This window comes from Siniperca chuatsi, linkage group LG1 (genome assembly GCF_020085105.1).
Source record: "Siniperca chuatsi isolate FFG_IHB_CAS linkage group LG1, ASM2008510v1, whole genome shotgun sequence".
Lineage (NCBI taxonomy): Eukaryota > Metazoa > Chordata > Actinopteri > Centrarchiformes > Sinipercidae > Siniperca > Siniperca chuatsi.
The window spans coordinates 11,997,549-12,069,637 of record NC_058042.1 but is presented as its reverse complement, the minus strand read 5'-3'; the positions used below and the strand labels follow the sequence as shown (position 1 = coordinate 12,069,637).

General features: G+C 38.9%; 1 long non-coding RNA gene across 1 annotated transcript; it reads right to left on the bottom strand.

Moving 5' to 3' along the window:
• Window positions 1–23,948: 23,948 nt before the first annotated feature.
• On the bottom strand, window positions 23,949–38,932 carry LOC122875949. Its single transcript, XR_006377971.1, has 3 exons — window positions 38,900–38,932; window positions 36,534–36,624; window positions 23,949–24,992 (listed from the first exon to the last, which is right to left on the bottom strand). It is a non-coding gene; the product is annotated as an uncharacterized LOC122875949 (long non-coding RNA).
• Between the last annotated feature and the right edge of the window lie 33,157 nt (window positions 38,933–72,089).

The window sequence follows — 72,089 nt, the reverse complement described above, 5'->3', positions numbered from 1 at the left end:
ATTATTCTCAACTGAATAAGATAGCTTTGTGGTAGGAGACAAACCACTGTGCAGAAGAGCAGTAGCAGTTATTTTCTAATACAGGTATGTCCAATATAATCACAATTCCTTTGTTTCCCATGTCAACTCTGCCCATGCAATTACAGTCAGCCCTTCTTAATGTGAGATCACTTGTAAACAAAACATTTTTTATGCAACGATTTTATCCTCTCAAATAATTTAGATCTCTTCATGATCACACAATGTCGGCTGACATCAATTGATCATTTTCCCTACGCGAAGTCTGCCCACCTGGTTATTATTTTTTAAACCAGCCCAGACTAACAGGCTGGGATGGTGGGGTTGCCCTTTTATTTAAAGAAAGCTTCAAATGCACCAACATTGATCTGGGGCTATCTAGTTCCTTTGAAGCCCTTCCTGATTAAAGGAAAATCTCCTTGTCTGTGCTTGATAACATATAGACCTAGATATAATCCCACTTTTATCAGTGAATTCACTGAACTGCTGTCCGAAACTCTACATGATTATTAAATACTTGAAGACTTTAATATCCATGTCTGCTGCCCTGATGACCCCCTGAGCCTGGAGTTTTTAAACCTTATAGAATCTTTTCTCTGTCTGGACCTACTCACTCTAAAGGTCATACTCTCGATCTAGTCTTATCCCATGGTATAAAGATTCCCAATGTCAAATGTATAGATGTCTGTATTTCTGACCACCAATACCTTATGTTTAACATGATGTTGCTCTCCCCAGAACTAGATCTAGCATGTTTAACTCATCCTCTGCTGCTAAATTCAATACTGCCTTCAACATTCCCTCGAGTTTCTCTGGATCACCGCTCTCTGCAAGTGAGCTGCTGAATAATTTTAATAATACATGTTCCTCCATCTTAGATGAAATCGCTCCCTTCAAAACCAAAAAGTCTAGTCACCTCCTGATGCCCTGGATAAATGAAAATATTTGGGTGCTGAAGCGAAAATGCCGCAAGGTGGAGCGGTTGTGGAAATCATCTTATCTCACAGTTCACTCCTCAGATTCTCCAGTTGAGAAGCCCTGTAAAGTCTCCCTCTGCTCATTTAATCAAATCTCTACATCTACACTAGCTGATATTTATTTTTATTCAAGATATTAATATCTTTGAAAAATTCCAATCTGGTTTTAGAAAAAAACATAGTACTGTAACTGCGCTTCTCAAGGTTTTAAATGACTTATTGCTCGCAGCTGATGCTGGCCATAAATCCATTCTTGTTCTCCTGGATCTAAGCGCAGCATTCAACATCATTGACCATGAGATAATCTTGGACTGTCTTGAAACCTGGGCGGGTATCAGTGACACTGCTCTGCAATGGTTTAGGTCCTACCTAAAAGACGTTTCTATGTTGGCATCGCTGATGCCAGGTCAGCTGCAACAGGTGTTCACTGTCGGGTGCCAGGTCCAATCCTCTTTTCTATTTACATGTTCCCTTTTAGCCACCTTATACGTAGACATAATGGAATCAGATCCCAGTTTGGGTTCGGGAGGCAGACACCATCTCTACATTCAAGAGTAGGCTTAAGACTTTCCTCTTTGATAAAGCCTATAGTTAGGGCTGGCTTGGGTGAGTCCTGAACCATCCCTTAGTTATGCTGCTATAGGCCTAGACAGCTGGGAGACTTCCCATGATGCACCACTTTCCTCTCTCCTTCTCTCCCTCTCCATCTGTATGCATTTTTGTCCCCTTACTGCATGTTACTAACTCAACATCTTCTCTTTCCCGTAGTTTTGTGCTTTCTTGTTTCTCTCCTCTCCTTCTTTCGCTTTCAGCAGGTATTTCTGCCTCCAGAGCTGCAGAGACTGGATCTATGGTTGTAGGCCACTTGCTGCCACCATGTTCCTGCTCGACAACTGCTACTACAGTTGTTGTAATTGGCTCTGTTACTAATACTGACATTATTTTTCCTATAGCTGTCATTCCTATTATTATTAATTTATTAATATTAACACTACAATTACTATTCTACTATTTAAAAAAATGTTTCTCCCTCTTCTCCCCCCCAAACCTCTCTCTCTCTCTCTCTCTCTCTCTCTCTCTTTCTCACTCAAAACCTAACACGGCAGCTGCAGTTCTGTCCAAGGTTTCTGCCTCTTAAAGGAAGTTTTTTCTTGCCACTGTTGCCAAATTCTTGCTCATGGTGGGATTTGTTGGGTCTCTGTAAATAATATTATAAAGAGTATGGTCTAGACCTGCTCTATAGGAAAAGTGCAATTAGATAACTGGCACTATATAAATAAAATTGAATTGAAAAACATAATATCAGTTTCCATTCTTACATACACGATACTCAGAGCCACAAGTGGATGTCACTAAATTTCCTACAGCTGAATGCTGATAAGACAGAGATATTGATCATAGGTCAAGATTGTGTGTCTTAGTTCTCTGTCCCATTCAATAACTCAAACATGGTAAATCAATGGTTCAATACCGCTTTCATCATCTCAGAAACATTTCAAGGATAAGACCATTTCTTTCTGCCAAAAATCTGGAAACTGTTATTCATGTCTTCATAACTAGTCAGTTAGATTACTGTAATTCTCTCTGGCATCAGTAAAAAATCCCTCTCTCATCTCCAGCTCATCCAAAACTCTGCTGCCAGGATTTTGACTCGGACTAAGAAGAAGACATGATCACATCACACCGATTCTGGCTTCCTTACACTGGTTACCTGTTGCTTTTAGAATTGATTTCAAGATATTATTGATTACTTACAAAGCCCTGAGAGGCCTAGCCCCAAGTTATTTAGCAGATCTTTTAGTGCCCTATATCCCTTCCCGCTCCCTAAGATCCTCGGATGCGTCATTCCTGGTTGTTCCTAGGTCCAGATTTATACTCAACGGTGATAGAGCCTTAGCAGTAGGGGCTCCAAGACTGTGGAATGACCTGCCTGAGGAGATCAGGGCTGTCTCGTCTTTTAAATCACTTTTAAAAACATAGTTTATTAAAATGGCTTTTCGTTGATTTCATTTTATAACATCATGTTTTATGACATTTTACTCTCTTTGTGTTTTATAATGTGTTTAGTTTTTATGGCTTTTAGTTTGTTTTATTCTCTTTGTTTTAAATGTATTCTGTTTTTATTGTAAAGCACTTGGTAACTGTGTTTTGAAAGGTGCTACATAAATAAAGTTTATTATTATTATTAAAGTGTTTTGTTAGCAAAGCCTGTGTGTAGCTGTTCATTTTTGTGTGACACGCCACCAAGAGCTCCGGCCACAGGACTCGATGTCTGAGCCAAAGTCACTGCATCAGAATCATGACTGGTGAGTAATTCACACAGCCTTCTGTCAACAATCTGAACCATACCTGTAAAAAATATCTTCACGTCCCAAAATTCTTATGAGTGTTGTCAATTTGAGCATGGTATGCTTTTGTAGGGCTGGGCGATATGACCTAAAATTTATATCCCGAAAAATTGTCACATATTCCTCTATGACAAGAAATGTACCAATAACTCTTACTCTACATCAGTGTATTATAATTCCTTTATGGTGGGCTGTGGGCTTATTGGTTGTTTGGCCTTCTGCTTAGATGAAATTGAGTGTTGGATGGTTTCAAGCTGCTTTTAGCAGTTAGCAGTCAATTTGCCACAACAGGAGGTTTGTGCACAATTTATAAGTATGGTAAAACACACAAAGCCACACAACACACACAAATATACTACAACTCCTGCAGTGCACAGGTGAACAACATATTTCAGGACCTTAAGTCTTTCATTGCACTCATCTGTGAAACACCTTTTCAGATGTGCTTTTAGATCACATTGCTGTAATGCAACTGCCTGTAACTAATGACCACCATCCTTTGATGGAGCGCCTGCTGAGCTATCCACCACTAGATGGCAGTGAAGCACTGTATCAAACACGTGCCTTGCCATTATGTATTTGCTATTGTCACTGTTGGTTGGTCCTATCTTATCTTTTCTCAGATCCTTCTTTCCTATTGTAGCAAGGGAAGATAAAACCTGCCAGTGCAGACCGGTATCATTTAGGGATCTGTTGCTGCTGACAGCACATGGATAGTTAGAGCAGAGATAGAGAAAGTGAGAGAGAGGGAGAGAAGAGGAAAGTGAGGGGAGAGGACACAGAGAGAAGGAAAGCAGGGGAGAGACAGAAGAGAGGGGTAGCAGCAGAGTAATTGGCCTGAGACGTGCTGCTAATGCAGGCTCATCTTCATTGTATTCTTTCTTCAAGCACTACTTCTCCTCCCCCCTTCTGTCCTGCCATTTAACACCATATACCTTGATTCTTGCAACACTTTCCTCCCTTCTCAGTCTGCCTTTTCCTCTCCTTGACTCTCTCCTTTACCACACTCATTCAAAGCACTTTCTGTCCTCTTTCACCTTCTCAAGTTCCTTGTCCCTCCCTTCCCACACCTCCCTTTCTTGCCTTTGCATACAACACCTCTTGGTTTGTCTTCATCTGACACCTCTAGGGAATGAGCATCAGGGATGAGCGCCTAAAGGTTGAAGGGCAAGAGAGCTCCCACAGGGACTTCTGCTCAGCTTTGACCTCTCTGTGCTACTTGGCTGTCTGGTGGCTGGAGGAAGGTGCTGTGAAAGGGCTAAACATGGTCACAGCAAATGTTCTTTATCATTTATTTAATTGTTCTATCAGACAATTATGAGTTATGACTATTTTGTTAACAATTTTGACTAATTACTCTTATGTCTTTATTCATTTCGGGATCAAATTCCATAAGTTTTTAAAAAAAAAATTTTAATTCTCGTTTGTTTTTAATCATCTATGCATTCTAAAACACAGAGCTACGATTCTAAAAGCCCTGCTACTGGCATGATTCTGTGGTCATGAAGTGCTGTCCACCCAAACAGACTACAGTGGTTTGAACCAGCTGAGCGACTGATATTGCTGTCCTTAGAACTACGAGCTTTCACTATAGAGGATCAAATGGTTTACATCAAAAACCCTGCAAACTTGCAGCTAGCACTAGCAAGGCAACATAAATGCAGTGGTGTCCTCTGTGATGCAAGAACGACACTAAAAGCTTTGCAGATAAAGGAGGTGACATATTCAATGATTGTGCTTTATGGCATTAATTTATAGCACCGACCATCTCATTCTCTCTTCTTCATCGACCTCACTATAAAGCTTGTGTTTACATGTAATATAATAATAATAATACATTTCCAACACTTTTCAAAACAAAGTTACAAAGTGCTTTCCATGGTTGAACCAGGATTAAAACATTTCAGGACTGCAATGAGGCATATAAAATCAGACAGATTAAAAATAATAATACCAAAATAAAATGGAATAAAAGACCCCCAAACATCAAACTACAAGATCAGTTTACAATATAAAATAATCGCAATGTGGTATTGTAAGACTACTGTACATTAGGCTATTTTATGGCAACAATAACCCATAGCCTTGACCTACACTAATACACAACACTACTTGACCTACACTCAAGATTGTCTGCTCTGTGTTGTTACAGTACAGCCTTCTATGTGTGGGTGTGTGATAAGTGATTTGTGATCTGTCTAGTATAAACATTTGAAGTAAATAGATATACATACATACATACATACAACATTGGTTTGTGATTTAAAAAGTGTTTTGTTCTTAAAGTATTTTGTGTCCAAAGGCAAAAACTTTTCAACCGACTTTTGCATCAATAGTTTTTTTTTACATTAATACCGAAAATGAGGCCAAAGCAATCAGAAAAAAAGCTGTTAAGATAAACTGCTAAGATTCACATTGTTCTAACCCCATCCCACACACACACACACACACACACACACACACACGCTTGCACGCTCACACAAACATACACATAATTGGATCCTACACACTGCTCACAAGGGGGGACCCATCTGGAGGTGACGGTTATGTGTGTATGTTTGTGTGTGTTATAAGGTACATTTCTCTTGCAGTCCACCCTTAGGCCCTGGGCTACATTTGCTCCCATCCATCAGCCAGATGAGCTGTGTCCTTTTAACATTGCTGACAGCATGGAAAAAATAAACTCAGACAATATATTTATTTGTAGATTAGGACCCAAATCAATAACCCCTTTGGAGATGAAGGGTAATGTTGCTGATGGAAACAAACGGCTCTGAAATTAGTATTTAATAATAACAACTTCAGATTTCCTCAACAAGGAAAAAAGTCCCCTTTACTCAAACTCCTCTGTCATCACCTTTGTCATTATGTACCTGTAAAAGTGTGTGCTTCAGTGATAGACAGAGATATATACTATACTACACATGATAATGGGAAAAACAGAGAATGTATGTTTGTATTAATGCATGTGTCACTTGCTGCTGTGGATGTATACACCTCTCTGATGGATATCTGGCCATGTGTGTATTTAGAGTGCTTTTTCAGCTGTCACCTTCCATACTCTACCTTCTATTACCAAATACATTTGTTGCTATTTGTGCTCCAACTTCCTTGTGAAGGAATATTTCTTATTCACGTGATGTTTTTGTGTATGCAAACGTCTTTTATATTGTTTGTGTGGGGACCAAGCAGTGTTAATCAGATGTTTACAAGCACTGCATTGTAAATGTCTTTGCCAGTAAAGGATGAGAACTGCTGTACAAGCTTGAGAGAACACATTACCTAATTTCTGAATTAAATATAATATAAATGAATATGTGATGGAGTGGTTTGACAAAAAACTTGCGTGTATGACTTTTAGGCAAATTTTCCTGCACTACTTTAACATATCTGGTGGGCTATTTGTCACTACGATACATTTGGGTATCACAGTATATTCTTTAAATGGAAAGTCACGTTTTGAATTTATATTTATATTGCAGATATAACTGGCAGATAGCACATCCAGTTCCAAAGAGTACCAAAAGATAATCAGTTATGTTCTGAACAGAATCCTACTATACTACCCTCCGCTTTAGATAAACATACAGTGTTGTGGGCCGAATACAGTCCCACTTCAAATATGGCTCAAATAAGCTAATTGCTGCATATTATTTAATTTCCTGATCACTATAGCTTCTAATGAAAGGAAACAATTACAGTGCTGTCAAGGAATTTCAGCAAATCTCCACAGCCATAAAAAGCTTCTCATTTTTTCCTTTAAAAAAAGCTATTGCCCACCCACCATGCCAGGCCATCCACACATTTCCACCTCAGTGGTGCACACCAAACAACTTCTCTCTACCCTGCAGGCAACAGTTGCTGATGTGCCTCTATTTCCATCCCGATTCCCATTTGCTTTCAAGTGCCACTACTTCCCATGTCTACGGGTCTGTCCATCTCCCCAGGCGGTATGCACATCTACTGAGCCTCCCAATATTCCTCTCCCTGTTTCATTTCACCAGACACTTTCTTAAAGGTCAGTTACCTACAGGGCCGTAAAGATGGGAGGTGGAAAAGGGGGGGTGAAGTCTAACCACCAACTCGTAAACAGCCCAATCACAACCTGAAGGACAAATGATACAATCGTCAAGTCAGTTGGTCAAGTGGATTCAGCCATGACTGTCATCAAGTAAAATAGCTGCATGGTGGCATGGATGAATGGTTGGCTGAGCTGGTCATGCATATGTGTGATATGATTGCATACTGACTGCATTTGTGCTTACAGGTTTGTGTGTGTGTGGCTGCAATTTTCTTCTGAGGGCCATTATTGATGAAGCCAGTGAAGAAAGTAATGATTGGCCAGAAATATAGAGACACCTATACAATGGAAATCAAGGCAATGCAACCGCCCTGCAGTAAATACCACCTTATGTAAAATGTCCAGTCTTTGCTCACACAACTCCTTTAGTTCATGTGTACTGACTCAATTCTATGCTATGATTTGAAGTGTGATTGCGTTTGACGGAATTTCATTGTAAGGTGTGTCTAAAATATTGTCCATTTCATTCACATATATGAGGGTGCAAAAATGTAAATGCAATTAACACCCTTCAAATTAATGCAAACTAAGACAATAACACCAGAAACAACAGCTTCAAAGATCATCATATAGTTCAATCATCTGTTGCAGTGTCAACAATAATTTAAAATTATATTAAGAAAAATTAAGTTTGTCAAAGCTAGTGCTTATTATAATAGCATTTAGTTATAATAATAATATATATAAGGTCAAGGGGCAGGGACCTTTATATATACCCCATAGACCTTGTATTTATTATACATGGATTACATTAGAATGTACAGGGGGTAATATTTTTCTTGTTCTTGTCAAGGAGTCAAATGAAATACATTTCAGCTATTAAAGTGAAAAAATATTCTGTCGATATAACACATGTCATACAGCTTCTACCATTTAGATCTGTGCTTCTTTGGTTTGACCATTTACAGGTGTATTGTTTGGTTCTTCACTAACGGGTAAAATTATGCTTTGCCCTTGAGAGCATGTGATAATTTTCCAGCATCTCTCTATTGTTATCTATTCCTTTTACATCTCCTCTGTGACCTTGTATTTTTTGTTTTATTCCTTCAGCTCTCCCTCTTTATAACATTAGTTATCCTCTTTATCATTCCATCCACCCTTTTCCTCCCATTGCATTTCCACATCTACAGCTCTGTTCTAGTTACCATCGCTGCCCAGTTTCTGTCTTCTCTCTCTCATCCTTTCACACCCTCCAGCCAATTTCCCCACAGTCCCCTTTCTAACATCTAGTTTTCTCTCTATATCACCGCTGATCTACCTTTCATGCTGGGCTCCTACACGGTCTGATGCCCTCCCTCTGTGTTTATGCTGTATGTGTGTTATTTGTATCCCCTACCTGCCATAGGGAAACTCATTGCTTTATATAAGGCCTCACTGGCTCCACCCAAACCACTCACTATGCTGGCTGTCACAGGGGCCAGGCCACTGAAGATTACACTTCACTGAGCAAGTAGCCTCTCTGCAGGCCTATTTCCCAGCAGATGTGGCTAATATAGCCTATTATCACTGTGCCCCCATGTTTTCTCTTTATGTCTATTTTTCCACTCCGTTTTATTCTTTTATTTAAAAATACAATCTGTTATGTGAAGATCAGGTCATGTTTTGTAAAGGCAAATTGTTTTTTTGTCATCCTTTTGTAGTGTTTCAGTATAGTGTACATTATTATCATCCACGGCTACATGTTGTATGTCCATCCTTTTATATAATTTTATCATTTTCTCTTGGTTTGCTACATGTTATGTTATGGTAATGGTGTGGGTATTCTTTTGTACACTACAACCTAAACACTTTTAAAAAAACGTTTAAAAAAATATTTTCAGGGACAATGCACATTGTTTAACATCACTGTAAATGTGCCAGTGTTAGCCAAAAGGCTAATTTTCAACTATTGTCCTTTGGCCTGTTGTTAAATTTGCCATTAAAACAACAATGAATCACACAACATTTATAATTTGAATAGGAGAAAATGAACTCTATTTTTGTATTTCTTTCATCAGCAAGGATTTAATTACATGGTCAGTCACACAATTGGGTCATCTGCATAAAGTGATAATTCATGCTGTTCTAACTTCTTACTTCTAATTTATTAGTATAGTGAGTATTTTGAAATACGTTTTGACCATATGTACAACTTAATGTTAATTTTCATTAATTTCATGATAAAAGGAACACCTTAGTTATGAAGGCAAATAATACTTTTGCTGCCTTATCCGTGTTCATTGAAATTACCTTGGGGTAGCAGCATGTCTTAAATATATATATGGTTTAAATTTGCATTAATTTGCATCAGCTATTGTCTGTAATAGGTCAGCAATAATATAGCATAATGTGTCGCAGTATTCACAACCCCTGCAAATTATTGAATGAGTTAAAAAAACAAGGTGAAAATTTTGGGAACCAGAATGCAGTTTCCAAATACTCTGTTTCAATCTGTAAAAACATTGTGTAGTGGGAAGTTGACCTCCATCTGCATTCCCACCCCCCCTTTTCTATATACACAACATGGTTTTCTTTGCTGTTAGTGTTTTATCATTTATATTGTATTTGTAATTTTATGTTTCAGACCTTTCTTGAAAGAGAGTTCATTTCAGAGGCCACCTGGTTAAAGGTCACATGGAGAAGGTGGCTGTAGCCTCCACAAGACAGCGCTCAAGCTGTGTTGGCCAGTTGGGCAGGGCACCAAGGTTCTGCTCCCTCACATCACCCTGTTACCCCTCCCTTTTTCTTACAGCTGAAGCTTAGAACACTTTAGAGGACACCATGCACCTCTGTATCCTCACAGATGGCCAGTACTTATCTTCATATTGAACCTCCTCTAACTGAACCCATGAATCAGGTGAACCTGATGTTGCAAATGTCATGCTTTATTAACAGATGACAGCAATACAGCTGAATCAACATGCATTTGTGGGGTCTTTATGCTTTGCCAATACTTTTGAACTTGAATCAAACTGAATTAACTTAATTTTATCTGAGTTTATGATTTTTAAAATTCCCCCCCCCGTATCATTCAATTAACTAAATCTGCCATAATTTGAAGAAATTGTTTCCTTTGTTTCAATAAAGCCAGCATGAAATAAATGTCAGCAATAAGGCATTTATTTCAGTAGTTGTTTAAAAATATAGGCCTACCTTGAATTAGTGGCTGACATGGAGTTAATTGTGGTAACACCCCCCAAGCCAAAAGGTTGAGGACCCCTGACACTTCTCTTTATTCAGCAGTGGAAGCAATATGAGTTCAACACTGCTATCCTCACCCTTGCTATGGCTTTGTCTACCTATGATAAAATGCTTGTGTTACACAAGGAGATTCAGATGCTGTACCACATCGCTGGACAGCTAAACTCCCTCATCCGCTCCTTTGCCCTATCGTCACTACTTGTTCCTAGCAACTGTTGCTACAAGACTGTGGCGAAACATAAACACTGAGGCTGACCTAAAGTAGTTTAGCATTTTCAGTGAATGGATGAGAAAGGGGCCCAATTTTGTTGCCAGACCACATCTTCTGCTTTTTTGGATCTCCTGGTGGCACAAGGTCTCTAGACCCAAATGAAGCGAGTCCAAGCCATCACCAGACTTTTGGCATCCCTTCCCTCTAATTTTTTTCTGGCATACTCCCCTGTTAAGATTGGAGGCATGATTGGTGGTACTTCCGCCCCTACAAGGACATGCCAGTGACCTCTCTCCTCCATTTCTTACTCAAACATGGGAGTTAAGTGAAATGACCTTCTGGACAAATGGTTTGCCACCATCGATTGGAAAGATGCTTACTTTGACATTACTGGGGCTCCCAGATACAAGATAGCATAGTACAAATACAACAGGCTGCAACTTCCACTAGTCTCTTGCCAGCACCAATATGCTGACTTGGACATGGAACAGCACAGTAATGGCTTATATCAACAGACAGGAGACTTATGGGTGTAGGAATCAGTGAAATTGTGCCCCCTTTGGGCCATCCATGAGCCAAGACTCTACCTGCCAACAGAGGGGGCTTGAACCAAGATGATCTGATTAACAGACTGTCTCTCTGTCCACATGGCTACTGGCCACTGCAATTCAAGTAAGATAAATAGCAAGACACCTGATACCACAAGTAACATAACCGCTGTGCATAAGTATTGTATCTCTTGTGATTTATGAGGTTTAGAAAGAATTTATGACGGATGTTAATGTTCTGTTGAAATCTGTGTATAATGAAGGTGTTTAAGGGGCAATTGCATGTAGTAATTCATTTTAATTAGATAATAGCTCTCTTACATTTATACTACAGTATGGCAGTCTTAAAACATGATGCACATCTTTCCATTTTGTGCTGCAGATTTTTTTAAAATTGTTTTTGTAAGGCATTTTTATGTCAGGAATGGACTTTCCATCTAGTGCAATTTGAATCAGTGCATACTCCAAAGTTAATGAAACTAATCCTTTTAAATTGTTACATACTAATTCAATTTGTGTGTGTGTGTTTGCATGTGTGTGTTTGTGTGTGTGCTGGGTAATGGTTAGGGACACTGCCTGGTGAATGCTAAAATGTAACACTCCTCCGTAAGCCACCTATGGTACTGGTTGGCTGGTTAGAAATGACAAGCCGACAGACAGCAGATGGATTTAAAGTGTTCTCCCTCCTCCTTCTCTTTTTCAGTTTCCGATCTCTCTCTTTATATTTCTGTGTATCTGTCTCTCAGCCTGTCTGCTGCCTTCATCAAGTCCACTGTTACCACACCTTCAAGCTCAGTATTCAAATCATTCCTCCAATACATGTCCTCTCATTTCGTTCCGTTCATTCCAGCCACCCGGCCTGTCAAACATTCACTAATTTCATAAATAAATCTTTACTGTGGCGCAGTCAGTTATGTATCCATTAGTCATTTAGAATAACAAATCTTTATCACACAAAAAATTCTGTATTATATATCACTATGCCTTTCTACATTTAATGTGTCCAATTAAACACTTAAACAGAGTGTTCACTTTCTCCATGATTATGTTCTGCTCATATATATATATATATATATATATATATATATATATTTTTTTTTTATATATATATATATTAGGATTATAAGTATGCTACATGAGTTTAAAATTCAATGGAATCAATGGAACAGGTCTGGTACATACAATAAGACTACTGATTACTGATTACTCAGGGAGATTGTAAAATGTACCCAATACACTTGAAAATGTACAAGTTCCAAATCAGAATGAAGTGCAGTTTAAGAAGTCCTTCTTGTCACTGCTCATCAACTAGTTGCAGGTGTAACTATTGAACACTGAAGCAGATCACACCTCTAGCCTCATCTAGCATACAGACCTAACAAGCATGATAATTCTCATATACAATGACCTTTAATTCATCATTTATGAAATGTATATGGTATACTCTGAGCTGCAAAATTTATAGTCTTGATTTATCAGACCGTCATTTGGTATTTTGAAATGTGTACATGTTAAGCGGTCAGCAGATTATTTCTGTGTTTAATCAGAATATCAGACAAACTGGAGGCAAAGAACTGCCCAACCCATTCTTGGTTTAGCTCATATGTGCATGATTGACAGCATGGCACCACACAACATTCTCTGCTCATCCACACACATCAGTCACATCATTATGTGCTGAAACAGTGCAGAGTGGGTGGTGAATGTTGTCAGTCATTTCCAGCTGGAAAAAAATGTAGAAAGACATGTTCAGACAGGCAACAATTGTTGCCACCCAGGCACTACTGCTACCACATTGCAGTCAAGTGGAGTTTTGAGAATTCAGGAGCAGGGACGGAGAGTAGCTTTTTTCTCTGCTCTTTTCATCTTTGTCTTGTGTGATTGGCTGTCTGACAACAAACACTGCCGCATATACAGGTAGAAAAGAATCTATAGGTTGTGCCAAATGCCAGCTAGATGCAGAATTGCCAGGGCAGGAAAAATCTGCTAGCCCAAGAATGACTGAAAATGCTAGGAAGTTACAATTTATTTATTATCACATACCTCTTGCTCACATTATGCTGACATCTAAGCAAGTTAAAGTTGAGTGGCAAAACCAAAAGGCAGGCATTGTACGGGACTATTCATATACTGTTATATATGCAACAGCAATCTTTAAAATGCTGCCGTTAATTTTTTACAATTTGATCTTGGCTTGTGAGGGCAACATTTTTTTAAGTGGGTGACCACCTGAGGTTATGATGTTGACTTATTTCACAGCTCATACCACCAATGTTCTTCCTCATGCAGATGATGTTCTGGTAGCTGGGATCACTGTGTGCAGGATGACACTATTGTGCTGCTTGCTAGCTTTGTGTGTGGGGGTCTGCTATTTCACTAGTGACAGAGAAATCTCTGCGTGCATGAGTGGCCACCAAGCAACATGAGTGATTTCAGCAGTTTCCCATTTGTGCAATTTCATATTTACTCCTCTTGTTTATGCAATATTTTGTGTGGACAAATGTATTATTTGGAATTTGTCTTACTTGAATTGAGTGTAATTAATTGAACTGTAAGGAAGATATGTCATTCATAATTCCTATCTTGGCATGGAACCATATGGCTGCAATCTTACCTGAATTCATCTCTGAACTTGCAACAATTAAAACCTGTGGTGAAAGTTCCATATGTTGCCTTAACGGTGCATAATTTGTTTTAACGAAACAAATGTGATATAGAAGTTAAAGTAACAATGTGAGGCAATTATGATACTAAACATTTCACAGTTTTGCATAGTTAAAATTCTAATAAGACAATATTACATGTACTATGTATTTATACCTTCGTGTTATCACCAGTGCATGCAGAATAACAGCAAACAATTAGCTACATGATTTCAAAGTTAAGCTGTGGCATTTATCTGTATTGGATTAATGTAACTTGTCATCAACAAAAAAATAATTCTGGTCTATTTTCAACTGACAAGTAATTGTAAAACAATCTTTCCTTTCAGCTCTACTGATGTGTAGAAGGTAAGGTCAGTTTCTGGTTACTGCATTCTTTTTAGTGCAGCAATTAAATGCTGCATGAAGTGATGGACCACAGTTGGTGTCCAAAGGTCACTGTTGTAGTCACAAAATATACTTGTAAGATGGTAAATGATTATGCCATGGTCTATGATATTATTGTATGTGACCTCTTCAGTTTTATCTCTGTGGCTGTTGGACAGAACCTTTGCAGTAGTGCTCAATACATGTAAAAAATCGATTCCAAGCGGCACAGAAGCTACTGTAATGGTTGTGATGGTCCAGAAAAGAATTTCAATACTTTATGTTGTGTTTAGTTTAATTTTGACAGATACAGTCCCTGATTCATCACCATACAATAAGCCTATTTCACAGCAAACATTTGACTGTGCAGGAAAAGCACAAGTAACTAATACCATTGATGATCCCTGTTCAATGTAAGTGTTCCAGTAAGCAATACCAGTGAACCAGCATGCACAGTAGCAGGGCCTGGGAACTAGGACATCTCAATTAAATGCAGCCATTATTAATGTTATTAATTATACCTGTGCTTTTCCTGCTCTGACTTGAAAATGAAAAATGAAAATGTCTGCCCTAAAAAAACATTTGTATAAATGGTTATGACAGTTTGTTGGCAGTCCATGACCAAACTCGTAAAGCCAACGCTTTTGGGGACATCACTCAGGGAGAAGTTTGATTTTTTTTACTTTAGCTAGAGGCACTTTCAGATAAAAGGTTTCACAGCTTAACTACGACACCCTCAGGACAGAAAAGCTTGAGGCAGATTTTGTAAAAGAAGGATTCTCTTATATATCCTTGATTTAAATCTTTCATAATCGCTCTTGCCTGAATGAGCGGCATGTCCTCCTAAGTCTAAATGTCGCCCCATTGAGATATTGTAATTAATAGAAACATTAGTCAAAGAGTTTTAAAATGGGAAAGGGTGTCACTTCAAGAACATTTTGAAATGTCCTTCTCTAGCAGCCCTGTTGATGGATTTGTGCATTTCAGGATCAACACATGGGAGCCCTCTATCGCCTGGGACAGCATTTGGCAGACTAACTAGATAGACAGAAGCAAGGTTCTGTATGTAAATGAGTGTGTGCGCTGGGATACCAGAGGGTTTCTATTTTCAAAGCTGTATTCCAATTTAACCTTCAGTTCTTAGTGTTTGTTGGGATTGGGCTACTTGATATTGTCCTTGGTGTCCAGAGTGCTGCTGGTTACATTCTGTCTGGTACTTAATTGTATTCACTTGCCATCCCAAGCCTAAAATTGTGTTCAAATTCCCTACTAATACTATAAAGTAGTAGCAAAGACAGTGTGCACTGCCTTGGCAGTTAGTAGACAAGAAATAAATGTGCTTCACCTTTTTATTCTGATAGGAAAAGAAATAAAAGAAAGAAACATAACATAATGTAGATTATGAAATGGAATGAGTTGATCTGCAGTATGCATGTTCTGTTTCTTGCTGAGAGTTTCTTTGAACAATTTACAGAATTTCTTATTTCCTTGGACTGATCAATCTAGGTGTACACAACAATGCACAGGCTATATTGATTGGATTTAGCAGATGAAAGAAGATAAAAGCAGCAGTCATAATGGCATTCTGCCAAAACTACATCTCCAGGTTGCAATCTGAGATTCCCTCACGCACATCCTTTGTACTTGACACACACTTCAAAACTATGCTTTAGTCCGCTTAAGATGGTGTCTCATAACATGACACATGTAAAGGCCAATTCATGGTTTCGGCATGGCCGCAAGGGTCTGCATGATGGATATTTCGTAATCTGCCCAGGTCTGTGAGGGTCCATGTGGACCCCTGTGTGGAAGTCTGCATGCAGCCCAAAATCTTTGACCGTCTGTATTACAAGCGCGCCGACTGTGCATTTCTATGCAAAAGTAAACTGGATGCTTGTTTGTGCACTGTATGTATATAAGATACAAGATTTATTATAGATTAATTGATCATTTTACAACACAGGGTTCTATAATGAGATTATTTTTTAATAATATATATAGATATAATATATAATATAGATATAGAAATGAAAACTATTTTACATGGTGGAGTGCTGAGGATGAATTTAGTAGTCTCACAGCCTGAAGGAAGATGCTGCTCTGTAGTCTGGTATCTGTAATCTGTATCTCTTTCCAGATGGCAGCAGGGTGAAAAGGCTGTGGCTTGGGTGGGTACTGTCCTTTAGTATCAGTATGTACTGTATTCCCCATCCTTGGCCGTATTCTTGTTAAGAGGTTGCACACGCTATTTTCTTTTTTGACTTTTTCTTGTTTTTCAGCCAAATAACAAAGAAGCTCTTCTTCTTGCTGTCGCCAAAATGTTTTCTTGTGCACATGTGTGGAAATTGTCTGCATACATATACCCCCAATTGTAGTATGTATAGAAGGGCATGCGTGTCCGCTATCCGTGTGCAAGTCTGCAGCTGTACACTGGGCAAAGAGTTATGGTGAAAAAAAAAACAACAGAAAAAGAAACATTTTTTAATTAAAACAGCACTGCACTGGTAAATCTGAGAATGTTTCACCATATCAGGTGGTCTGCATGGTAGCATGAGACTTTCTTAAAAATGTGGCCTCTGCCAGCAATTGAGATTCAGCACCTACAGCTAATGACAGCGACATACAGCACATCTGCACAGGGTGTTTTCAAATGCTCTTGCTAACATGCTCGATATTGGGGATATTTCCTTTCCCTTGGACTACAGCGAGAGAAGCTGACCCTTGGTGTAGAGATTCATTTATGGTAGCTGCAGGACATTTTATTATTGATTAATGCTAAAGGCACATACAGGAAGAGGACAGCTCAGAAAACTGATGCAGACAGGTAAAGCCACACATATCCAGTTCAACTGCAACTGCACTTGTCAATTAAACGCCCAATGTTTCTTGATGAGGCACAAATACAGGGACCTGTAAACTGCTGTTAGAATTTAGCTAAAATTAAGTTGAATTTTGTTGACAGTTGAAAGTTCAACTGATATAAAAAATATTTTTTGCATAGATGTCACATCTCTTTGTTGTTTGTTTTAACTTGTGTTTTGACAAATGTTACCTGATTCTTTGGGTTTTTACTGTCTGATCATTTGCCATTCACCACATTACCCATGATAAAGAGACAGCTAATGCTAGTTTAACACCCTTCTTTCTATAATGTGGGATGAAGACATCACTGTGTTTGAGCTTGTCAATGGTACTCAACAGGTATTGAAATAACATGCACAGAGAAGTCAATTGGGAAACAATGCTAATGTTAGCATGCTTGGCTTGCTAGCTTCAACTTTCCAAGAAGAATACTAACTTAACCGAATTAACGGTAGAGCTCTGCACGGGCCTAAAAGACCAGTACCCTGCCTGTACCCACGCCTTTCAGACCCGACCTGATTGAACCTTCCTGGTACTGCTGAATTTGTGACCTGAACCAGACCTGAGAGTGAGGCTTTTTTTTAGGCCTATGTCTCATTCAAAGACAAAGTTATATGCTTGCTTTCTCAACCATAAAACAAAACAAATCTGACAATGGCAAAAGACCAACATCTCTTGGCGGCCCACTAGCACAAAATACATACATATATCTTCTACTAGCCAATAAGCCATAGGTCTTATAGCAATACACCATCTAAAAGCATGTAACACTATCGCATCTCAAAATAATAAACTGTCTACCTTACCGGTTAGCAGGGTCCAAAATGCCAATGACTGGTAAACTGAAAAAATGTACCGGCAAAAATATTTTTCAACCAGCCATAAAACTGCACAATATACGTCATTAAAAACAATGTACTTACTTATTTCCATCGATTGACACCTTTCCCAGCTGAACTTGACAACAGTCCAAACGGTTGTAATCAAGAACAGAACTTTGTACATCCAAGAGTAGTTAGTTGTGGAGGAAGGTTGGAGGTTTTATCTGTTGTCACAACAAGGTCATAATGTTTCAACAATGCAATGGCCTTCTCTGAATCATTGGAGATTTTGCAAGTTTTTGCTTTATTTCATCCATTACTGACTGCTAACTCGGCAGGCTAATGCAACACACTGACTACGCTGTCTCGCTTTCCACTTCCCAGTGGCCATTGTTTATCTACTTGCAACAAATAACATGCATCGATGCAGATGATTGGCAGCATGTTGTGACTGCAGGGAGTAACAGCACTGTGCTTGTGCGGGATGTGGTGTTGGTTCTGTCCTTGGGTTGCCAGATATCTAACTCCAGAGTCAACGTGCATTCTTAAAATGTTTGGTTTGTTGTTTTTCAATAGAATGCAGACCTTCTTGTGACCACAATATCATGACATCAACTTTATGACTTTTATCTTTGACTGAATTTTTACAAATTTGGCAAAGCTGTAAACCTGGCAACAGTAACTAATGGTTTGTGTGTGTGTGTGTGTGTGCATGTGTGTGAGTGAGTGAGAGGGAGAAAGTGAGAGAGAGAAATTGTATGTATGTGTGTGCATTTATGTGGCTGGCTAGCTGGGGGGCATAAAGCTGAGAGTAGGGCATTATTAAAAACCATCTGCTTTCCTGCAGAGTCAGAAGGCCGTCTGGACACAGTCTCTTAACAGGCCTTGTTTTCCTAGACGCCCTGAGGCAATATGACAAATCTGAATGCTCAAACTAAAAAGTAGGGGGCGACTGAAACTATATTTTTTGCTAATACACATCTATGTGTGTGTCTTCAAACAGAACACTTTACACAAAACATGTCTTGGATACCACTAAACAGTCACCAAAATGTACTTCTAAATGTTTGTAGGTACATTTTAAAATGTATAAATCAATTTGTTTGTGCGTTTTAGCATCAGGCTGGAAAGATATATTCTGCCATTCACTGACCTCTCAAAGCTCACACTGTAACAATAATATAAGATGGCTTTATCCTGCTCAAGACAATTACATGTGCTGTACACACACACACACACCCATATCCACCCACCCACCCACCCACCCACACACACACACACACACGTACACACACATTGAATGAACAGCAGTGTGGTGACTGAACTTGTGCTTAAATTGATGTAGTTCACAAACCTATGAACAATTATAAGAAATATTGATTAGATGATCTGATCTGATAGATATACTGTATATAGATAGATGTAGCTAGCTTGATATTATAGACATTATATGACAGTACCTATCTGCATGTAATTAAATTTCTTTTCATTTGCACGCTTCGTTTTTAACTAAGCTGTCACTGCATAGCTTACTTACTGACCCACCCACTGCAAACACACAAATAGTCTGAACACTGAAATACATTGTAGGCAATAACTATGATGGATGTTTCCTATGTTTATATGTACTCTAGGATACACTGAAGTTTTGGAATTCTCAAGTTGGATTTGTTATATCTGACACGGCCATTTGTAAATTTTGAAAAATATATCCTTTCAGTAGAATGTATTATGAAAGACAAACTAAAACAAAACAGAATTGTTCAGTGAACTCTTAAGTTTCTGTGTTTTAGCATTAGCGGCACATACATAATTACATACACTATCAACCAAGGAAACTCACAGAAAAATGAATGATTAAACAATATAACCTCCCCATTATAAGATGTCAGTGTTAGCCTTTTCTACTGTAAATCCAAAATAATGTTATGTTAGCCACATTCATAGTTGTTACTGTTATGTTATAAAAAAACAAGGAATCCAATTTCATCTAACTCAGAAGGATTGTTTCTTTCACCTGGTTTCTGTGCAATGACGTAGCCTGTAAACACTAAAGATATGTTGGGATTTACAATGGTTAAGGGGGGCACCCACTTGTGTAGGTGCGATCAATTAATTATGGCTATCAGAATTACCATAGATAATTATAAATAACTTTAATGAATAAAGTCCCCGGGGGCACCACTATTCTTAAAGAAGAATAGCCAATTAATTGATTGAATCTCATAAAATACACTAAACTATCAATTTGGAACTCAGATTAATAATTAAATTACTAACTGTAACCAGAATTGCCACCAATAGCTAGTAAGTTGAAGGATTCGGACAACTCTCTGCTACGTGCTGGAGGCGAAGCCAGGAGGAAAGACTTCACTTGGGTGTCTGCTGATGAGCAGGTCACACTGAGAGGAGACAGCTACAGCTGTCTGCCGCAGTGAAGGATTCCAGGAGAAAGAGACAGAACAAATGATTGCTGACCTTTTTATTGACCTGGTGACAACCCGGTCGCAGGTCAGACTGGCCAATGCTGCGTTCAATGACTCTCAGAATTGTGGGACAAAAGAGAATGCAGTCTCTTCACAAAAGTTCAGTTAACACTCACCTAAATAAACAAATTCATCTGTGGAGTCCCAACAGATGCAACAAAGCAGGCTGAGCACAATACTGTTAGGCTGCAACTGCTTTTACCTGCAATCAGTTACACTTGCAAATCTACTAGTCTCAAAGAAATGGTCATGATTTGACCAGAGTTCTCTTGGTTCAGCTAAATGAGAAGAAATAACCATTTTTGGCACTAAAAGACAATAACACATGTTGTAACAAGGTATTAGGTAATGTAGCTCTATACATCAAGTTGAAGGCAAGTGCGAGTTTCAGTCTCATGCAGGCACATGCACCTATGCAGTACATCAGACATTTTGAAAATGGTGGGTCTCTAATAACACCTTTAAAATGTCCAAGCCAATGCACACTGAAATTACTGCACCTGATTAGGTTTAGATGATAGCCCTCCTAGCTTAGGCTTTCTTTGTTTGCATCACAGCACAATTTCCTTTCTGTTCTGCTCAATGACCCTGTTTTTTCCCCTCTTCCCTCTTCTGTTGGCATAAACAGACATTAATGGCATCTGGATTTTCCTTCCCCCTCACTGGTCCTTCGCATGGCTCAGCAGCTTAGCTTGACAGCTCCGCTGCGTGTGAGTTCAATTGGTGGAGTTGAAAGCCTCTTGCAGCATTGGGGTTTGGACTGATAGAATCCTCCATTTACCTTTTGCCCTCAGGCGATGAGAGAAAAGGAATAAGGTTAAAGCCATGCTGGTAGCAGACACTAAATGGAACATGATCCTAAAAAACACAGAAAATTGCAAGACAAAAGTAGATGGAGTAAGAAGAATCATACAGGGTTGGTAAAGAAGGCTTTCTCTAAGCACAGCATACTTGTTAGAAATCAACTTTTAGTTTCAGGGGACAATTCTGTGTCAAAACCTTTCAACAATCACCTTGAATGTTTGAAAGACATCAGTTGACAGTGTGCTTGCATGCACAAATATACACAGTGAATTTTGTGAAGGTTCATCACCTATCACACAGAACCTGGCAGCACGGTATGTCATTTCTTCATAAAGAGCAGCTCACTTAGCTTAGGCAACAGTTTCACAAAGGGGAAGCAGTCATGCGATAAGATGTGTGCAATTAATAAAGTAACCTCAGGTTTTACTTTTCATAGATAGTGAGTAAGAGCAAATTTATTAAACCAGTGTCATTTTACTTTTTTTCTGTCACTTATTCCCCATGAACTGCATCCACTGATATATTGGTCACATTCACAGGCTACTAGTGTAGCTTCTGAAATGAAACCCTGCTCAAAGGGAGTTTTGTAGTTGTAGTCTAGACAAAGAGGTAAGTTGAGTCCCTAGTGAGTCTCTGAATTGGCTGATGTGGAGTAAAAATGTATAGGTGTGAGTTGTAGTTGTGATGGCAAACTGAATGACAGCTGGTTGTCAGGAATTACAATGAAATTGTTGACTGGCAACAGGGGTCAATGTAGTGTTGTTACTGATGATGGAAGATCTTGCAGAGGGCAGAACAGCCTTGAAAGAAAAGCTGTTCACTCTTGTCAAGGCTGAGCTTGAGGTGGTGGACAGGCATCTATTCAGAGATGTCAAAGTAGCATCCACAAATGAATGCCTTACACTGTATATTACCAGAGGGAAAGAAAAGGTTAGGTTGAGTGTCATCAGCATAACAATGGTAGGTAATATTACTGGATGACAAGGACATTTATTGTGTAAAAAGGACGGCAGAAGAATGTCCAGAAGCATTCCACAGGAGAGGATATTCATGGTGAGAACAACCAAAGACACATTACATTGTCAAACTAGGAGATCAATGACAGCAGTCCAGGTCAGAAATCTAAAGATGAGCAAGTGTGGCAAGAGCCATCTGAATGTTTCTGTAAAAGTAAAAGTCAGGGTATGACCAAAGTCAGTAGGATTCATCTTCTGGTGGCCATGAATATTTGTATAAAATTTCATGACAATCCATCCAATAGTTGAAATATTTTAGTCTGGACGAAAGTGGTTGACCGACCAACATTGCCATCCATGGAGCTATGCTGTTAGCGTAGCTAAAAAGTTGTCATTAAATGTTCAGTAAGATTCTGTAAAACTCCCGAAAGTACAACATTTTTCTTTTGCATATTGCGCATTTAGCTGTGGCATATACTGCCACACCACACTCATTTATTACATTTCCTCATGTTACTTCAAAGTGTTTTTACATGTTGTAAAGTACCATTTCTTCAAGTTCTGCTTGAACAGCCTTTTTTAACCTTCACGATATGAATCAGCTGCAACATTTATCTGTACATTTTCTCTCCTAATTTTGATGCTATTGTTGTAGGCAACATTAAAGTAAATTCCCAGACTTCTTGGGTGAAAGAACCCATTCAAGACCAGGCACAGATACTATAAAAACAACCAACAATATAGAAAATGCAACAACCCCAATTATTCATGATTTTGTGGGGTCTTTGTGCCACATTATTTCTGGTTCCATCCATCCATTGATTTTTCAGCTTCTTATCCTGGTCAGGGTCGCAGTAGGAACAGTACAGCCCACATGCCTTTGTTTTCATGTAAATCTTCTTTAGCTAACTGGGAGCCATAAAGCCTCCAGCGTTTCCTGAGTCTCTACACTGGTCTTCTTCTAGTTGACCATGCCTTGAACACCTCTAGGAAAATGCATGGGGTCTTCTGTAAAAGGCCCCTAAACCACTTAAATTGGCTCCTCTCAGTTTTAAGAAGAGACTGTAGCTCAATACTGAGGAGGAATACCAGCCACCCTGTCAAAGAATCTCAATTTGTCTTCTGAAATCCATTGACCCTAAATTGGTTTAGTAGACTCATTACATTATTCTATGTAAAAGTAGGAAAGCAACAAATGCTGAGATTACAGAGAGAGACCATGAAAGAAATTAAGACACCATATGGGCTGTGAAACATCTGTTGCCCCAGGGGGTGGCAGGGACCGATGGAGCTCCATTACTCCCATGGATAATGCATTATTATGATTGAATGAATAAATAAACCATTAAGTCACTTAAAATTATCTCAAGCCCTGAAAGGTTTCAGAGATTTCATTGTTCATCTGTCTCATTATGATATTGTAGTATGCAGGAGAGTGGACTATTTTAATGTGGTGGGATATTGACACTGGTGTCATTCTAACACTCAGCACACTTTAGCTTTTTGTCTAAGACTGCTGAACACTACTGCAATATGAAATGGTATAGCACTCCTTCTTATGTATTATTGCTTAATCGTACACTATTTAGCATTAAACAGACAAAAGAATAGTCTAACTATGCCAGTGAAGAAGGGTAGATGTTATTCTTTAATCAGTAATAATTGTTCAGGCCTGATACACAAAATGACAAGAATGACAGATGAAAGAGTGTCAAATTTTAACCTCTAGGCTTATTGTACACATTAAACACACATAATGCTTTATAGCATTCCCTTTTAGCTGTCCCTTTTTAGGACAGAGTAAAGATGGTGCAGTAAACATGACTTTGTCCTGAGGCAAAACAGCTGCAACAGACATTATCTCAGTTGTTACAGTTATTATAAAAGAACCCTATTTGCTGAAACTCTTTGTTAATGTATAGTAGCCTACATTTTCTTTGCTTGTATTCAAAATATGTTTGCCTTGAACGTACTGGAGTATTATCTTTTTTAGATCTTTGGTTTTGATACTGGAATTCTTAAATAATTTCATAATTTGGATTAGAAACATGTAGAACTTCTGTTTGAAAGATAGTTGATAAAATCAAACCGCAAGTAGTCAATGATTTTTTTGGGTGGAAATGTAATGATTCATCCATACAAAAATAAAAAAATAATCTCTAATAGTCTACTGAAAAATGTCATTAAGCAAATTAGAAGAGGGGGTTACAGGGACTTCAAACATGACCATTACCTCGTTGGTGTGGCTCTATTTGTACTGAAAACACTGCAATGTGATACTGTGTACAATAAGTTACGACGTCTCCCCATAAGCTGGCAGTAGACTCCAAATGAAATTGGATCAATCAGTATTTCATAAAACAAGCTATCCATATATGTAGTTCATGGCCATTCCTTAATGTGTTGCATTCTCTCAACTGAATGTACAATATATAGCACATTCAAAAGCAATGCATAAAATAAACTTAAATTAAACAGACTGCTAGCAGATCAAGAATTGTATGGATTTTGGAAAATTATTCAAATACACTACAATTAGTAAGAGTACCTTTGTCAGAATCATGAGTATAGTTTACTAATAGCAGTATACAACATGTGGTTTTGAATACACAGGAGGATCTTGTTGTCCAGGGTATTCTCTGTAGGGGTGCCATCAGCTCTGAAACAAAGCCTGGGGGAAGAACAGGGAGATTGTTAGAATTCCAAGGACTGTGTGAAAATAGCAAATAATTAATCTCTTTATCCAGTATCCTGTCTCATAGTTAAATATACAGACTGTCAATCCTCACAGGTTTTCATCCACTGTCATTGTGTGGCCAATATGTTTTTATTGGACTGGCTGTGCTTAGGTGCCAACTCTCCAGTTGGAGACACTATTATTGGGCAGATTTACTCCAGATTTGTCCACCAAAAACACTGAATTAAAAAACCCAACTGAAGGCTTTGTTGGATCAGCTGTAATCACTGTTTGTACTTGAAAATTACATATTCAAGAAAAAGATAAATGCAGTAACACCAAAGTAATGTGTTAGCCAGGGTTTCCCTGGCAACACCAATGCTGTGTCCCAAATACATACTACATACTCTAACCTGGTTTTGAGTGTTTATACTGGAAAACCGACAACATTTAGTATACTCAAAGTGTACTGTAATGCACAATAAATGAACTTGATTTTTGAGTGTGCTATTGATGGACACAAATAGTTGCTGGAAAAAATACAACAAATCGTGGATGGTGTTGAGGCAGCACTAGGATATTCTATGTAAACAGAACAAAAAACATAATGAAAAACTTTTATTAAAAATTTTATCTTTGGAGAAGCATATTTGGCTTTCTTTTGGTTAAGTTCTGTTAGCCAATATCAGGTCACGAGATGGCTCCCCTCCTGTTATATTGTTGCTACAGAAAGTGTATAATAAAGGGCTTTAGGCTGACAAGGGACTGTTCATCTTTGATGCACACCTCAACATTAACATATAATGATGAACAGCTGTGTCTCATCAGTACAAGTGAGCTCACCTTGCCTCTAACTATCCAAGTACAGTATATTGAGTCCTATTCTATACCACTGACTACCAACTCCAATACTAACATTCTCCATTCAGAATGAGTGTTGAACATCCCCATTATTTCCTGTAATTGGTCATAACATCATTAGATAATTTTACATCACATGCTGCCCCTTGCATAGGGATAGTCACCTATACAGATTTCTTGACTATATGATTTATTGAGCAAAATGTTTCACTGTTATTCTGTTCAATTGTCTTCTTCTGAATGACATGATTGAGTATTTATTATACTAATCTCTATTCGTAATGCAATTCTGGGTTCATATACAAGCTTGGTTAGCCTTTGAAATTGTGGATATTGCTGTTTTGCTGTTTTTAAATGCATTTATACTCTCCTCTGCAATGAAAAAAATACAGATTTAAATATATATATATATATATCAGACGTTGCCTGGCCAAACAAGGTCTGTGTCAGGTGTTGGGGAACCAGAGCATCGAGATGACAAATGGACTACTGGAACAAGATGGAGATGGGCGAGATGCGATAACAAGGCTCTGTTGCAATGCTACTACTCCAGTAACCCTAGTCAGAGGGGTTACATACAAAGGATGTGGGATGAATGGTTACTTCGAAACCCACAATCAAGGCTTACAGCGAAGCAACTAGTAGCTCAGTGTTCCAACATCCACAAGCGGCAACTGCTATCACAACTTGAGATTGACGAGATACAACACAAATGCTACGGCAAGGGGGAGCCAGGACAACAGGTCAGAGGGGATCCAGCGGACCAGAGATTGGGTACGAAGCCCCAACAAGTGCGATCACGCTGAACGAGGCAATGACTGACCTGAAAGATAAGATCATGGCGAGGATGAATGCAAGGCAACCCCGACGCCAATTACAACAGCCAAGTGAAGTACTATCAGAAAGTCTCCTAGAAGATGTGAATGCAACATTGAGTGCGATCCCTACCACAACCATCACTGAAACCAATGAGCTGATATACGCCTCAGCAGCAGTGATCCTCGAGATGCTTGACTATAAGAGCAACCATGGGAGCCATGAGAAACAGTACCTACCATGGAAACGAAGGCTGGAGGCCAAAATCAAGGAGGCACGGAGAGAAGTGAGCCAACTGACAGAGGCCGAGAGAGGTGCAATAAGAAAGCAAGTACCCAAGAAGTACAACCAGATGCCCATACCTGAAGCACTCAAAACTGCCAAACAAAGGCTCCAAGCCTTGGCCAGCCGCCTAAAGAGGTACACGAGAGATAATGAAGCCAGAAGAATAAACCGGCTGTTCGCAACTCAACCTGCGAAAGTGTACGCTCAATGGCAGGGTAATAACAGCAGAGCAGACCCACCAAGGCTGGAAACGTACAGTACTGGAAAAGTATATGGGAGAGAGAGGCATCACACAACAGCGATGTACAGTGGCTGGTGGCTCTGAGAGAGGACCACAGCAACCTCCCTGAACAGAATCCAGTCACCATCACAGACATCCTAGAAAGAGTCTCAGGTATGAAAAACTGGACAGCACCGGGCCCTGACAGGATCCACACCTACTGGCTAAAGAAGCTCACTGCACTCCATGAGCGCCTAGCAGCACAAATGAACCAGCTGCTAAGAGATGGGACACACCCTGAATGGCTTACCGAAGGGCGTACAATCCTGATCCTGAAGGATCCCCAATAACCTGTCTCTCCACAACATGGAAGCTCATGTCAGGCATCATCGCGGCTAAGATAAGTGGACACATGGATCAATACATGAGCAAAGCACAGAAGGGCATTGGCAAAGGAACCAGAGGAGCCAAACACCAACTCCTGGTTGACAGAACAGTCACCCAAGACTGCAGAACCCGACACACCAACCTGTGCACTGCCTGGATTGATTACAAGAAAGCATATGACTCAATGCCACGCACATGGATCACTGAATGCTTGGAGATGTACAACATCAACAGGACTCTAAGAGACTTCATTTCAAACTCGATGAGGCTGTGGAAAACCACCCTTGAGGCCAATGGCAAGCCACTTGCACAAGTATCCATCAAATGTGGCATATACCAAGGAGATGCTCTGTCCCCACTGCTGTTCTGCATAGGTCTGAACCCCCTCAGCCAAATAATCAACAAGACTGGCTATGGATACCGACTCAGGAATGGGGCCACCATCAGTCACCTCCTCTACATAGATGTCATCAAGCTATACGCTAAGAGCGAGAGGGACATCGACTCACTGATCCACACCACCAGGATCTTTAGCTCTGACATTGCGATGTCATTCGGGCTTGAGAAGTGTAGCTGAATGGTGACAAATAGAGGGAAGGTAGTCCACTAAGAAGGGGTCTCACTCCCAGAAGGAACAATAGCAGACATTGAGGATGGTTACAAGTACCTTGGAATAACACAGGCAAATGGCAACCTCGAAGAGGTAACAAGGAAAACAGCAACTGCCAAATACCTCCAAAGAGTAAGGCAAGTCCTAAGCCACTGAAGTGGCTGATATCAAGAAATCCTACCAATGGCTAGAGCGGGCCAGACTGAAGGACAGCACAGAGGCACTCATCATGGCTGCACAGGAGCAGGCCCTGAGCACCAGAGCAATAGAGGCCCAGATCTACCACACCAGACAAGACCCAAGGTGTAGGCTGTGCAAAGAGGCCCCTGAGACAATCCAGCACATAAATGCAGGATGTAAGATGCTGGCAGGGAAAGCATACATGGAGCGCCATAACCAAGTGGCTGGCATAGTGTACAGGAACATCTGCACGGAGTATGGACTGGAAACCCTGAGGTCAAAGTGGGAAACACCTCCAAAGGTGGTAGAGAATGACCGAGCCAAGATCCTGTGGGACTTCCAGATTCAGACTGACAGAATGGTAATGGCGAACCAACCAGACATCGTGGTGGTGGACAAACAGCAGAGGAAAGCTGTTATGGTTGACGTGGCAATACCAAGTGATGGCAACATCAGGAAAAAGGAACATGAGAAACTAGAGAAATACCAAGGGCTCAGAGAAGAGCTGGAGAAGGCTTAGAAGGTGAAGGCGACAGTGGTGCACGTGGTCATCGGAGCACTCGGGGCAGTGACCACCAAACTGGAGGAGAGGCTACAGCAGATCCCTGGAAGAACACCAGACATCTCGGTCCAGAAAAGTGCAGTACTAGGAACAGCAAAGATACTGCGCAGAACTCTCAAGCTCCCAGGCCTGGTAGAGGACCCGAGCTCGAAGGATGAGAACACCCGCGGAGGGTGAAGGACGAAGTTTTTATATATATATATATATATATATATATATATATATATATATATATATATATATATATACATTTTAATGAAGCTTTTCTTTCAATTTAAATTTGCTGTTTCACACCCTTGTATTTTTTTTCCTGCTTCCTTGACCATCCACCTATATTGAGTTAAATACTCTGTTGTTATTGTTGTATTTCCCAACTTGCACATGTTGTTTGGCAATAAAGTATTGAGAAAAATTGTCCCCTGCTACAGAATGAGGACTTACCTACTGTATGCAGTGTAAATGCCTGTTCAATTAACCACATTAACCACTCCATCATTTGTGTAAAGGTGGACTACATAAACATTTTTTTATAGAATATAATAGCATGCAACTCAAGAGGAGGTATACTCATCATCATGTATATCAACTGAGCATTATTGGTGACAACATTAAATGTTGCCCTCTCTCCCTAACCTATTCATCTAACATGTACTGATGTGTAGTGGGTCTCACTGTTGAAGTATGTGAAATTCACAAGCAGATGTATGTAAAATTTCATTGAGCCTGATCCAAATCTCTCAAAGTAGTAAAAGAGACCACTATAAGCACCACAAAATGGATACACCTAAATGTCCTTAAAACTGTATTCCTCTCAGCCAACAGTAGCAAATAATTTCATTATAATAAATTACAAAAGCTCTCATTTTCTATTTGTGTGATCAGCTGAAAAGTCTGCTATTAGCATTATCACTTTGTAGTCGTAGGTTCCCAGAGGAATTATCATTGGATGAGGTATCAAAAATTTCCGTTCCTCGTAACCCCAATGACTCCACATTCATTAATAGAGGAAATGAAATTATGGCCCTGACAACTTGATAATAAGGATTTTGGTTGGAAAATAAAGAACATTTTTGGGTTGTAATGAGCTCCCATTATTTATAAAGCATAACTACTAAGGAGGTGTGTAAAGGAAAAAAAAAATGCTGCCCTCTTCATTGTGATTGTGAGGCAAAGAGAAATAATGGTTAAAACTGAGAATTGTTGTCTGTTGCACTCCCTTACTAGACTAATTTAGGGGCAAATAATTACTGTTCTATGACTTGTAAGGTATTTGTTTTGATACATGTGGTTTAGCTCACATTCTGAAGCACTGTCTGAATAAGGCACTGCACAATGTTTAATCAGGCATTTGTTCAAAAACATTGTCCTTCTTTTGGGTCCAACTAGTGACAGTAAAACAACATTGTTAATTATTGTTGCAAAGTTTCAAAAGATTTCAACATGTATTTATTTGTTTCTTCCCCTGATATCCAAGAGTTTTTTGCTTCATCTTGTTGAAGGCGCCCCATGCATATGTATGGTTTGAAGTTGTTTGGCTTTCTCAATATGTTTATTTTAAAATCTTTTTTTAGCTTTACTCATAATTTTGTGTTATTCCAAAGTAGATTGTCTTGATGTTGGAAATTATAATGAGATTTATGTTTCTAGGACACCATCGGAAATGAGGCATTAGTCTCAGTAGGATATTTCAAGCACTCATCTGCTGTTTTCTTTTTCTTTTTTTTTAAAATTTGAATCGAATAACAAAGCAGAAGATGATAGACAGAATGAAAAGAAACAAAGGAGATTGGATGCTTCATTTGAGTGCTGAACAACCAAACAATGAATAAAACTAAACAAAACCTGGAGAAAGTAGCCTCAGTATGTTTCTTAACAGTGCACTGGAGATGAATCGAAAGCAAGAAGTCTATTATAATAAGAATGAATTAATTAGTGATATACTGATAAGAAAATACTATGCAGCATGTTTTTAAAATTGGGTTATTTAAAATGTGTCTGTACTGTGCCCTTGTGTGTGTTTTGTGTCCTGGAGGTCAAATTTCAGCATATTGGTCAATTTTAAGTGGTTTTGCTCTAATGTAAATGTAACAGTTTAATCATTGCATAAATCAGGCTCAATGATATGAAATAATTAGAAGATTTAATAAAAACGACTCAAAAAATCTTAATGATTTGTGGTCTCTATTATACCAGAAAGTAATGTTATACCAGACTAGTAGAGCAGATTACATGATATTTTTGTCTTTCAACAAGGTCACTGTGGCAATCATAGAGTCAGAAATTCTTGCAGTGACTTGGCTGAGAGATGTAGCAGACTGCACGTGCACGTCCCCAACCAAACACCTGCGTGAGGGACATAGGTGATTAGGAATGAGGTGCAAGGGACCAACCTCATTGTTCACCTGGGAGCACCAACAACATCATTCTTTCATTTTACAGTTGTAGGCAATTGTGAGCTCTGCACTATTCTGACGTTGTGAGTAGTGCGTAGTTGTCTTTCATTATGGCACACTACATAGGATAAAACAAGCAAATGTCGCGGCCATCGCTATTTTTTTGTGAAGCAGCTGACTGTTATTGCCCTACTCAAGGATGAACTCCCGAGACATCTTGAGTCTAATGAAGACAACTCTGATGTTTTGAAAGAAATAGAGCGTGTGATGTTTGAGGACCTCTTTGACAGACACTCTGATCAAGATACTCTTCACACAGGTAAGACAAGGTTGTACATTTTTGCTATGAATGATTTCTGTACCTTGTGTTTGGGAGTGGGTGTGTGCACATATGCTCTAATATCCTTTTCTCTTTTTAATCAGCATCAACATTGGACCCACACATCAAAGGAGCTGCCTCTCCTTGAAGTTGAGTATGCTTGACTAGCCGCTGAGGTGAATGACAACCAGGTAGGCCAACAACAACATCAACAACAGGAAATTGACCACAGTTAAGCTGCTTTTGAAATGGCTCATTAGGCTCTGTCACAGTCTACTGGAGGAGCATGACAGTGTATTTGCTGGTCCTGATTTCATAAACCTGAAATTTGTGTGCAAGAGAATAGCTCACTTTGCACTGCAGCTGACTAGCATCTTTCCAAAGAAGCCCTCTTGAACCTGAAACATGCTGATCAATTAATATTCATGTCGAAAAATACAAAAAATTCTATATCTTACTTTCATACGTACCTACATACTCACTCATTCACCCATCTCTCCACTTAGCCACTGCCATTAACTCACCAACCTGTCTGCTCTCACACACACTCCTTCCTCTGCCAGAATTGAAAGGTGTAAATTGGTACTATGACACTACTATTACTGCTACTGTCACTACTGATAATACTACTGCAGAGGCTGAAATATACAGTAAGATCAGCACTGTTAGGGCTGACATCCTTGAACACATATTAAAAACTTTTCTAATTGTATACTTTAGATTTTCAGTATAAAAGATATTCAGATCTTTAGTCATCTAATTTGTCTTAAGCCTTCAGTGCTCAGTAAGGGGAAATTCATATCACAAATTTCACACACATTCTTTATCCGTTTTTCAATTTGGCTCAAATGTGCTGAATTGAATCAAGAGTTACAAAGTCTCTTGATTTGTGAAAGACTCAGTTGTGCCTTGGACTGGACCCACCTTGATGTAAATTGGCAAACAAAAGAGTTACCCTCATTTTAAAGGTACTGAGCAATTCAACAAGTTGGCAGAGCTCTTCATCCCTTCCCTGTAGTTCATTTAAAAATGTATTTAAATGATAGAATAAGTAACTCAAAAAGCAAACCTTGACCATACTTACTAAAGCATTAGTGACAGAAACGTGTGACTAAAACATTACGTTTAGCTGACATATCTGCCAATAACTGACAAAAAAGTTGATGCTTGAAACCAAAGATAGACCAGTATAATTAAAAATTGCCACAATAGTTTTTGTGTTCAATTTTTCACAATAATTAAGCCTTGACAGAGATGTCTACAGTCTATTCAGCGCATTCTTGTTAAATTTGATTAATACCAGTTTCTTCTTCTTGTACATTTTAGTAGCACATATAAACTTTCACAAATTGCAAGTGATGACTCATCACTTCAACAGCTGCTGTAAAATACAAGTGTCATGGGATTCAAAGAGTTACCGAAGTCTCCAAGTGAAGGTGAAGTGAAAGGCTTTAGTTTAGTTAGTCTACAAGCACTATACAAACATTCTGATCTGAGAGTGTTGAAATATCAAAAGTACCAAAGTAAATTCTGAAACTTTCAACAAAAACACAGTTGATTCTTTTCTCATCTCACACTGTTACAAAATGAACATCTTCCCTCCAAGGTGTTTGGCCATGTGTTTGAGTTAAAATGCTTCAGGTTAACTACCAGTCCTGAGGTTTAGAGGAAATTGTACCATATAGCAGATGTTAATGAAACATATATCCAACACTGCTTATTATTAAAGTGAAAAGGCAAGGAACATATGAAAGATGGTAAATGGACTGTATTTATATAGCGCCTTTCTGACCACTCAAAGCACTGCAACTACATATCACATTCACACACCGATGGCAGAACTGCTCATCAAAGTAAACTAATCATTCACACACATTCAGCAATTTAGGGTTCACTTTCTCACCCAAATTGTAACTTACAGATGTGCCTTTTCTTTGCTTTTAAATGTCTATCTGTCTTGTTGAAGCATTACAAAAAGACAGCATATTTCCACAGCAGGATCAAACTACAGCAGAGCAGAGAAAAGCCATCTGTACTAAGCTTCGCCTTGAGTCAAACATCTTGAGTAGCAAATGGGGAATGTACTCCTCTTATGGTGCCTGTGGAGTAACAGCAGGAGGTTGTGTCCCATCTACCCTTTTCTTTCAATAACTCTGTCCCATTTAGCCCTTTGAGTGATCACAGCCTTAATGGACTGGTAAGTGTTGGAACCACGTCGTAGAGAAACTCTGGACATGAATTTACCCCCTCGCACTGCAAATCATTTATGCATTTCTGCTATGAGGTAATCAATCAGTGTCTCCATACTTTTATATTTACACAGCTGAAAATGTCAAATAATTATAAGCATTCAAAGCCTTTAGTTAGTACTAAAGTACTGTGGGCTAACAGCTATGTTTGCATAATGAAGCATAGCATTAAGAAGTCTTTTTGCTCTAATTGTAATTAGGACAAATATTATTTCTATTGTAAAGGGATGGTTATTGTTAGAGATCCATTCCAGACACTTATGTTTAAAGTCTTAATCTGGTTTCCTCTTCCATATTTTTGAGAAACATGACTTTAAAAATGAACAGCTCTCAATGTATGGTAAGAAATGTTGTACTTACTGCCTCTAATTATAATGACAGTCAATAAAAAGTGCAGAGGGATGCTTCTGAATGCATAGAAGAAGATGAAGTTTCCAATAAAAAAAAAACAAGCTTTGATTCAAAAGTTCCTGAAGAAGCCCATTCTGTTGATCCACTGGCCCTAAAAGCAAATGTTACTGCTCTGCTTGACGAATTATTAATCGTTCCCCGCTCAAATATTTTCTCATTCTCTTTCCTGCATGGCCAGTGTTTCATTTCTATGGCAAGCACGAGCTGCCATTTGCAGACTATAAGAGCAAATGTTAATTTGCCCCATGTGCATTTCTGTGTTGGAGGAGCCATAGGGCTGGGAGCTAACGTGGTGGTCAAGAGAGGGGGGGCTGACTTGGGTATTTACATAAGGTAATGTGATTGAGTTGTTCCCATAGATTTATCCTTTCCCACAAAACCCTTGGGTGAGGTGAGAATTGTGTGTGTGTGTGGGCAGACTTTTGAGAGACACAGTTATAACCAATTGTCACAACTGTTGCCTCACATTCTTCAGTGGCTCCAGCTGAGAAAGGCGACACATCCTATAGACGTCATCTATTCCAGATTATTTGATAGTCTGTCAGGATCATCGTCTTCTAGACTACAGATGATGTGCAACTACAGACAGCTTTTAACATTTCTGAAGCAGGTGTTGGTGAATTGTGTTGTCATCTGTTTAATATCTGTCTCTGCTAAGTCCATTTTGAACGTGACTCTCTTCCTCAAAGGAGGGTGGTTATCACACTTTTATTATTATTATTATTATTATATTGAAAATTACCTACTACCATCTACTTTTTATGTTCTTTCAGTTTTTGTTGTGATTATGCTTTGGCAGAGCTTCACACAAAAACTCAGGTGCATATTGAGGTAGTGTTATTTTAAAAAACATTTGAGAATAATGAGACAAAAATTTAATAAAAAGTAACCTTTGAAAATGAGAACTATGACCAAATCCATTACATTTTTTGTCAACAAATAAAAACTAAACCATAATGTGAAAGATGGATGCTACTGTTAAGACGTAATCTTATGTCTCAGTTGGTAATGTTATCTGACGTACTGGCACTTATGGACTAAATTAATCTATGATCCACTGAGACTTAGACAAGAAGCTACAACAAAACAGCTGGGACAAACTACGAAAACATGTAGACCATCACACTAACATTTATAGAAAGGTAAGCTAATGTACTTCATCAAGTGCTGTGGATGTAACATTAACGTTACTTTCAGTCGGCTATCTTCTGTGTTGCTATTGGAAGGAATGAGTAAGTTCCAGGATTAATGTCGCCAGTTAACCAAATAAATCTTCCAGTAGATGTTCGCTCAACAAATATCATTACATTATCCATCATATTAGCATCTACTCTCAAGCTAAACCCAGGCATCTAAAAATATAAGCATTTCTGGCTAACGAAAATGTTTTCTTCTAGTATTTTTGTCCAAGTAGTGATGAACATGAGATAATTTTGCTTTACAGACAAAGCAAGTATAGCACCACAGTAGCACATTAGAAATGGACATTTCCAAAGGTTGATGTGATTGATTTTAAACTTGGGCAGCAATCAATTTTTTCCACAAACTGAATGGTTGTCTCATCCAAAACTAAATGATTTTACACAGCAGAGAAGGAAAAGGGATGGAGGGAGGAAAAGCAGGTCAGTTGTTGACATGGACGAATGGGGATACAGCAGAACAGCATACACTGTAGTGACCCAGATAGGACCCAGTCCAAAGCTAGAACATGCACATGAATATTACATTATATTAAATGATATTATACAAGTGACTATATCTACATTTGCTGTTCAAGATAAGCGACTGAAAAATATAACATCTTTTGTGTGTGTGTGTGTGTGTGTGTGTGTGTGTGTGATTGGGGGAGGGCAACAGTGCATCTTTATGGATATGTACAATGTGCAAGTTTGTGTCATACAACTTCTACCTTTACAGTGAGACACTGAGAATGAAAAAATGCACACAGGTGAAAATATGTTGTCTGTAGGAGATAAAAACGACCTCTACATGCTGAGGTATTGCCCTGATGTTTCAGCCACATGGTGGTGCTGGTGGACTGCTGACCGTAGGCCATCAACAGTTTATCTGTCGTACACACTGCCTCCTTTCAATCTCACACCATCTCATTCTCACTACCCCTCGCTTTGACTCACATACTTCACTCTCTCACTCCTCCTCTCCTTCCTTAACATAATGTGAGATGAGGTGAAGTGTTATGGCAAATTAAGTAAAATTAAGACAAGAGAACAGCTCTACTCACCTATGCTGTGCGTGATTTTTATTGCACAGTCATTGATGGAGCCCTGCTTGTGCTGTCCTTGGAGACTGGTGTTGATGACAGACTGCAGACTCTGAAAGGAGTAGGAGTGTTGCATCCAGTGGAGGTGGAGGTGCATGCACAGCACATTATCATTCACCCTCTATGGTTTGTTTTGTTCTCTTTCCCTTTTCACACTTTGTCTGCTATTTTTTCCTCTCTCCTTTTTCATATCCTTTCTTTGGCTGTATGCCCCCCGCCCCCCCTTCTGCCTTTGTCCTTCCAGTTCCCCGTCTTTCTCTCCAGTCTTCTGTGTAGGTCTTGTCATTTGCTGAAATCTTGAAGTCTTTTCCATCTCTCCCTCTTCCACAATTCTGCTGTTATCTGTCCCACCACCTTTTTACCAACATCTACCTTTTCCTCATTCTGCCAACCTCTCCCCATGGCACCTGTCTAATTCTCCTTGTACCCACTCTGTGGTGCCACTCATAGCTTGCTCCTTCACCCTCCCCTTCTTCCTTTCCTGGCTCTCTCTGCCCTGGCAGTCTGACAATTGTTGGAGCTGCTAAGCAGTTATCACCAGCTCACAGAGGTGTGTGTGAGAGTGTGTGTGTGTGCATGTGCGTATGTATGTTTGGTAATAATATAAAGAGAATGCGTATATGTGAGCATATGTGTGTCACTGTGTGCATTTTGCTATTTATATTGAGGTGTACAGCTCTTGTGTTCAGTAAAACAATACAAACAATGTGTCAGACAGGTTTATATTATATTGGAGCTTTGTATGGCTCTTCTACTATAGTGTAATTTTTTTGCAACAATAAGGGGTAAAATGATACTGAAAGGCTGCAACTCCTCTCCTACCCCTGCCAAACATCCCTGGTGTCTAGCTGCTCTGGATCCATATAAAAGGCACTAATTTCTTTGTCTTCAAGGATTTTTTTCTAGTTTTGGTCCCATCTGTCACTGGGAGGAGGTTGAAAGAAAGGAGGAATAAGCCCAGCTGGAATCCTTTGTCTATTGAAGGTAGATCACATTGTAGTAAGACCAGGACAATGCTTCTCTGGCCTTATGGGTACTGAGAGATGAGGGACACAGACCAGGCCTTAGACCTCAGGAGCCAGACATGCCAAACAATGATTGGGGAGGAAAGTGATTCAGGAGGGTTTGATTTGGTCTCCTTCTTACAGTGAAATCATATTTTGAAGCTGTAAAAATTTAGCACCCTTCCTTGTCTATTCAGCTGTAAATTAGACACATTTTCAATTGTATGTCTATGTGCTAGTTTTTCAAAAACTCTTTTGTTGGTAATTTCTTTGCTAAGTCAGTTCTCATACAAGTGGTAAAGGCAAAGATAAATTAGACGTTTTACAAACCATCCTCCTTGTTGCATTCTAAAGGGAGGGTGAGTGCATTCAAGTGAAGAAGGAAACATTGGAGAGAAAGTCCTGTGGAATGGTTTTTCTCGCCTAGTATGCTATTGGGACATGAATGAATAGATTTGATATGTAACAGTTACCAAAGGTTATGTCTGGCAATTGACTGTAATTGTATGGTCCCACTATGTTGCAATCAGAAAAGATCAGGGAAATAATGATGAAAAGGTTGCTTCATTCACTCCAAAATTCTTATGAAAAACGTCTAATGCAGAGTATTTGTTTTCTCCCCACAGGAGGGCATGCATGAAAAAAATTGGATCTGTTGCTCATATGCCGACTGGTTCCCTGCAGTGTTTGTGTGAATTCGACATGATAAGTGGAGCTTTTAAATCGCTGGGATCAGGACCTAATTCGCAATTTTTGTGTGAGTCAGTTATGAGAGCAGTTCTGGGTTTTGGTTAGACACAAACAGTGGGGACCTGAAGTTATTTGGATGAGTTCATTCTTTACAGTGTATACTTTAAAACTGTGAGACTAGCATTAGTAACATGCAATATAAAACTCATTAAAAAATAATTTCATGGGGTGAGTTGCAGATTCTGTAGCTGTGACAATTTACCCTCCACCTTTAAAAGGAAATAAGTCTAAAGCTATGCTAAGCTATGTAAATTTTCTTTTACTGTAAATGTAGGTGTGGATATAGTTCAGATACAAGACGTATAGTAGAACAAAATGAACTACAGTATGGTTGGATATGAAAAACTCATACAGTACATGTACATAAGTAAGGCACAAGTAAATGAGGTCAGTTGGTAGCAAGATGAGGCCAGTTGACAGCACTCACAAGTCTAGAAGCAATTAATAAACATTTAATTAGTAAAATTTAATAAATGAATAAGTCTAATAAGAGGTTAATCAGACTTATAGTTTCACCTCAAATGTCTTATCTTGTTTATGGTGTTCACTAATGCCATTGCACTGTCTGCTCACCTGTGCTTACATTGAGTTCCTAGATGGTTTTATGATAATAGAATTGTTTTTTTTTTATGTGTATAATGATGGTAGTGCATTAATAAAGTTTGTTTGGCATTATGTTAAGGAAGAGTGCACTTATCTGCCATGCTGTTTCAGTTCCTCTCTAAGTATAACCCAGCATCCATGCAGCTTAAAAATGCCTAGAGGGGATTTCTGTTTAAAAGCAGGAAACAGATCAGTTATGTTACTGTCTTTTTACAGCTAAAGAACAAATGCATATGGCTATGGCAGAGGGGAAGCTTCTTGCATTGCAAAAACAAAATGCGCAGTAAAATGTCAATAAATGAAAAACATAAATGTGGATGAATGGATGAGGATGAATGGAAAAGAGAACAGCATTAGGGAGGTGTGTCTTATTCCCCCTTCTATGCATAACTTACAAATTATCAGTGTTCTTATTTTCCCTTTTGCCACATATTGGTTGGAGGGCCCAAGAGACCTATTAAGGAACCAAAGGAAGAAAAACACCAGATTTCATCTGATTCCCTGGAGGGTAGAGTCTTACAATGTTAAGAACACTTGCTGGAAAGAGTCCATAGCAGTACAAAAGTTTTAGTGGAAGGTTTTTTTCTATAGTATTGATCCACTTAGCATATACTCTCACTGGTGTCTATAGCAATAGTGCAAATTAGACAGGCCTAAGGCAGCACGTGCACCAGTGTGATTTAAAGTGCAACAAAAAACAAAGTTAGAACGCTCAAGATATGATACTTTAGGTCAAACTATATATGTATTGATTGAACAGTTTAAAAATCATTAACGTTTCGGCGCAGGAAGGCCTTCATCAGAAAGCGAAAGACTGCAAATTAGCCAAGAATTAATAAGCCACTGTTATATTAGGGAAAGTTATTGTCATGGTGTTTCAGCTGTGCTGAAATGAAACTATGAACCATTTGCAACAAACTTTCCCTTTTCCACTTCTTTTTGCCTTATGCAAATGCAAACTTTAAAAAGATAATGTATCTGAAAGCATGTATATGGACATAGTAGACATATGTTAAGTTTGATGTTTTGGCTTTAAATATTGTATGTTAGCAGAAGATGCCTTGTATTTTTTATGTTTGACCTACAACAGTGACTTGTAATTTCATTTTTGATGGGCCACATGTTTGGCATGGCACAAAAATAAAAATAGTAAGCTTATTAGTACATTAAGTTTGGTGACCTCACATAACCCCAGCATAGCTCCACCCAAATTCAACCTGAGCAGAGGTGTAATGAGCCGTTAGCAGTTATTCTAACTGAAAAGACCTGTGTGGGTGTGCAAATCTATATGGTTGGATGATTTATGACCCATTTACTGCATAAAAAGTGGTGGAGAGACTGCATTGTGTGACCTGAAGTTACTAATTGCAATAAGCCCAAATGATAATCCTAATTTGCCAATTTTGACATTAATGAGTCTCTGTTTTTTGCAATTGTGCTTCCTAGCTAACCAACAAAGCCCCTCTGCTTGTGTACACTTACAACTACATGTGACCAATTTAATATTGCACTGTGAATAGTGCAAACTAAAATATGCAGCACTTTACAATAAAATTGCTCTGGTGAACAACTTAATATTGTCTTGTGTGAATATGGAGAAATTGTTCTTTCAGATGATTGTTTGAAAAAAAAACCAACACAAAATTTGAACAAATTTGCTTAGATTTACATGACAAACTGTAATATGTACTTTGTAAAAAAATGGTATCCAAAATTACAGGCTAAAAGTGAATATCCAACATTTTACATTACAAGGATACTGATGTTGAAACACTACACAATAGGGATGTTATGTTAGGAAATGTGTATTTTTCTGTCAGTGTCAGAGGTTGAAAGCAGATGACTGAATCCTTTGCAAGAGAGCATTTTGCCCATAGGATTAAGATTGGATGGCTGGGTTTAAACCTGTCAAAAGAGCAGACTTAAATCCCTCACTCACAAACACTTTATGGTTCTCACTTGAAGTGCTTGTGAGCAGTAGTGGAAGGAGATATTTCTCTTTCATGCCACTTACTTCAGAAGTCATTCAGCACATCAACTGGATTGTGGAGGATTTGTAGGGCACTGAGCGAAGAAGCTAAATTCTGGGAAATTAGTTATCAGTTTTTCTTTCACATTTGTGACAGTCCTATTACAATTCATTCTTAAAATCAGTTCCTTTGAATACTGTACAATTTTCAATTAAAAATAAGTCAGTAATAGTAAATATATAAACGCATGTATGTAATGTATTCTTCTCACACAAAACACATTTAGTCTCTTTATGATCCTCTGCTCTGTTGTTAAAGGATAATTCGGGTCAATTTGGTACCAAAGTGTTGCAAACAATTACATATTTCAAGTAATGTCACAATTTATTATGGCAAATGCAAATTTATTTTGTTATTAAAATGTGTATGCGGTATTAAAACATTTGTGTCACAATGTCAACCAATTCCTAGTGTCATATTTTCCTTGTCTGCTTTTTTCCCCCTGCCATGTACTAACTCTCCAGTCGTTTCAGATTCTGCCACTCCTACCTTCCCTCCAGTAACCCCTATGTTCCCGTCATTGCGCATCACCTGATCTCCCCCACCCACCTGCACACCTGTTCCCACTTCCCCATCAGACCAGTAGCATATATTCCGGGCCACTTCTTTTCATTCCTTGGCAGATTGTTAATTGTGCTTCTGTGTTAGCAGTGCAGCCATTTTCTCTTCCTTCCTAAGTGTTGCCTGTTATGACCCCCTGCCTGCCTTTTGGACTCCTGCTGAGAGAGATCTCTCTAGAGATGCTCTCTATCCCTATTGGATATGTTTTCCTCATCTCCCCTGCCTGCCTGGTTTTGACTTTTGCCTGTTTTCGTTGTTGAGTAAACTTGAACTTGGCCTGGTCTCAGAGTCGTGCTTTTGGATTCAAACCTGTTTTTACTGAGCCTTTACAGTACGATCTGGCCAGTATGGACCCCTGATTCTGTGTATAAATAACTGGCAGCACAGATGAGAGCCACTGACCACCACGAGCAGTTGCTTACCTCCATTGGCCTCCAGGAGATCTCTGCCTGCCATGAGCATATCATGTAATCCATCCGTAGGAAGATCCAGCAGCTCTCTGCCCAGCTCAGCCTCTGTCTCCAGCACTCCTGTCCAGTGTTCCTGCTAGCTCTCCTCCTGCCTCCGAGCCCTGACTCTCCCCTCCTGAACGCTAATCTGGAGACCCATCTACATGCCGTTATTTCCTCACAATGCTCCCTGATCTTGAACTCCAGCCCTCCTTCTTTCCTTCTGAGTAATCTCGTGTAGCTTACATCATTTCGCAGCTGATGGGCAGAGCCAGAGATTGGACTATCGCCTAGTGGGAGAGACAGTTGTTGACCTGCTCATCTGTGAAGATGTTCCCCACTGACCTCAAGGTTTTCATTCACTCGACTATGGGGAGAGTGTCAGCTTGGGGTCTGTAGAATCCAGGCCAAGGAGGAATGTACGTGGCTGACTGAACTGTCACTACAGGAAAAAAATGGAATGCTCCTTCTCTGTATGACGCATATTATGACAGAACATCTGAAAATCTCAATCAAGATGAGCATCCCCCAGGCCTGCACCCTTATCGCCCTCACTATACACATCGGCAGTTGAATCTGGGAGCAGGGGAGGGAGTAAGTCTTAGCCACCAGCCCCCGAAACTCACCACGCCCGTTCTCTGCGTCCCCATGCATCTTTGCCACACCATTCTCCGGCTCCAGCAGCAGATACCCTTAATGACACCCCCTGAAAGGCAGGCCATTTTTGTCTTCTCTTGCCCGGTAAAAGGAAGGTCTCATCAGTAATCAGGAGGATGTTGCTGAGCCAAGACCCGTAAATGCCCTCCAGTCTTGTGCTTCATGCTCAACTAATTCTGCCTGACCAGACCAATCTAGTTTCTCTGTTCATTGACTGTGGTACCGATGCCAGCTTTATGGGCAGCATGCTCACCACTCAACTGGGCACTTGACCGGGAGGCCCTAGCCAAGCCCATGGAAGATAGTGCCCTTGATGGACACCTCCTTTGACTGTGACTCTCAGAACTGTCCTCGTCCACCTGGACATGTCAGGTAATTATCCTGAAACTCACCTTTCACCTGATAGACACACCACAACTGCCTGCCATCCTGGGGTTTCCATGGTTTGTCAGACATATTCAACACAGTGACGGGTCCTTGGGAGTTATTTTGGGCTGGAGTCATCACTGTCATGCTGTCTGTCTCAGCTCTGCTCTGTCACCTACTCCTAGTTATTCTGCTGCATTCAAGTTTCCAGATCTCTCAGGAATTGCTTCTGAATATCTGGATTGAATAGTCTTTAATAGTGCTTGAGCGGGCGGGCTCAAGCACTATTAAGCAGGGGCGGGCTTCTTCTTCATGGACAAATCCCTTCATCAACTACTGGGATGACATTCCCGTCAAAAACAGGTACCCTCTCCAACGGTTTCTTCAGAGTTAGATCTGAGGAATGCTTATCACCTGGTATGCAATAAGAAGGGGGATGAATGCAAGACTGTGTGAAGGCACCTTTGCTTGGTTTGCTCTGCTGTTGCTGTGCTTTCTGTCTCCAGGGCTGCAGACCTATTGGGAGGTTAATCAGCGGCTTGGGACACACCTGAGCCCAGGGTGCTTCATGCATATAAGCCAGAACAGCAGCCAGTCCTTTGGCAGACCTCCTCTCCCCACACACCTCTGCGTTGTTGCTTTTGTTTCCCTTTCTTTGTTGCACAACATCCATGCAGCACATTTTCACATCATCCACTCCCTACACTACTGACTTTACAGATTTGCTTTGATTATTTTGCTTGTTGTAAATGAATTACTTTTGCAATTGTCTTGTAAACCTATGTGTGTCCCGTGTTTTTTTTTTTTGACCCAATCCACGGGCTGGACTACCCGTGGACTAACTGTAACACACCAAGAAGCAACTATGAATATCTGGTGATGCCTTTTGCTCTGAACGTTGCTCCTGCAGTTTTCTAAGGCACAAAAATTCTCCAGGACATGCTGAAAAGGCTTGTTTTTGTATATTTGGATGACATTCTGATCTTTTCCAAGACCAAGCAGTAACATGTGCAGTGTGTCCTACCAAAGACAGCTGGAGAACCAGCTGTTTGTCAAGGCGAAGAAGTGAGTTCCATGTCTCCAAGGTGTCCTGGGGTTCATTGTCACTGCAGGCAGCATCCAGATGGACCCCACCAAGGTCTACAGAGCTACAGTTCTGTGGCAGCCACCCTTAATGCCCTCATCTCCCAGAATATTCCATTCATGTGGTCCCAGTCTGCTGAGGAGGCCTTCAGGGAGTGTCATTGTGGTGTTGTTTCACAACAGCTCCTGTCCTCACCCTTCCTGATCCTTTATGCCAGTTTATGGTGGAGGACGACGCATCAGATGCAGAAGTGGGCGTTAGTATCTCCCAGTGATCTGTCCAGGACCAGAAGATTCACCCTGCACGTTCTTCTCCCACAAACTAGCCCCAGTGGACAGGAACTACAACAACAAAAAAAACTATGTTTTTACTGAGCCTTTACACTTTGGTTCACTCAAAGCATCACTGAGCTCACAAATAATACTTAGTCAAATATAGAAAATAATTAACTTGAGCACAAGACTGTGTGTGTGTGGCAGTGCTTTTTTGGATGTGTCTGAAGTGTGATTGTGAGCAACCAAGGGGGAAATTGGAGAGGGCAAACAACAAAAACAAGAAATCATTTTCTGAGGAAAAGTTATTTGAGTGGAATTTCAATGACTTGTGATTTTGCTAAATTATAGCGTTTGCATAAAGAGCACAACACTTGGGAATTGCCTTGTGTATCATGCAAATGTTATCCTGTATACTCTGTCCACTAGTTGTTGGTTATAATTGGAATATCTTCAATGTAATGAATACTGATTTATCAGTGATAGTAAACTTTTATCTCTTACACATTGATACAACCTGCCTGATTTCCAATTTAAAAAAAGGAGACCATACAGTAAAATTGTAACTGAATATGTTTTTATTAACTCACACAGAAAAACAAAACAACACAGAATGCATTATAGGATGTGCAAGTTTGAAACACCAGTTAAGTGTATTCTAGATGAGCAAGAAGTGTAGGGTGTGTGTAAGGCGGAAAACTAGCCAAATATACCATGAAAAGGAGAGAGAGAGATCACAAATATAGTCTGTTATATGCACTTGGACCCCTAGTCTGAATATAAAGCACACAGGCCAACCTCTAACTCCACCCATAACCCCTTTCGATGCCTATTTTCAAATACATTTGAAAATGTGTTTTCTGCGCGGTGATATGGTTGGCAGGTGTAGTTCGGTAGAAAGAAAATAGTTCAGAAGCAGACATCTTCAAAACTCTGCAACTCACACCAAAACAGTCTAGATGGATAAATAGCACTACAGGTAAGAGGAAAAATATGTACTTTTATGTGAACTGTCCCTTTAACTGCAGTCTGAATAAGTGCAATTTTCAAAGTGCAAAAGCTGTGATTCAAATAGTCTATAAAACATTATTAACAATATCTTACCATGTTCTAAGAGGTGAAAGAACTTATTTGATGACAGTTGCAGTTAAACTTTTGAGCACATCATAACATTGTTTTAAGCACATCACTTTAAAAGATGTTAATCATGACCACTGTCAGTCTGTTCAGAGCTGTCAACAGTTTAATTATCTTGTCAGTCAGATATAAAAACTTTTTATGTTGTCAGATGTGACTTATCATAATATAACTTTAAAGTTCTGATGTCCAAGTTGTAACATTGGAGAAAATTATACCAGTTACCATCGAGCAACACTTTTTTTGGGTTTGATTTTGAGTCAATGCAGAAACATAGATTAATGACAAAACTTCCCCTACAGTTGAATACTTTGTTTTAATTAATATGAATTAAGCTGATGAGATAAGAAACTTGCAGGCACATTTATCCTCAGGTAGCTCAGCTCCAGCTAAAATGTTTCTGGTGTCCATGCTTCATAAAACCAGGTAGCTGCATTGGGCATTTACTATACATGCCCATTTATACTTTTAAATGCCAAGTGACCGCTTCAATAAAATGTGATATAATGTGGCGCAATTCTGTGCCACCAGGAGGTCTCAATGAAGAATTAAATTTACTCCTTTCTCGTAGACCTGAAGTTATGTATTTTGTTGCACATTTTATGAATCTCAACAATTTGTGATCCTATGAATCTTAGGAATCTCATGATGAAAACCCTGTATTTTTTTATATATGGACACATTGATCTATGTAGTCTTTGTATGAGACATTTTTCATGGCAGCCATGACACCCTTTTCTTAGCAGGAAAAGCACAGGTGTTTTTAACATCATTAAACAGGTAGGTAGGATCAGGTGACAATGATTAATAGAAACAAGGCAGGCAGAGCAGTTTTCCAAAGAAAAGCTGTGCCGATAGGTACTTTTCACAGCAGACAAAAAGGCCTTGTTCAGACTGCTAAATCAGTTTTTGGCATATCCAGATTGTATCCAGATTGATTTTAGAAAGTCTGGATAGCAAAAAACCACATGAAATGCAATTTTTGCAAATCAGATCCAAGCCACATTTGGAGGTGGTTTGATATGCAATCCCAATCGCATTTCTACAGATGCGTCTCAGTACGGGCACTCAATCCAGAGTGACGGAAGTGCATCATAGGAGGCATCATACCAGCTTCCTTTGTCGTTGAGTTTGTCTGGTGTGACAGAGGAGTTCTGCACCCCGACGTGACAGCGCTATTGTTTGGAGGGCTATATGATGGATCTCTGTTTATTTATGAATATTAATACAATTATTAATATTATCAAAATGATTCATATCAATTAATAATTACGGGGCATCACCCTGGAATCAGGGACCAATAACCAAAGGTGAAAACAGTCTCAAAGGTGACTGTCCACCTAAAATGTTGATAATTAAAGTATTATCTTACATTAATAATGGACAATGAAGGGTGAGGTCCGAGCACTGACCATCGCAACCAGCTATTGTCACAACATGTACACAAAATAATCACAGCCAACTACTCTTTAAAAGATACAATAGTGTTTATTTACCTAAGCACTGATTAACAATCAATAACTTCGACCAACAACCACTATCGTCTAGTCTAAACACAACAAGCATACAACAATCAGCAAGCATATAAGATGTGTTTGTGTGTGTGTGTGTGTGGGAGGGCAATAGAGAGAGCGATGCAAGGAAGGTGGCGGCCACGTGTGTGGTTGTCACGCACAAAGCCAAATGGTGGGCAGGGACAGAGCCAAAACGGGAGGACGGTACAAAATGGAACGTGCTAACACAAATAAAAACACACAGCAATTTGGATGCAGCGGTCCGTCACTTTCCAAAAAGCAAAGCACAATTCACAACAATGAAGCTTAGATGAATTAACACACAGTTATAAAATCTCTGCCCAGACACAAGCCTCTTACTTGAAATCGCTCTTGGCCAGCGATTGATGAGTCAGTTCATATTGAATTTGTCCAGTAGAGTTTCTCTCAGGTTCAGATGCTGACGAAGCCTGGTCCACACTGTTGGTAGGTCCAATGGCGAAACTGTTCTTTTGGGGTGTAGCAAAGTAAAGCAGCAATCGACTTTAGCGGGGAGGAACAGAAGCTCTCTGGCAGTCTTTCTCTCTGTGAAAATAACGGTGAATGTCTTCCTTCTGCAGGCAAAGATCGTTCTGTGGAGTGACGATCGGTATTCAAAAAAAGTGTTTCAGCAAACACAAAGCAGTCTGTTTCTCATCCAGTGACTTAAGACTTTTCCTAGGGAGTTAAAGTTCACATGATGAGCCTCCCTGTAGTAATGTAGTTACAGTGGGAAAAGGCAATGACAATGGGCAGTGTGGGACGCCAGGCTTTATAGAGTTAGTGTTGTCATAGTCGTGTGCCAGGAATTCATGTGCTGTGTTGCGCGTCCCGTCCAATGGGAATCCAGTGTTTGGATTCAACTGAGATCTCGCGTTGGCTTCAAGCGAGATTTTGTCTCAATATTACATCTTGGTGTGAATTAACGGCTGTATTGGCTTGTCGCCTTTCTACTGTCTGTTCTTTGTTTCTCAGTCAAGTCTTTTAGTGAAGGCTTTGGTCTTTCCAGGTAGGCCTGTCTTTTGTCCCTCACACATGGTGTGGCTAAAACAAACCAAACCTGATTTGCTTGCAGTCTGAACAAAACATGTCATAGCAAGAGAAGCAAATGTAATTAGTAATTGCTAAATTCCATTCAGGTGAGCAAGCATGCACAGGTTTGTGCAGGCTGGCTTACTTACTGGGACACTTTAAATGAACAGTCATTATTAATCAAGGTTACACTTTTGAAATCATTGAGCCTGCACAATGAGGGAAGCATTAGACAGATATTTGTACTTGTTACTCTTCTGCATTCTAAATGAATGAATAACCAGCATACAAGAAATTCAAATGATTTATGACTTATTATGTGGTTGAACCTGCATTTTTGCTTCTATTTGGACATCAAACAAATAAATGCACTCTGCCGCCTTATTTGGAAAGTTTTATGGTGTGTCAGGTATTTCGGTTTCTCTGTTGCACAGCTCAGCAAAGATAATCTCATTGGAAGACGTCACATTTGCATTTTATTAAATTTTTTGCCCCTTGTAGACATGATAATATTTTAGCCCCAATTACTTGCTTACTTACGTCTTTGAACAAACGTAGGTGTCCATGCAGTTTTGTTCAAGTCCTGTTTAGATAGACAAATCAGAGCTGCCACACTCTGTTGAAACAATATTTTTATTATTTTGATCTGTTTCCAAAATTCTTTGTTAGATTTAACATCTTAATGCTGTGTGTTTTGACTCTGTCATGGAGTTTGAGTGAAAAAATTGAAAGTACGATGTGTAACTTTCCCAATCCCAAAACATCATATTACTAAAATAAGATTTGTGCCTTCAAAAATACAGGAGCTGGCAAAGGCTATGTTTGTTGTGGTTTCAGTCTTGTCCTACCACTCCATATCCACGCATATGGATATGCATGTATCCATATGTGTTACTATGCATATGGATACATGCAGATATGACATGTTAGTGTTAGCTTTGGTCAGTTGTCTACCACCACCACCACTAATAATAATATAGATGTGCCTTTGTGAGAACCCTTCCTTTCATATCGTTTCAGAGAAATGTGGATTATGTATTCAAAGAATGTGGTTTTTGTGGGGTTTCTCAGTTGGTTAACTTTTGCTCCTCTAAATGTCTGCACACAACCATGGTTGTTATATTCATGGCAATTGTTTAAGTGATGGTAACAATGATGATGAAACTCTGGGAAACTTTTGTGAAAGACTGCTGTAGAAGACCAGCAACAGGACTGTGCTTCAGACAGAGTGGAGGCTTGGCAGATGAGTCCCAGAAAAAGAAGTCAACTTGTTGATGCGTGCGCACACACACACACACACACACACACACACACACACACACACACTTCACTGCACATTGCACATCACTTTGTGATTAACCTCAACGTGACCATTCAATGCTGGGCTGGGGATGAAACTACAGCTTTAGGGACAGCTAAGGTTGTTCAGTGTTTTCAGATATTTCAGCATTTCTGCTACTGACATATCATGCATTCCCTTGGCAATAAAACTACAATAAAGGGGCTGTTATCTTAACTCAGTTAATTGGCATAGCCAAACTAACCTCTTTATGAACTTGGCCTGGATCGATTCTAGCTATTGTTATGATTATGTTCAGATGGGCATTGTCATAACAAAGAGGTCAAATGTATATATTGTGGCTTTCCATTTATAATGAATTGTTGCTCTGGAGCCCTGCTGTCGAAATAGCTATTGATTAGAAAGGGCTGATGGTAGCTGGGTTTGATTATTCATGTAAGGTCTTACCTGGGCAGGATCGATATGGCCCCAAGGATGGGAACTGCACACATACTCATACGTATCGATGGAAGCTTACACACACAGACACACAGGGAGGCACAAAGAGAAAAACTGGACAACCATAATAGATCAGATTTTGCAACAACATATGAGTCATTTTTTAATTAAGTAAATGAATTGTCTTCTGTTTAGATGTTTTGATAAATTTATGATTTAAAAAAGAGAAAGTAAATTTGTCAGTGTATAACAAAGTCTTTGTTTTTTGCATTTTATATAGTATTGGTTAAGGTGCTATTGATAACACTGATAACATCCAGCCACTAGATGACACACTCCTCCTCCCCCTCCCCCCTTCCATTCCATTCCAGTGGTTGCCAGTTCGTTGCACAACCTGTATATTTCATGGTCAAGTGGAGTGAAACTCAGACTCAGTCATATCAAGTGATGAATCTTTCGTGATAAAGTAATGAATTCATTTTGCAACATATAGTTATGCATTAGCTATAGGTTTAGGTTACTTTGTGTGGTGATGTTTCATGTAACGTTATCTATGGTAATCTTAGGATATGGCTAGCTAGCTTTAGGTAACCCTTTTTGCCCATCAAGGGGCCCTATAAACCATAAAATGACATTTCAATCATCCTTACACTATAAGACATTAGGTAAATATTTACATTTTAATCCAATCAAAGAGTACAGTACTGTATATTGGAGGGATGCTATAAAAACCCATAGCGCTCGAGATTAGACAAACAGCTACAGTAAAAGTTGACGTTAGCTAGAGCATAGTGTTGACTTAACATTAACAAGTGTTTTCTTGCTAAAACAAATCTCATAGCGGATTATAGAAACAGTTGAGCTCCACACAGCAACAATGGCTACAGGGAGAAAGGACGACTGTATGATCATGTTAGTATTTTCAGATCTTTATATTAACGTGAGTACCGTAGCTGTTGAGCTCAACGTAGCTGGCTACATGGCTAGCTAGCCACAAGTACCTCAGCAAAGTGTCTCATAATAGGACTAACGTTAGACTGCTATATGAGATGACACCCTCAATAACAGTCACCTTTTGGGTCTAAACACTATAATGAGCAGATTTACAGTAGTTCTGAACATTAATTTACCTTCGACATGCCACATTGGTAATATATTGGGATCCCACGTCCACTCTATTCTTAAAGAAGAGCGACCATCTTTTCATAAGTGGACCAGTCCGCCACAATCAAGTTGCCCTGCATAAATTTGGACTGGCCCAGGGCCATCAGTTATGTTGGACCCTGGCCCACTTTTAAATCCCATCTTCGTTATAAAGTTTCATTGTTTGACAGAACTGTAACATTAGGTAACTGGATACAACCGTCACTAATGCTAATGTGGCTCCTCAGGGATTGAAGCTGTTATTTTTCTAATTTTGACAATCTAACCAGTGACAACACATTAGTTAAGGTTAAGTAGTTGTTGTTTATTTTGTTTAAATATGCAGAACTGTAATTTTATGGGTTATTGTTGTTCGGACGATTAAGCTAAGATAGCTAATATGTGCTAATGTCAGTGTCCGTTTTTTCCACACTAACTGGCATCAATACCATGTGATACCAAGTCGTTATACTATTGGCTCACAAGCCTCATTAGAAGCAGGAACCAAACGTCAGACATCTCACGCAGAGATAAACAAAACAGTCATTTTGGATACGTCATAATATATTTTTTAGGAAAAGTGATACTTTTATTCCGCATCTTTCTAAATGCTCTGTGGATGTATATTTTTTGCAATATTTGTCTACATTAAATTGTTATCAATATAACCTTTAAGTAGTTTATTACATCATTTTGTTTTCTAATTCTACAGTATGCAATCTTGCTCTCAGTAAGAAAGAAAACATGTCAAAACAGCAGCAGAAGGCTTGCAGGTAAGTTTGCAGTTAATAAACTGAAGATCACCATAACATTTCTTTAGATAGAAAGCGCCAAATAGCTAAAACAAGGCTCATATTGACAAAAATAACAAACCTGACAAGTCAAGAAAACAACACAATAGAAACATAAACAAGAGCCTATTACCTGTGGAAGATATTGTTCTTGTGCTTGTTTCTCTGGTGCTGGTGGAATGGTAATGGATGGACAATGATGGCAATGGAAGCAATCTCCTCATCGTAAATGAATGTACATCTGCTGGATTGTTTTCCCTAAAGAAATCAAGAGGAAAAACCCCATCAATTAGCAGGCACACACAGAGGCATGGTGTGATGTGAATGACAATAATCAAGGCCTCTTCCTCCTCCCCTGCAGCTAACGGCAAGTATCCAGCAATCGGAAAACGAGGGCCCATCAACCATGCATTCTCTTTCACAAAGAAAGAAACGCTTACTTATTAGTGTGGCAATACAGTATATTTCGGCTTTGTTTTCTCTTGTGGATGTAAGTGTGTATGTTAATTTGTGTGAGTACAGCATCTTTGTTCCCATGCTTTATTGCATTAATATTAGGACTCAAAACACACTGGTTGATGCTTATACTGGAGGTGTATGTGAAACACAACACTCCAGCGGGGTCGTCTAGAGGTCAATGTATGGATATGTTGAACCTCATTGTGTGTGTGTTTCTCTCCCTCTCGGTGTTTGTGTGTGTGTGTTTATCCAAATGATAAAATGGGCACACAGAGCAGCAGGTGAGTCTACTCCCACCTGAGGACCCTGTGGTAAGGTTCCAGATTTGGCTAAGGAAGAGCAGGAGGCCTTATCAAAAGCCTGGGGAACAACAAAAACCTCAGCTGCACAAAGGACTCCACAGAGAAAAAAGGAGGTCTTATTTAAAGAGAAGACTGCTACATCTGTTTTCTCTGTTTGTTCCACACAACAGAGCACTAACTGTATTTTTTCCAATGCAAGAAATTGGATAGAAATAGAAAACATACAGAGCTTCCCTAATGCCACGTTCATCTTTCTAGGTTTGTCATGTGACAAATACGTTATACAGCATGCACTCTGACAGAAGAGGTACAACAAAGATCTCATGCAAATAAATATGTATAGACACTGCATTTATGCTAATCTGTTGTACTTAAATGTGATGGATCTGACATGACTGGTACATTCTTTGTAGCACCCAAATCCTCATTTTCACATTTATCAAAATGTGCCTCATGCTCAGATGCTTTAAAAATATTTTGTTAATGTGATGCAAAGCTCAACTTAGTCAAATTCTTTCAAAAATAGCTTTGAGAAAATAAAATAAAAAGAGAAAATGAAAATGCAAAACCTACATCAAAAGTTCAGGACATGTTTTTTGTTGCTTTGCATTCACTCTCTATTATTGCACCATGGGCTCAGGAAATATTTAATCCAATGCACACATTTATGAAATGTATTTTTATGCAGTAAGTATGATGAGAGTGTATTGCATTCTGCACTGCTGCTCTGTTAATCCTTGCGCTATTATTCAACTTATGCTGAAAGTGGAGGCCACCGCATCTTGAACAGATTACAACTGGAAAAAATGTCATAGGCATGTTTTTCAACCTTTAAATGGTTTGTATTTAGACGAGGAACAAGAGTTCCTCTGCAATGATCAAGATGGCAAACTCAACTGAATTCTTTTTACCCTTGACTCTTGTCAGGGAGAAGTTATACATTTTCATCTCTAACTTCATACTTTCAAACAAATAGTCATCCTCTCCTTTGAAGTGCTGCATATTTTGTCCTTTCCCTCACTGGAATGTACACTCAGTATCTTCTTGGCAACTCTTGATGCACAACGCAACACCCAAGGTCAGTTTTGTCTCCCTGGCAACAGAGAAATACGTTTGGCGCATTGTCAGGCTATTTAATCAAGACTGGCTCTCTGTGTGTCAGATGAACATGGACATTCCTTTTATCTCTAAAATTGCTGAGTGAGGCGGACAAGTGCGAGGGATGGAGAAGGGGATGAGATGTGAGAGAAGCAGAGGGAGAAAGTGAGAGTGAGAGGGAATCTTGTAGAGCGGCAACTAGTGTGGCTGTTAGAAGTCCTTGATGATGCCTTTGTATTGATCAGAATGTATCATGGTCACCCACAGTAAATCTATTCACAGATGACCGCTGCAGCTGAAATGCTTTTGGAAATAGGGCAGCAAGAAGAATAAACAGAAACATTCTGCCAACAGATTTTCAATCCACTTAACCTCTCCACTTCTCATTCGAACAATAACAGGGCAGGAGAAAGGGACAGAGAAGCAATGGGTGGGAGTGGTGTCATTTTGCATCTCATCTGTTGACAGTCAAGCATGTTGTTATCATTGTGTGCTGCCCTCTAGTTTATCTCCCTCTAGAAGATAGTAGCCCGCTTCTTGTGACTATAGGGCCAGACAACCAATTATCTATGTGCCCTCTATCAGATGTGATTTATATCACTAGGCTGTCCCTACTCTGCTGTCCCCTCTCCGCCTGTGATCAATCATTCCCTGCACAAACACAAAACAGGCCTTTAACAAAACATAGTTAATGTTCTGGATTGCCTGCTAAGGAGACTGAAGATATTAATCGCCTCAGATCTTCACAGAAATAAGGCAACACTGACATTGAGACGGAGCACAAGGTGGAGGCAAAGAGGGGTTGATACTCTAAATTTTGCCTGCTACAGTATGTCAAAAACTTAAACTCAAAATCAATACACTGTTGGTAGCCCTGTCATGTTAATCTGTTCATATTTATACAAACCCAATAAAGTTATGATCTTTAAGATGTTAGTCCTGGTTGATGGTGACATCTGTGATTAGTGGTGTTAACAGCAAGTGTGGTTTACTGCTACAGATCCCACACTTCTGTTGGAAATGACATGTATATTGACACGTGTATATTACTGTCAGAAATGCAACAAAAGAGCAACTTGTGTATCTGTTTACAATGTAGCCAATTAAACCGAGGGGTGAGAGGATTCATCGCATTGTGCTGTTTTAATAAAAAATAATGTCAATAATTGGCATTTTCACATCAGGCCATTAGCAAAAACCGTAGTAGCAGCCTTTCGCCTGCAGCTCTTCATTTAACATCTCACTGTGGCTGTTTCCTCTCATTACGTTAATCCTTTGAAAATAATACATGATCACAGCTAAGATACAGCTGAGAACTATTGGTTAACAGAGAGGCTTCTATCAATTAGATTGATATTGAGACAGGTGAGGTAATTACTAAGATTAATGCTGAAGTAAATGCCTGCATTGTTTCCTGTGAATGTCTTGTGCGCGTGGAGGAAATCTGAATCCAGATTCAAGATTTCACTAATAACTGTAAAAACTATCACAAAGAGAGGTACTGACTGAAAATGCACTGGATGGCTATTGCTGAAAAATGCCAACCATCAGTAATATTAAAATGGGGATTAATATGACAAAATCTTAAAGTTGCAATAAGTGGGTTTGGGGGCAGCAGAAACATGCTGTAAACACAACCTTGACACGTAGTCATTTTGGTGAACTTGTTAGCAAACAGAGCAAACAGTTGCCAATTTACACATCCACCAGTTACGAAGCTACATTAGCATTAATTTGGAGTCATGTTTCTAGCCAATATTGATTAAATTTTTAACTGCAAGCGCAAAATCTGTTGATAATTCTCTGTGGGTTAATGAGTACAAGCGAAACCTTTTCACATATAATTACTCATGTGTTAATATAAAAATATTGATCAAAGCGACTTTAAAGTAGGAGAGTAATAGGAGTAATAGGATGATCTTTGATGTTTATCCATTCATAATAAATTTATAATCTCTATTATATATTCATAATAAAATATGTAATTATTTTGTGCTTTTCTATGCCTAACGAAGCTACAACTATAATTGTTTCAGCATTCAATTTGAAGGCTTTAGAGAAACATTTGATACACTCCATCTGTTAACACAGAGTTAATACCAACATAGTAGAGTGCTTAAGTCCGAGGCAGTGCTGTTGTAAAATCTACACCACCTGACTATCTGATGAATGTGAATCACTCTAGGTCTCCGCCTCTGGACACTTTGAGAGCCCACTAGACTCCATAAAGCCTTTGCAGCAGTATAGGTATAGAGAAAAAAACTCCCCTATGTATTTTTGTTATCGTGAGAATGTTGTGAATATTTCAGGATCATGAGGTGATCAATACCAGAAGGCTGGCTGGTTAATGATGAAGAACCCGAGTATCGTCTGAGAGAGGAGAGATGGGTAGAATCAGGTTTTTGGACTCTCCTCTTTCATTAAAGACGTGATCAGTAAGCACAACATGTTTCTCACCCAAGGGCACTGTTTCAAGAGGCTTCATACTAAAGAAACTTTTCTCACTCATATATACAGTACATGCAACTGTATGCATGTAGAAGGAGTGGTGAAGAACACATTGGATGAAGAAAGTGAATTTCTTATTTAAAATCATGCTGTTTTTTTAAGGTTAATAGATCACAGGAAACAGGACATGGTGTGCCTGATGAAAGCATTAGCTGAGTTGAGTTTGGTTGGTAAAGCACTAGGTTTGCTGTTCCAGAAATCGCAGGTTCTAGTATCGAATTAGACAATTTAGCACCAAACTGTTCACTTAATTATTACAGATTACTGTATGTACTTGTTTAAAGACCAGGGAAGGGTTTTGTATTGTTGACAGTTCTAATTTGATCCTGTTAAAATGCAAATGCACGCGCACACACACACACACACACACACACACACACACACACACACACACACACACACACACACACAGAATGCACTCAACTGCAAGGCAAAAAATGGTGTAAGATGCTGTGTAAGACTTTCACAAGTTTTATGTTTGAGAGCAACTTTTTAATTTTCTCCACTCCACTCTTCCAGAGATCTCTTTTTGCTATTCCTCTCTTTTTGTTTCACCCTCACACATTTGCCACCGAACACGACTGCCTACCAAGAGGACTGACAGCCCTACACTCTCTATTAAAACAAAGTTTGTTCTGATAAATACAGTCATGCTCACCCGCCCCCACACCAATACAATGGTCAGACTCTGAGTTCTTCTCCGTTTGAAGTGACAGAGGAAATCTGGATAATTGTATGATTGATTCTCTTGTGTTCTTCCTCCACTTCAGTGAGCAGGCTTTATTTAGGAACTAAAGGGGGAGAGAAATCTTGAGATACAAGATGCTCAAGCCTGTAGAGACAAACATGTGAGCTGCATGCACACTTAAATGCACCCCCACACACATAAACCCACCAACTATTTTTAGAGTGTGGTTGTGCATTGTCGAGTGTGTGTGTGCATCAATGAGTCAACTGACTCTTTCTTTGCCCTTTATCTCTCTGCCACTTCCACCTCAGAAAGCCAAGGAAGATCACATTAAGTGGGGCTGCTGTTGCGTAGCTGCATTTGGGTGAGTGCTGAGGGAGATATGGGGCAAGGCATTACTCTAAGTCAGTCCCTACAGGCTTCAGCCGATCCAGAAACAACAAGGCCAGTGTAATTCACGGAGCCAGACATCCTCACTTCAGTGGTTCTGGGCCTGTTATAAGCTCATGTTCTCTTTTGAGAGAGGACATTGTCACATATTGAACAATGTGTGTGAGTGTATATCAGTGTGTGCACATAGATTTCTTTGTGAGGACAGAGTGATTTTTTTTTCTATTTTATATAAAACACACATTCATATGCACATTTGAAATATTCCCTGTTTGTCATTTTTCATTAGAAATACTGTAATTGGGTATAAATACCATGTAGCCTATTAGCTCCAACTCTTGCAATATTTTACCATGTTAGCATATTTCTTTTCACAATCACATGGTTGTCATTGTCCAATTGATTGGTTGCTGAATAGCAGAAAGGTGAGTCTTATCTAATATGAGCCTGTCAGGGTCAGATGCCAAAAGAGAAAGAGAGACAATGAATAATAACCCTCATCCCTTAAGTTATCTGGTTTAATTTTCTGTCTGTGTTTACATGTTAACTTAAATTACATAACATAAATTAACTGAAACAAATGGACCAGCTCTCACCACCCCAGCTCAAGGAAAGTGATGCAGCGGGAGACAAGTCAAGCTCACTCGAGTTCAAGAAGGCCGGCATTCTTTCTTAGACACTGGCCACTATTGGCACTCCGTATATGTTGTGGCCTGTAAGTAGCTGGTATAGCCACAAGGCTTAGTGTTAATTAATTTTCATGGATGTAACAACATATAATTTCTCTAACCTGATCTGTGACAAAACAACTTTTTATAACTTTTTCATAAAAGAGAAAGTAAATATGTGAGTTTCAAAGTTGCAAGTAGAAATGTCTTGAAAAGACTAAAACAATTCTTTATACACTTTAGATTTGTGCAGAAGAAACAATGTTAAACTTTAAATGTGGGGGCGCTAGGGCCAGCAGAACTTGTGAACTGAAGGTCATTAATTCATGCGCACAGTCTAGGAAAATGGTAAAGCATAAAGTCAACACCCTCAACAAAAAGTGCTGAGATGCCATTCAGCAGGGCACCTAAACGCCCACCTGCTGCAGTGGTGCAACTCAATGGCCAACAGCAGAACAGTGCAGGTGTATGGGTCTGTGTCCAACAGTGTGTGAATGTGAAGAAAGATATTGCTGCAAACAGCAAATATATTCCCTCCTAAAATATTCCTTAATGAATTGTAAAAATAATCTTTAGATGTTTTTTGTATGTGGCACAATGTTTACACAATCATAGAACAGGATGTGAAAATAATTTTCGCATTTTCCTCTGTGATGACTTCAACACTAAAATAATTCTACACAGATTAAAACAAACACAGTCCGTATGGCCATAAATGAAGAGTTATTTCAGTGATGTGACACTGATGTACTATATATTGTTTCACATATATATATACACACACACACACCCAAGATTATGTTAATATTAGAATCGGGGCACTATTCCTGTCAGCTTTGGCTTGCTTTATATCTGAGGCACAGAAAGTTGAAAGCTGCTTTTAAGTGTTTCATCTGTTATGCAAATGTTTATAAGTTGATGTCTTAAATGTCTGAAATGCTTTATTGTTAAATGCGTCAGGGAAAAAAAGTGTTTCCTACAAATAACTGACTTGTTTAGTCTGGCTCAGTTATGATGAAACAAAACAAACAAAAAGACATCTTGTTTTCACATATCCTCTTTAAAATGGGCTTCTTGGCTGGATTTGAGGGCTTTGGTTGGGAGCCAATAATGTTCTGATTGTGAAAAGGTTAAGCGTAAATTAATTGGCCCACTAGACTTTATTGATATACTGTACTTTATTCATGCCCCAAGGGTGAACGCCCCTTAATAATCTTGGTCAAAGGTACTTTGGCTGTAATGGTTGTACTGGAGATAAAGATAAAACCAGATAACTATTCTGTCACTGAAGAAACATCCCCTGCTTGATTGTTGAACCCAGTGTCTCTGTATGAAGTTTACATGTTAACTTTGTGTCTTTACTGGCGCATAAGTCCAGTAAGTCTGGAGGACTGCTGACAGCAAGGATAGGTATGAATGTGAGCAGTCAGCTGACTGGGTTCAAATAACCTGATTTTAGGATGACCTCACAAACAACTTGTTCATGCTTAAAATAGACACAGATCCGATGGAGGGTGCATGATCACTATAGCTGCAACCTGTTCATAACTGCAGCCAAAACATCTGGGCACATTGCTTCTATATGGGAGTAATTTGCAACAACAACCTGCACACGTTACATAAACACACATCTGTCCTGGACTGAACTTAAGTTTAACTTTCTTTATGTTTGTAGGGCAATTTGTATGATGTGTGGGTGAACTTTACTACACTGTTACCAAACAGGCAGTATGTGGAAACTATCTTAAAGGGAAAGTAAATAAAATTTGCACAAACAGCTCCTGAGCTTGGCTCTTCTTTGAAATAGTCACATTATGTGTCTTAAAAGTTGTCCAATCTAGGGACACAGTCACTACCCTGCCAGGACTGGGGAAGTTTCAAGTGTGCCCCATTAAATCATGGTGATATTTTTACATGTGCATTTCAACAATGGAGGCAGTCAATTAGTCAGTCAGGGATAGTCATTCTCCTCAGGCGCTCCACCTTTAGAGTCTCGCAAAAACAACCAAAGTGCCAGCACAGCCACCAGCAGCATCACATGGAGTCACAAGTACAAAAAACAAACAGAAACATGCAACATTTTTAAAATGTATGACATTCAATCATCATAGAGGGATTACAATCCTCAATTTACAAGGAAGGTCCAATCAGTCAAAAATGTTTCACAAAAAAGGAAATATAAGTTATGTTGTTAAATGTCTTTTACTTTAGTTGGCTGCAGCACTTTGGACAAGCTGGAGATTTTTACAATTTTTTGTGGTCAGAAAAAAGGACATTGCAGAAATCAGCTCTATAAGAAGTATTGTCAATGCATGTAATAAGGTTTCAGAACCCACCACTGTAAGAAGAGGGTGCACCTTAGTGGATAAATGCTGCATTGGCGATGCTGCTGATGTGAGACTTTCACAGGAGGATTAGTTACTGCCAGGCTTTCACAGTAGGGTGCTGTGATACTTTATAGTTATCACTAGTTTAGTAGTATCCTCAAAGTTGCCTTTGTCTGCAATCAACATCACCATTTTGTCTGTATTCAAAAGCAGACAATAATTGAGGGGTGATCAGTGGGTATGAGGAGGTGGTTGTACAACATGTGGTGCTCTGTGTTTAGTTATCCATATAACTTAACAAACATTAGTTTTATGACAACACAACATCATTTTTCTTTTTTAGCACGCCAACACACAAAGACACTATCCAATCTCCTGCACATATAGTTGTAGACAGCTGCCCTACGTGACAATCATGAACACATATTCTCATACACACTTAACTTCAGTGTCAACAGAACTCACAGAGGTCAATTCACAACAGCCTCACCAGATTAGTCACTGCAAATCAGCCCATCTGATACAACACCAAACTCATAATAATAACACACAGACAACACAATACTAAATCTCCCCTTAACAACACATAACAGCTCAGAAATTGTCTTGTGCACATGTTTCATCTTGTTAGCCACCACTACATCCAAGAATCACCAAGGTTTTGTTTAGAGTTTGGAAAGCCCTCACTGTGAGGACATGTTTTCTGAGATGCTGCATTTAGTCAGCAGGCCCAGCTACTGTCTTGTTTTTCTTTTCTATTTCTACAAATGTTAAATACACAGATTTTATAGTTGCACCTTTCATGGGGCTATGCTAGCTTTTTCCAACTGCTTCCAATTTTAGCTAAGCTACACAGGTCCTGAAACTACTTTTGTACTAAACACACAGAGGTGAACTTGATATTGATTTTCATCTAACTCCCAGCAAGAAAACAAACAAGCATATTTCTTAAAAATTTTAAAATATTCCTTTAAAAACATCTGTCAAGTGTACGTATACATTTATAATTTTAGAAATTAACTTAAATCAGGAATATAAATTGTTGCAGAACTGCTGCTATAACCAAAGCCAAAGATATATTGTGTTGGAAAATCACACAGTAATTAAAATTCATGAGAATATTTGAGTATTTACTGTGTTAAAATATATTCTACAGCACGAGAAAATCCTTCTATGAAAACTGGACAGCAAAACAGAGGAAGTTGTGTTTGTGGCATTCCATCCACGATGAACACAACACATTGTATAAGAGAAGCACACACTGTCTTGATTTTTATGCTGAAATAGCAATGTGATCTTTGACTTAAAACTCACTGCTGACCAATGCATATTCAAAAAATAGGGGCTCTTTATACTGCAATTCTGTACAAACACACCCGGGCCCACACACAACTGCCAGTGGATCTGCTGTGGAAGACTTTTGCAAAAATACTACAGTATTTGTATTTAGCCGAGGTCAACTGAAAATGGTTTATGGCAGCATGTTCAGTTGTTTATTTTCTTGTTGTGAAGGGTGACAGAGAGGTAACAAACATTCTATAAGGCATTTTTAATGTCAGATTCAAGGTGAGAGTTCTTCTTCTAAAAAAGACATGCATTGATAGCAACATGCAGAGTTTCCTTGTGTATGATTTGGCCTATGCTAAAAGCCACTTCAGAAACTAATGAGAAGACAGCACAGAGGACAATGACTTATCTAAGTTGCAAAATTTATATTTTATGTAGCCTGAGCTTCAGAGCTGTGAGGCTTTAACGGCAATAATTATTTAGTAATGAATTCAGTGATTTGATGGGTGCCTATTCAACTGATGTGAAACAAATACTATTGTCTCTCAAACATTTTAACAAACATTTTAAATCCTAATTAAAATGGTATTTTATTACATTATTTATGGGACTTAATTCTTGAAGACATCAGCAGTATTCGAGAGAGAGAGAGAGAGAGAGAGAGAGAGAGAGAGAGAGAGAGAGAGAGAGAGATTGTGTGTGTGAGAGAGAGTGAGACATGCTTGTGCCAACATTATTAGAGACTAAGACTTTTTAGCCTGTTTCTCCACTCTTTCCACTGTATCTCTCATGGAAAATGTCCAAAGACTGATACTGCTATCACTATCTGAACAAATGGGTCACAACACTTCATGTTGTCGCTCAGATAAGTGTATAACTGACTGAGACACAACCAGTAGGCGGGGAGGGTGGTGGGTGGGGGTACTTTCAGCATCCCCTTGAAGCCCTGGGCCTCAGGTAACTCCACAGTTTCACCCTTAAGAGGCCTTAAGAGGGAGGGCACACTCCCAGGGAGATGGGGGTGGGAATGCTGCTTAGCCTCCACCATGGGTTTTTCTTGCCTCATCAAAGAGCTTCATCCAGCTCTACTTTCCCTGTCATGAAACGTCGGCAGCCAGGCAGCTCATTCAGACACGGCACCACTGGTTATTCCTCAGGGTGTTATACTGTACATCAGCAATAAGGCCAAGCAGATGTAAAGGCTGTCTTTACAGTGGCAGTACACCAACACGGTGCTACAGGCATACATTGCTATAGACAGACTGCAATCATTCACAACAACTTTGAGGAGTATACCATTGTAAAACAATTTATTATTTGAGAATGGCAAGATAAATGGTGAATAGAAATCCCTTGGCATCTCTGTAAGTTATGAGGAGATTTCAGATACAAGAGTGACAGTGAATTAAATGTCTCTATATGTATTATGTATTTTATTGTAGATATATGAATTAGCTTCAGTTATTTTCATTATAACTTGATTATAAGCAGATAATCACAGTGAAGATGTAGTGTATAGAAAGCATCACAGAAACATGCTGACAAGATAACTAAATCAAATCTTCAAATCAATGCATGTTCAAATGTAATTAAAAATGTGCACACAAGGTGACACCACCAATGCCCAGATTATGTGAAAATATAAGGTTTCACTGAATAATGCTGTAAGTAATTTGACAACACACACACAGAAAACACAATTTCATCTTTGGTCTTAAAATGATGCAATGATAACATTAATCAAATGTTTTTCTAAGAGTAGGTTTCCATTTCTTCAGGTGGAAGGATATTTTTTTTTTTATGAAACTGAAATGAAAACCTTACAAAAACTTTAAACTTTCAAGTTACATCAACAAGACTTTAATTCTGTGTACATGGCGAGTGAAGTGGGGACACCGGTCATGCTACATGAGCTATCTGATGAGGCTTGAACAATAAATACTAATACTAAATTACAAATAGCAATATGAAATGAACATGCACAGCTAAGGTAGCATTGAGTCTAATGTAATAAGTTCTGTACTTTATTAGTGTAATGTTTCCATTTTCATAAATCAGTGTGGTGATTATTGTTGATTAAATAAACTTTTTTATGTATCAAACTAATGTTTCTATTAATAACACAATCAACTACAATTAAAGAAAAAAATAGATTTTTTTCAGCTCATCCTCAGGACACAGATTGCCCATTGAGAAAAAAAATACTTCGATTTATATAATAGAGATATGTATCCATTAACAGCCTTGTGTCCTTGAGCACAGAGTATCAGCCAAATGCCACAATGACAAATTTAAGAGTTATATCTCAAGAGATGCATAGACCATTGATCATTTTGGTCCTTATTACCACGTATATTTTAAATAATTTAAGTTTAAGTTAATGACTAGTTTTATGAAACTAATATACCTGTTGTATTTGATTTTGTTTTTATGTAAAAAATCATTGCAATATTTTAAACACAACCAGGTTGCTGAAAGTGTGAAATTTAGCCTGAACACTGATTCACATATTACGTGGTATGGACGCAAATCATTATGCATTGCAAACTGGATTATGTGACAATGGAAGAAATAAGACAGACCACTTCCACTTGTTCATGTGAAATACTTAACCAACAGGCAAACAACTTTGGTTGAAGGACAATGTCAACACGATTTAAATTCTTTGTTCTTTCTTTCTTTTACCTATATTTTCAAACCCTCCATCATCTGTATTACAGAGTGTGGGAGAAACACTAAAGATAGCAGCATTTACTGTGGTTGAAGATGCTCTCCATACTCTGCTATTGAGAAATGTTGATTGGGGTTTGTCAGGTCTCACTTTTGAGTTAACAGTGTCAATGCCATCTAATGTCATCACTTGAGTGGTTCATTTACTCACATTCACAGGCACTCAACAACATTTTCACTTCATACCATTAACAACAAGGTGAAACAACCTCAACTACGCTACGCTAAATACACCATCATTTCTGCGGCAAATTACAGATAGGATGGCAACATGTTTAGAGCTCAGTGCTCTTCCTCTGGTAGCACATAGGGTCAATAGAGAGGGATCCTAGAAATATAATAAAAGAAGGAAATGAGGTGAATTGACATGAGGTCACCTGGGACAAATCACAGATTTCTTTATACCGAAAGGGTCAACAGGAAAGATCAACAAAAATGTAAAAGCTATGAGAAAATGATACAAAAATTAATATTTGAATAATATTAAGTGATAATATAGGGACCAACAGAAGAGGGCAAGCCAACAATACTAATTGTAAAAAAGACAGCTACAAATCATTAAATCAATCATAAATAAAGAGGCAAACTCAAATGAGAATTTTAGAACAAAATTCTACAAAAAAATCCCAAGACATGTCAAGAGGAGATATGGTGCCTAGATAGAAAGCTGAACCTGGTTTTTACCCTTACCCTTTGCAATGGGGAAGAAAGAGTCTTTCCTATTAATGCTGCTTTTGCTGTATGTTAAGAGCCCACAGTGTTTTACCTACATACAGTATAGTTTGGGACAAGGGCACTGAATAGCATAAGTAACCTTTTGGGAAATGAATGATTTAAGATGGACCATCTTCCCACTTTTGGGATTTACAAACTCCTTGAGTTTATGGGACAAAGGGCAGATTCAGCATTGTCCATAAGGTTTGTGTCCACATGATGTAGGTAGTACAGTGCTGTGTATTACATCAAATTGGTGTTGTGTTTCAGAGCCACAATGGGTTTTTCTGCAACAAATGTAACTGTAGGACAGTGTTTTGGGAGGACTCTTCTGATTTTATTGGCTAAAATTGAAGAGTGTGCACTGCAGAAAATACAACTGTTCAATTGTTTTGTGTATAGAGGGCTCACTTTTATGCATCCCTCAAGACTTTGCTTTTATATCTCCTCCATAAACCAAGCTGTCACCTCTTGGGCGTTTGTTGCCTGAGGAAGAGCACAGAGATCTAAACATGTTGCCATCATATCTGCATCTATTGCTACAGCATCATTGATATTGATCATGCACAGTAGGCACCTTAAAAGCTTTATTATTTTCTTTTTTTGAAAACAATGAGCTTTCTGTTGTCTTTATGTTTGTCACTTTATGCATTTAACCCTTTTCCCCACTGTATTTGACATGCATAAACATGTATTTACATTATCAATATATCAGTAATGCAGTGCAATACAACATCAGCACAAGAGCAAATCTGTCCTTGTGCTGACGACATAGTATCAAGAAATGTTGAACATCATAAGTGCCACTAAGGCAGTTTGTGGGTTTATTGGATTGCATTATATTTGTATTGTGGAGGTTCATATTTTTGTGTCCACCCCCTGTGTCTCTCATGATTGGTGAATGAAGCATATTCACTCTTGTTTTTGTATTGTCAGACACTTTTCACAAAATGCAAGGACACTAGACTCATGATATGTGTGTGTTAGACAAGTTTAAGGATGGTTCTAAGACAGACAAAGACATTTTGCTTTAAAATTGCATGGCTGCGGGGGTAAATGGGCAAAAAGAGAGAGAAAAGTTTTTGTGGTTCAGTGAAAAGGACCTAATGGAAAGAAGAGTAAGTTGAGTGAAATTCTTTGCCACCTTGCATTGGCCTAATGAGGGACTTCAAGAGCATACATGAAAACTGGCATTAGGCTAGGATAAAGTGGATAAATGCCATCTCTGCTCTTTCATCTGCTTTTCCTCCATAATATTAAGGACAACTGGCACACTGTAAAATATAGGCTCAGGTCTTCTCTTGGCATCGGATTTCTAACTAATAATTATAATATTTTTAATAATGATTATACATTTTAAAGGCAGTTATTTTCAAATGTCTTTTACAGACATATGAACATATAGGTATTAACAAAATAAATACATTAAGTACAATACCACAACAAATGAATTAGGAACATATTAACTATATATATTATGCATATTAATATTTGTTCATTATTATGGCATTTAAAGAATTGTTTCCTGATTTGAAGCTAGACTTATGTTTGTCCTAGGACTCAAGTTGGGCACAGAAGAGAATCTCAGCCATGCATTAAAATGATCCCACTCTAAGAAAAATACTCTGTAAACATCCTCATGTATGCAAATGATTAAAGAAGATAATTTAATGAGACTATTTTGTGGTTAAGCATGACGGACGCATATCCAATGTAGGAATCTCTAAGAGTGTTTGCCAGCAGGTAACATTGATCAGTTCATGGCTTAAGTTCAAATATTCTGCATTCATTAGCCACAGGACATGATTTCTAATGAATAACACATATCCTATAACTGGAGGAAGTCCACAACACTGTGATCCAAGAGGAAGCACGCCATTGACTTCCTGTGCAGTGCAACTCAAAAGAAACATCAGAAAAGCTTCAGGGCAATTTTGATCAAAGAAAAGAATGATATCTATAGTCTAAATCTGCACTGCAATAATTCATTAACATATTAGCCAGTTTGGTTGAATCAGTTCAGTGTTTGGCGCCATGTACAATGGCTGACAATTTGTTGTAATTATTTGTGTTATTATAAATGTGAGGTGTTATACAAAAAAGAAATTCAGGTGTTGAGATACAGTGACCAAGATAGACAGGCAGCATTATTCACTAGCCATTTAATCTAAATATTACTCAACTGAGGGTGTGAGTGTCAGTATACTGGTGTTATCAAGTGGTGTCCCATTTCCCATCAAAGTGAACATTCTTTGATATATGTAGTATTTTGTACTAATTTGTACCAGAAAGAATCAACTAATCACAGCAATCATATGATGCTGTGATATTTTTCTTGCAGGAAATTTGGGCCTTAAACGGACAGTTAACCCCAAAATCAAAAATGCATATTTTTCCTCTTACTTGTAGTGCTATTTATCCATCTAGATTGTTTTGGTGTGTGTCACAGAGTTTTGGAAATATTGGCCGTAGAGATGTCTTTTCTTTTTTGAATATAATGGAACTAGATGGCACTCGGCTTGTGGTGCTCAAAGCGCCAAAAGAATGCATTTAAAAAACTCAACAGCAATGTCTCTTTCCAGAAATCATGACCCGGTTACTCAAGATAATCCACAGATTTGTTGTGAGCAGTTTCATGACTAAGCAACAATTTTTTTTGTGGCGCTTTGAGCCCTACAAGCTGAGTGCCATCTGGTTCCATTATATCCAAAGAATGCAGACATCTCTACAGCTGATATCTCCAGAACTTGGCAACTCACACCAAAACAATCTAGATGGATAAAGAGCACTAAAGGTAAGAATGTGTAAAAATATGTATTTCTGAATTTGGGGTAAATTGTCCCTTTAAGACAGGCAGGCTAAAGGTAATCTTTACAGTGCACAGCTTTCAGGCACCTTCACTTCACAGAGGTTTTCTGTCTCCTTATAGTTGAGTGAAGTGCTGCCAAGTGAACTGTTGTACACAGATTTTTCTCTGATAGAGATCTCCCTGAAAAGGGTCCCTCAGAAATATAGGAAAAAGGCAACAGAAGGAGGGAAGGTCCCATGGGAACTGAAGAAGAAATATGGACAAACGAACATGTTACCCAGCATGGTCTTGGCTGTCTGCTGTGCCTCAACTCACACAAACTGCCAGACTTTAAGTATTTCACTGAGGTTTACCACGTCCTAAAGTCTACGTCTTTCCTCAACTGATTAAATGGCACATTACGGCACATTTATCATCTGACGAAATCTTTTAGCTTTAGCTTGAGAGGTCTGTAATGAATAGATATGAGTCAGCACTTACAATTTTAACTTTAACTCCACACATTTAAACATAATAGTTAAATGATGAACAGATAAGGGGCTTGCCATCCACCACTTTCTTAGTTGTCAAAACTTGTCAATGTAATCCTCTAAAAAGGTGTCCAGAACATCTGAAAATATTGTATCTTTTTGTTAACTCTGTCAACTAGGTATAACATTTTCTTCATGGTGCCTCTGATGGATAACAGTCAGCTAGAAAAAAAAGATATAGTGCCAAGTAGGCAAATCACATCAAAGATACTGACACTTGGCCAGCACTTTCTGAAGCCACTTGTCATCATAGAAAGTATGTGAATTTCAGAGTCTGTCAGTTATTACATTAAGATAGTTTCCAGCTGTACTGTCCTGAGATCATATAGTACCATTATGTAACCAACATTATGGGGCCCCTTAATCTTCACGTACTGCAGTTATAGTCTCGTCTACCCCACTCAAGGACCACTTTAAGAGAGGCAATGGCAACAAAGTCAACAGATCAATTATTTTAATAACAACTTGACCATCAGTGAATGTAGATATTGTAACATGATTCAATGTGGAAAACCTCTGGAGTAGTTTGGGGATTTGCTAAGTCCTTGACATTATGCTTCTAGATGGAAACACAGCCCATCACAAAAAATGTTATTTTAACTATTTTGCGCCAAAAATTTAAACAGCTAACAGCTAACCTGGCTCTGTCTAAAGGTAACAATATCTGCAGCTAAGCTAACCAACTGCTGGCTCCAACTACACATTTACCATACAGACATTAGAGTGGTATCCATCTTGTCATCCAACTCTCGACAAGAAAGATAATAAGCGTATTTCCCAAAATATTGAACTGTTCCTTTAAAAGTGTCCACTTCATACCTACAGTTACCACCTTGGGAAGATTTTACTGTCTGTGATACTGATTGGCAAACCAATGACCAGGAGGGTAGTGTAACAGTTTCAATTTACTATTTTATGTACACAGACCTCTTTAAAAAATCTATTTTTAACAGCTGGTACATGGAGCTCATGGTATTTTACCTTCTGTGATCTTTTGACATTGGATTTCCATGCTAAGATACCGTTTTTCATCCCCAGGGTGACTTTGAATAGGTGTTCTGGTTTATTTGGGTAGATGGTAATGAGACATCACAAAATATGTCTGCGTGTTTATCAATAGTATTTTAAATATCACCATGGGGCTTGCTTGGCTTGGCTCTAACCATTAAGAGTGAAGGCATGATGTATGAAGCAAGCTTAAGAGAGTAACTTATGTGTGCTTTGCCTGATCCCAAGACAGTCCCAATTTAATTGTGCATTAAAGACCATGCACTGCGTCATTTATTACATTGTTTATTTAGCCACCCCCACCCCCCCTTATTCCTATTTGAGCCCTAATTAATCCTGCACAGAAATCTCAACTTCATTAACTCTGGCAGCTCTAGGCCTCAACTGGGGTTAATTACTAAAATAAAAATGGAAAAATGTTCAGTGCAACCAAACACTGGGTGTAATAGTATTACAGGAAATATCCAAAATAAATTTAAAAGGTCACATTTCACTTTTTTCACTATTAGATATGGAAATAGCATGCATGCTAAAATCAAGACAAAATTTAATTACTTTCCACCAAATGAAAGAAATTATGATTTTAAAGCAATTAAACAGTATCAGTCAACATTACCCTCATTGTGAGGCATAGATTAAATCCTGAGCCAGCTAAAAACCTAAATCTCCAATAAATAACTAAATAATACAAAATGTGTTTAACATAAGCAAAACACATGCTACAGAGGTGTTAATAGTAATTTTGTTATAATACTATTGAAGATTATTTGGAATGACCACCTGGTGACCTGGTGCATTTAGAACAACCTGGAGCTCAACACTCTTAAAACAGTGGAGATGGTTGTGAATTTCAGGAAGAACCCAGCTCCATCCGCCCTCCATCACCTTGTCCTTCAGCTTCCTGGACACCATCATCACCCAGGACCTCAAGAAACCAAGAACGCCCAGGAGATGATGTACTTCCTGCGACAGCTGAAGAAATTCAACCTGCCAAAGACAATGATGGTGCACTTCTACACTGCCATCATCAAGTCCATCCTCACCTCCTCCATCACCATCTGGTACGCTGCTGCCACTGCCAAGGACAAGGGCAGACTGCAGCATATCATTTGCTGCACAGAGAAGGTGACTGGCTGCAATCTACCTTCCCTCCAGGACTTGTATGCCTCCAAGGCCCTGAGGCGTGCAGCGCCTGGACGCCCCCCACCCTGGACACAAACTATTTCAGACCCTCCCCTCTGTCCACCAGGACCAAAACTCACACCACAAGACCTTTTTTTCCCCATCTGCAGCTGGCCTCATCAACAAGGCTTGGGACCCTCACTCCCCTTCCCTTATAGTACAGTATACTCATACTGTAAACTTTTGCACATTACCATGTAAATATTTTGCACATTGCAACATCCCTGCAGAGTCTGTAATTAAAATAAGTCATATAGTACATATTCTTTATTATTTTCTCATAATATATTTTTTATATTCTTTAATATTGTATTGTGAATTTTATATTTATGATTCTTGACCTGCAGTACTTGCTTTATATTTCTTTATATTTCTACTGTGTTTATTGTTTATTATTATTATTTTTATTTTATTATTATTGTATTCTTATACCAAAGCAAATTCCTCGTATGTGTAAACCTACTTGGCAATAAAGCTGATTCTGATTCTGAATGGGTCACAAAGGTCAGCTCACAAGTTCACTAAACGTCACAAAGACTCACAAAGACACAGAAAAATGTTACGGCACTCTTTGGGCTTTCAATCAAATTAAATACATAAAATTAAGTGCAGCTCATGAATATTTACAACAAACTTCCTCACAAGTCTACAGTGCTCTACATTGCTTTTTGGCAACAAGGTTGTATATTCCAGCTGCAACATCTGGCTCCCATACACAAGGGCTTCAGGGGGTGCTTAAAGACATGCATGCAAGTATGCACATATGTACACATCATTACACACACACAGACATGTACACACACACACACACACACACACACACACACACACACACACACACACACACACACACACACACACACACACAGGCTATACAAAGATGGGGCAGGAGGGATAAAAAAAACATTGAATTGGCTCAAAAGTTAACAGCTGTATAATATCTGCAATGGGTCTCGGTAGATGCATCCCCACAGTAAAGACTCAACTATTAATTATCCTGCTGCAGATTCCTGGCAGCCCCTCATTTTACTGACGAGTGCACTCCTGCTGCTTCTTCAAAGATTAACATTTAAAAATTCATCAGCTGGCTTTTCCAGGGTACTCAAAAGCCCCAACTATTATTCCATAAGAGTATGCTTTATTATCTCTATGTGCTTATTATCACCACCATCACAGCTATAAGGCCAAATTAGAAAAAAGGAGAGAATCACCAAACAATTTCTTTTGGGCTTCAGGCAATGGCTCGACTGTATGCTACCTGAATCTGTTTTTTTTAACTAAAATGAGGAATGACAAGAAGTATAAGCTAACAATTTTACCGTGTTTATTCTGAAGCTTTTCATTCATGTATTTATTGTATTACATTGTAATTTGATTCTGTTGTTTTGAACACAGCAGCAACATTTGTATGAGCCTGGTCAAAGATGCATCCCTGATGTGTTAGCATACTGTAGGGAGCAGAGGAGACATAAAGGACACTTGTACTCTCCTCACAATTGTGCTGTGCAAGATAATTATTTTTCATTGCTTGAATCAGCGCATCACGAATGAGACTTTTATTATTATGGAAGATGTAGCTGCATGCTGCAGTTGAAGTATGAGCGGTGCTTACTTTTGCTGATATGGGTCTAGCATGCTAGTGTAGCATCGGTAAACTAGCATGAATTA